At 36.7% G+C, this 72089-nt stretch overlaps 3 protein-coding genes across 3 annotated transcripts; all 3 read left to right on the forward strand.

Annotated features, from left to right (window-relative positions):
• Positions 1–24528: 24528 nt before the first annotated feature.
• On the forward strand, positions 24529–25464 carry LOC126075603 (olfactory receptor 6C2-like). Its single transcript, XM_049883440.1, has one exon. The coding sequence runs from the start codon at positions 24529–24531 to the stop codon at positions 25462–25464; it is 936 nt and encodes a 311-aa protein (XP_049739397.1).
• An 11761-nt stretch (positions 25465–37225) lies between these two features.
• Positions 37226–38155, forward strand: LOC126075619 (olfactory receptor 6C2-like). The gene has a single exon (XM_049883458.1). It carries the CDS (start codon positions 37226–37228, stop codon positions 38153–38155), a length of 930 nt encoding a protein of 309 aa, XP_049739415.1.
• Positions 38156–56134: 17979 nt separating this feature from the next.
• LOC126075601 (olfactory receptor 6C2-like) lies at positions 56135–57070 on the forward strand. Its single transcript, XM_049883437.1, has one exon. It carries the CDS (start codon positions 56135–56137, stop codon positions 57068–57070), a length of 936 nt encoding a protein of 311 aa, XP_049739394.1.
• Positions 57071–72089: the final 15019 nt, after the last annotated feature.

The following is a 72089-nucleotide window of genomic DNA, read 5'->3' on the forward strand; positions in this document are numbered from 1 at the left end:
AGCACCCAGTAACGAGAGAAACACACTTTTCCACCACTGATCATTCTGCCCTATATGCCACCAACCCTTCCGAAAGGGCAAAGCCACACCGCTTGGCTAGAGAGCCACCAGCCCACCGCCACCCAGGGTCTGCCCTGCCTGCACGTGCCAGCTCCCACCACATCATTTTTTTTTCCCTTTCTTCCTTTTCTTTCTCTCTCCCACCAAGCCCTGTATACCGTCTCAACCCCTCCCCACTGGGACACACTGCCTATCACTACCCTCGGTCTTCCCTGCCCCCAACCACAAGCTCCTACCGCTCTGCATGTTTATTTATTTATTTTTGCTTTTTCTTCTGTCTTTCGTTTATTACTCCCACCTAACCTGGTACTTCACCTTGTTTCCCTTCTAACTGTCGTTCAGATAGGCCCGTTCCCACTTGCCAGCTGCAAAAGACTTCTTTAAAGCAAAGATATCACCTTGAAAATTAAGGTGTGACTGACCCAAGCCATGACATTTTCAATTGCCTCATATGCATACAAAGGCTGAACATTGAATAAGGATGACCGAAGAAATTCTGACGCCTTTAAATTGTTGTGTTGGTGAAGAATATTGATTGTGCCATGGACTGCCAGAAGAATCAACAAATCTGTCTTGGAAGAAGTACAACCAGAATGCTTCTTAGAAGCAAGGATGGTGAGATTATGTCTTACATACTTTGGACATGTTATCGAGAGGCATCAGTCCCTGGAGAAGGATATCATTCTTGGTAAAGTAGCCCAAGCCAAGGCCGTTGCCTTCGAGTCGGCTGTGACTCATAGCGACCCTATAGGACAAAGTAGAATTGAGGGTTGGCAAAAAAGAGGGACATCCTCAAAGAGATGGATTGACACAGTGGCTACAACAATGGGCTCAGGAAAACAATGATTGCGAGGATGGGGCCAGACCAGGCAGTGTTTTGTTCTGTGGCATATAGGGTTGCTATGATTGGGAACTGACTCGATGGCACCTAACAACAACTAACAACTGCTGTGAAATATATTCTTCTTCCTTCTTCTTTTAGCTAAGTCCTATTCACCATTCAGGTCTTAGCTCAATAATCATTTCCATCTTAAAGCTCTCCCCCGACACTCCCTGCCACATCAAAAGCACTTCAATCACTGGGGAGAGGTTCTCTCTCAGGAAACAAGGAAAAAAACAAATGCTTTGGGTTGACTTCATTTTGAACTCCCACGTGGTTTTTGAAGTTTGGAGATACCAGAGTTCACATGCTAGAGGATGTGTGCTGAGCCTTCCTCATGGCAGGGAGGCAAGCCTGAATCTGACTGTGGTTTTGAGAATGTGGTTGAACAGCTGCAAGTAACTGTCTTTGTTGTTTTCATTGTTTTTAAATTTGCAACAAAAGAATGCTGGACCTTCTTAGTTTAAGATGAACCACAGTAAATTTTCTAACAGTTTTCAGAAGCAATAGGCAAAGGCAACGTATCATTCCTTCCCCAAGAATGGAATGGCGACATCATCAGTAGATTCCAAATGTGAATAGTAGTTTTGCAGGGTGACAGTCACAAGAAGTCATCAAAAATATATGCAGCAACATTATTTAATGATAGGTGTTAAAGCTGTGTCGGGAGGAGGCAGGGCCAAGATGGCTGACTAGGTAGAAGCTACCTCAGATCTCTCTTGCACCAAAGACTCGGAAAAACAAGTGCGTTGATCACATACATGACAATCTATGAACCCTGACCATCAAACACAGATCTAAAGAGTTGACCCGAGTGACAGACACTGAGAACAAGCAACCATGGGGAAGCAACGACTGTTTTTGGAGCCTGGAGCCAGCGTTCCACTCAGAAAACCTCGGAGCCAGGCTTTGGACTGGCTGAGCACGGCATCCTGAAATGGCACAAACAAGGGACACAGCTCTAGCCCCCAGAAGTGACCTTGGGGGAAGCCCAGCCAGTGCACGCAGGCAGTGCAGCGGCCCGCTAAAAGGAGGAGAAGTCACTGGGAAGCAGTGACTGGCTTTGGAGCCTGGAGTGTGGCATCCCAGCAGGGGAACATTGGCGCTGAGATTTGGACAGGGAGCAGAGGAACTGACCAAGGCTTCTGAGACAGCACAAGCAAAGGACACGGGCCTGACCCTTGGGGACAATCTGAACCCAGCACACACAGGCTACACACCCGTTGGGAATCTCAGATAAAAGAGTCATTGCCAAACAAGATAAGTAACTTTGTCTATATTCCAGGGTGCTACTCTCCCCTATCTATCTGATCCCTCCCCTCCCCTTCCCAGGTGGCTTCATTAACATTGGAATTTCCTGAGCAAGAGAGTGAAGTGCTCTGCGTTTTTTTTTTTTTTGGTCTTTTCCGAACCCATGCTCCTGGCCTGAGAGAAGCAGCTACAAAAAACCCAGGGACCAAAAATCCTTCCCTGACTTCCCGAAATTGGACTAAAAATACAGAACCAGCTCCAGCCAAGCATATGAGATCCAGAGTCTTGGGCTTTCATCCCTACAGAGAACAAGGTGGCTATTATAATGCAAAGGCATTTCTGATAGGAATCTGACTGTAATTGTTTTAGCTGATTACTGGAAAGACAAGTTTCCCAGGTCTGATATCTCTGCATATTAAACAGAGCCCTCACTGACCCACAACGGGGAAGCGAGTGCTGAAGCTACCCCCAGACCAGCTAGCCTTCTGCCTTAGGGGTCTGAGGATGGTGACACCTACCGATCTGTAGAGATACATGCATTGGGTGCCTAAAGTACAGCTGCAGAGTCCAGCCACCAAAGTGCTTTAGGAATAGAGACACACCTACCTCACTGACACTTGGGGGAAGCCTGTCAGCATCCTGCCCCCCCTGGAGTGTGACCCCCTGCTGCTACTAGAATCTGGTGCACTCAACTATCACCACTACTCCTCTAGGTGGTTAAGTGACAGTCTGCACCACACATTTGGTGACCCAAAACAGATTCTACTTAAGAATAGTGAATGGACTCTTAGGCTTATATATCTGGTAACAGCCCAAACCAGCTGGTAATAGGACATAAGTGATTCAAGGGCTACAACAATCAAGACAGCACAATCTAGTAGCCCATCTACGTATACTAAAAGAAAACAAAACAAGATAAGACTCAGTGAGTAAATATAAATCACTACAATATCTTATAGATAGCTCAGAGACAGCAGTTGATATCAAACCACATAAAGAAGCAGACCATGATTGCTTCTACAACTCTCCAAATTAAAGAATCAAAATCTTTCCCAAATGAAGATAGAATCCTGGAATTGCCAGATACAGAATATAAAAAACTAATTTACAGAATGCTTCAAGACATCAGGGATGACCTCAGAAATGAAATAAGGCAATCTACAGAAAAAGCCAAGGAACGCACTGATAAAGCAGTTGAAGAACTCAAAAAGATTATTCAAGAACATAGTGGAAAAATTAATAAGCTTCAAGAATCCATAGAGAGACAGCATTCAGAAATCCAAAAGATTAACAGTAAAATTACAGAATTAGACAACTCAATAGGAAGTCAGAGGAGCAGACTCGAGCAATTGGAACGCAGGGTGGGGGAGATGGAGGACAAGGGAATTGACACCAATAGAGTTGAATAAAAATCAGATAAAAGAATTTTAAAAAATGAAGAAACCCTAAGAATCATGTGGGACTCTATCAAGAAGAATAACTTGCATGTGATTAGAGTTCCAGACCAGGGAGGGATAACAGAAAATACAGAGAGAATAGTTGAAGACCTGTTGGCAGAAAACTTTCCTGACATCATGAAAGACAAAAGGATATCTTTCCAAGATGCTCATTGAATCCCATATAAGATTAATCCAAAAAGAAAATCACCAAGACATATTATCATCAAACTTGCCAAAACCAAAGATAAAGAGAAAATTTTAAAAGCAGCCAGGGATAAAAGAAAGGTCTCTTACAAAGGAGAATCAATGAGAATAAGTTCAGACTACTCAGCAGAACCCATGCAGTCAAGAAGGCAATGGGATGACATATATAGAGCACTAAAGGAGAAAAACTGCCAGCCAAGGATCATACATCCAGAAAAACTCTCTCTCAAATATGAAAGTGAAATTAAAATATTTAGAGATAAACACAAGCTTAGAGAATTTGCAAAAACCAAACCAAAGCTATAAGAAATACTAAAGGAAATTGTTTGGTCAGAAAACCAATAAGGTCACAACACAAGGTCACAGAACAGAACATCCTGATTTCAACTCAAAAAGGGAAATCATAAAAACAAATTAAGATTAATTTTAAAAAGAAAAAAATGTTCAAAACAGGGAATCATTGAAATCAATATGTAAAAGATCACAATAATCAAAAAGAGGGACTAAATACAGGAGGCATAGAACTGCCATATGGACAGGAAACCCAGGTGATATAGGATGATACAAGTTAGGTTTTTACTTAGAAAAATAGGGGTAAATATTACAGTAACCACAAAGAGGTATAACAATTCCATAACTCAAAATAAAAACCAAGAAAAACATAATGACTCAGCAAACATCAATTCAACTACTCTGAAAATGAGGAACACACAATCAATTTGCAAAGAAAAATGTCTCAGCACAAAAAAGTAAGTGGAAAAACGAAATTGTCAACAACACACACAAAAAGGCATCAAATGCACATACTTATCTATAATTACGCTGAATGTAAATGGACTAAATGCACCAATAAAGAGACAGAGAGTCTCAGACTGGATAAAGAAACACGATCCGTCTATATGCTGCCTACAAGAGACACACCTTAGACTTAGAGACACAAACAAACTAAAACTCAAAGGATGGAAAAATATATATCAAGCCAACAACAATCAAAAAAGAGCAGGATTAGCAATATTAATCTCTGACAAAATAGACTTTGAAGTTAAATCCACCACAAAGGATAAAGAAGGACACTACATAAAGATTAAAGGGGCAATTGACCAGGAAGATATAACCATATTAAATATTTATGCACCCAGTGTCAGGGCTGCAAGAAACATAAAAAATACTAACAGAACTGAAAAGTGAGATAGACACCTCCACAATTATAGTAGGAGACTTCAACACATCACTTTCGGTGAAGGACAGGACTTCCAGTAAGAAGCTCAATAGAGACACGGAAGACCTCATTGCTACAATCAACCAACCTGACCTCATAGACTTATACAGAACACTCCACCCAAGAGCTACAAAGTATACTTTTTTTTCTAGTGCACATGGAACATTCTCTAGAATAGACCACATATTAGGTCATAAAACAAACCTTTGCAGAATCCAAAACATAGAAATATTACAAAGCATCTTCTCAGACCACAAGGCCATAAAAGTGGAAATCAATAACAGAGAAATCAGGGCAAAGAAATCAAATACTTGGAAACTGAACAATATCCTGCTCAAAAAAGACTGGGTTATACAAGACATAAAGGAGGGAATAAAGAAATTCATAGAATGCAATGAGAATGAAAACATTTTCTATGAAAACCTCTGGGACACAGCAAAAGCAGTGCTCAGAGGCCAATTTATATTGATAAATGCACACATACATAAAGAAGAAAGAGCCAAAATCAGAGAACTGTCCCTACAACTTGAACAAATAGAAACTGAGCAACAAAAGAATCCATCAGGCACCAGAAGAAAACAAATAATAAAAATTAGAGCTGAACTAAATGAATTAGAGAACAGAAAAACAATTGAAAGAATTAACAAAGCCAAAAGCTGGTTCTCTGAAAAAATTAACAAAATTGATAAATCATTGGCCAGGCTAACTAAAGAAATACAAGAAAGGAAACAAATAACCCAAACAAGACCTGAGATGGGCCATATCACAACAGAACCAAATGAAATTAAAAGAATCATATCAGATTATTATGAAAAATTGCACTCTAAAAAATTTGCAAACCTAGAAGAAATGGATGAATTCCTAGAAACACACTACCTACCTAAACTAACACAATCAGAAGTAGAACAACTAAATAGACCCATAACAAAAAAAGAGATTGAAACAGTAATCAAAAAAATCCCAACAAAAAAAAGCCCTGGCCCGGACGGCTTCACTGCAGAGTTCTACCAAAATTTCAGAGAAGAGTTAACACCACTACTACTAAAGATATTTCAAAGCATAGAAAATGATGGAATACTACCTAACTCATTCTATGAAGCCACCATATCCCTGATACCAAAACCAGGTAAAGAGACCACAAAAAAAGAAAATTACAGACCTATATCCCTCATGAACATACATGCAAAATCCTCAACAAAATTCTAGCCAATAGAATTCAACAACATATCAAAAAAATAATCCACCACGACCAAGTGGGATTTACACCAGGTACACAAGGCTGGTTTAATATTAGAAAAACCATTAATGTAATCCAACATAAAAATAAAACAAAAGACAAAACCACACGATCTTATCAATTGATGCAGAAAAGGCATTTGACAAAGTCCAACTCCTATTCATGATAAAAACTCTCAGCAGAATAGGAACAGAAGGAAAATTCCTCAATATAATAAAGTGCATCTGTACAAAGCCAACAGCCAAGATCACTCTAAATGGAGAGAGCCTGAAAGCATTTCCCTTGAGAACCGGAACCCGACAAGGAGGTCCTTTATCACCGCTCTTATTCAACATTGTGCTAGAGGTCCTAGCCAGAGCAATTAGGCTAGACAAAGAAATAAAGGGCATCCGGATTGGCAAGGAGGAAGTAAAATTATCTCTATTTGCAGATGACATGATCTTTACACAGAAAACCCTAAGGAATCCTCCAGAAAACTACTGAAACTAATACAAGAGTTTGGGAGAGTCTCAGGTTATAAGATAAACATACAAAAATCACTGGGATTCCTCTACATCAACAAAAAGAACATCGAAGAGGAAATCACCAAATCAATACCATTCACAATAGCCCCCAAGAAGATAAAATACTTAGGAATAAATCTTACCAAAGATGTAAAAGACCTATACAAAGAAAACTACAAAGCACTACTACAAGAAATTAAAAAGGACCTACTTATGTGGAAAAATATACCTCGCTCATGGATAGGAAGACTTAACATAGTAGAAATGTCCATTCTACCAAAAGCCACCTATACATACAATGCACTTCCGATTCAAATTCCAATGACATTTTTTAATGTGATGGAGAAACAAATCACCAATTTCATATGGAAGGGAAAGAAGCCCCGGATAAGCAAAGCACTACTGAAAAAGAAGAAGAAAGTGGGAGGCCTCACTTTACCTGACTTCAGAACCTATTATACAGCCACAGTAGTCAAAACAGCCTGGTATTGGTACAACAACAGGCACATAGACCAATGGATCAGAATTGAGAACCCAGACATAGATCCATCTACGTATGAGCAGTTGATATTTGACAAAGGACCAGTGTCAATTAATTGGGGAAAAGATAACCTTTTTAACAAATGGTGCTGGCATAACTGGATATCCATTTGCAAAAAAATGAAACAGGACCCATACCTCACACCATGCACAAAAACTAACTCCAAGTGGATCAAAGACCTAAACATAAAGACTAAAATGATAAAGATCATGGAAGAAAAAATAGGGACAATGTTAGGAGCCCTAATACAAGGCATAAACAGAATACAAACATTACCAAAAATGATGAAGAGAAACCAGATAACTGGAAGCTCCTAAAAATCAAACACCTATGCTCATCTAAAGACTTTACCAAAAGAGTAAAAAGACCACCTACAGACTGGGAAAGAATTTTCAGCTATGACATCTCAGACCAGCTCCTGATCTCTAAAATCTATATGATTCTGTCAAAACTCAACCACAAAAAGACAAACAACCCGATCAAAAAGTGGGCAAAGGATATGAACACACACTTCACTGAAGAAGATATTCATGCAGCTAACAGATACATGAGAAAATGCTCTCGATCATTAGCCATAAGAGAAATGCAAATTAAAACTACGATGAGATTCCATCTCACTCCAACAAGGGTGGCATTAATCCAAAAACACAAAATAATAAATGTTGGAGAGGCTGCGGAGAGATTGGAACTCTTATACACTGCTGGTGGGAATGTGAAATGGTACAACCACTTTGGAAATCTATCTGGCGTTATCTTAAACAGTTAGAAATAGAACTACCATACAACCCAGAAATCCCACTCCTCGGAATATACCCTAGAGAAATAAGAGCCTTTACACCAACAGATATATGCACACCCATGTTTATTGCAGCTCTGTTTACAATAGCAAAAAGCTGGAAGCAACCAAGGTGTCCATCAACGGATGGATGGCTAAATAAATTATGGTATATTCACACAATGGAATACTATGCATCGATAAAGAACAGTGACGAATCTCTGAAACATTTCATAACATGGAGGAACCTGGAAGGCATTAAGCTGAGTGAAATTAGTTGTAAAAGGACAAATATTGTATAAGACCACTAGTATAAGATCTTGAGAAATAGTATAAACTGAGAAGAACACATACTTTTGTGGTTATGAGGATGGGAGGGAGGGAGGGTGGGAGAGGGTTATTTACTGATTAGTTAGTAAATAAAAACTACTTTAGGTGAAGGGAAGGACAATACTCAATACACAGAAGGTCAGTTCAGCCGGACTGGACCAAAAGCAAAGAAGTTTCGGGGATAAACTGAATGCTTCAAAGGTCAGCGTTGCAAGGGCGGGGGTTTGGGGACTATGGCTTAAGGGGACTTCTAAGTCAATTGGCAAAATAATTCTATTACGAAAACATTCTGCAGCCCACTTTGAAATGTGGCATCTGGGGTCTTAAATGCTAACAAGCGGCCATCTAAGATGCATCAATTGGTCTCAACCCACCTGGATCAAAGGAGAATGAAGAACACCAAGGTCACACGATAACTATGAGCCCAAGAGACAGAAAGGGCCACAGGAACCAGAGACTTACATCATCCTGAGACCAGAAGAACTAGTTGATGCCCGGCCACAACCGATGACTGCCCTGACAGGGAACACAACAGTGAACCCCTGAGGGAGCAGGAGATCAGTGGGATGCAGACCCCAAATTCTCACAAAAAGAATGGTCTGACTTAATGGTCTGACTGAGACTAGAGGAATCCCAGCGGTCATGGTCCCCAAATCTTCTCTTGGCCCAGGACAGGAACCATTCCCGAAGACAACTCATCAGACATGGAAGGGACTGGACAATGGGTTGGAGAAAGATGCTGATGAAGAGTGAGCTACTTGTATCAGGTGGACACTTGAGACTGTGTTGGCATCTCCTGTCTGAAGGGGAGATGGGAGGGTAGAGAGGGTTAGAAACTGCCAAAACCAGTACGAAAGGAGAGACTGGAAGGAGGGAGTGGGTGGAGAGTAAGTGGGAGTATGGAGTAAGGTGTATATAAGCTTATATGTGACAGACTGACTTGATTTGTAAACTTTCACTTAAAGCACAATAAAAATTATTTAAAAAAAAAAAGCTGGGTGGGTAAACAGGAGTTCCCTATATTATTCTGTGGACTTCTATGTATATTTGAAATATTCTATAATAAATGTTTTAAAATGTTTCTATATTTATATCTGTACCTCCGCAGCAGAATGGTGTCAAAAAAGGGGATTTTTTTTTTTTTCTTTGTGAGATGCTGGTTCATGTCCACTATTAGCCAGATCATCTTTAAGGGACATAATTCTGCTTCATAAATGCCCAAATATGACTAAAGTGTCCTCATTTCATATATAGTTTTAGAGCATCTTATTTTTTTTTTCCTTCATTGAAAAGTTACTAATTCTTGGGACCATGATCTCACTCACCACAAACCTACTCAAACAGATGGGAAAGAGAATAACTGAAGAAGACCTTTTAGAGATAAGGGGCATCCTTTAGCTGCAACACTTCTAGAGAGCAGATGGACTATTCAGGCTCAGACTTTTGGACCCCCTGAGAAGGTATTTCTCATATAGGTCTGGAGTAGCAGAGATATTTTTTAAAAATTGCTGCAGAAATATATCCCATCCTACATATTCTTTTATAACTTACTCTTGCCACAATGTCATCAAGATGTGGAGTCTAATTTCCTTCTCTTCGGTTTTGTCTGGCCTTATTCCTTTATCTCTGAGTTGTGAAGACAAATCTGAATATCCTGTTTTAAGATTGCTGGCGCTTACAGAGAAGAGTCTAAAGGAAAAAGAGCTGGACAGTGCAATGACTCCAGAGATCTGCAGAGGAGCCTCTTTCTGTCTTCCGCTGCACATTGATCAGTGCACATGCATGGAAAAACATCCAAGGAAAAACCAAAAATCCACTGCCATCGAGTCGATTCTGACTCAGCGATCGTATAGGACAGAGTAGAACTGCCCCATAGAGTTTCCAAGGAGTGCCTGGTGGACTTGAACTGCCGACCTCTTTGTTAGCAACTGTCACTCTTAACCACTGTGCCACCAGGTTTTCCATCCAAGAAAAAAAAAAACACCCAAAAGGATTAAAGAAAATAAATCCCCGTGCTCACAAAGAGATAGGATTAATGCCCCTTCCTATCAGCTAGAATGGAAAACCAAATAAGTCATGGGACTTTGGGCAGAGTATTTAGGATGTTTTACCTCTGTAATGGGAAAAAAGCTATCCCTAAACCAAAATTCTCTATTCCTAGTTAACAAACTGAAAATGAAGACCATAATGGATCAAATTGTTTCCTAGTAAAATAACCACATTCCAGAACAAAACTCAAGATTAAGATATGTAATACCCAACAAGATAAAGCTGAAAAGGTTTGGCATCCAGTCAATATCATTATACATGTAGTGAAACAAAACAAACAAATAAACAAACAAAAACTCTATAATTAAGAGAAAAACAAATAATTGAAACACCTGGAAATGACCAGATGGTTTCACTAGTGAATTTTACCAAGCGTTTAAAGAAATGTTACCAATTCTACACAATCTCTTCCAGACTACTGAAGAGGAGGGAACACTTCCCTTCTCAATCTATGAGACTAGCACTACTCTGATGAACATATTACACATAATGAAAACTACAGACCAATATACTCCGTGACTGTTGTATTGTTGTTAGGTGCTGTTGAGTCAGTTCCAACTCATAGCGACCCTAAGTACAACGTAACAAAACACTGCCTGGTCCTGTGACACCCTCACAATCTTTACCATGCTCGAGCCCATTGTTGCAGCCACACCCTGTGAATACAACTGCTAAAAATATATATTTTAATTTAGCTAATCAAATCCAATAATCTATAAAATGGAGAATTCATCTTGACCAAATGAGGTTTATCCCAGGAATGCAAGGTTGGTTTAACATTTGAATACCAAACAATGTAATTTATCATATGAACCTACTAAAAAGCAAAAACATGTAATCATCTCAATAATTTCAGGAAAAACATTTAACAAAACTCAAAACACATTACTGATTTTTAAAACTCTCAGCAAATTAACGATAGAATAAAACATTCTCATACTGACCGAGGATAATTATGTAAGTATGAAAAACTTATATTTAATATGGAAAAATAGAATACTTTCTTCTAAGGTCAGGGAAGACAGTGATGTCCTTAATTACCAGTTCTCTTTAACCTTGAACTGCAGAAACATACATGCAGAATGGAAAGGAAAAAATGAATCTGTCTTTACTTGCAGACCACAAATACTATGGAATCTGTAAAAAAAAAAAGCTACTAAATTTAACAAGTGAATTTAGCAATCTTAGCAATATAGATCAATATAGAAAATCAATTTTATTTCCATACACTGGCAACAAGCACTCAAAAATTGATATTAAAGAAAAAAAAATACCACTTACAATTGTTTCAAATAATATGAACTATTTAGGAATGAATGTTACAAAAGATTGCAAGATCTATACACAGGAAGCTATAAAAAATGACCAAAAAAATTAAAAAAAAAAAAAAACCACTGCCATAAATGGAAAAATATACTATGCTCATAGATTGGAGGACTCAGTATTGTAAGATGTCAATTCTCTCCAAATTTTTCTATAGGTTCTATACAATCCCTAAAAATCTCAAAAGGCTTTTCTGGTACAAATTTTCAAGCTGAATCTAAAAGTCACACAGAAACGGAAAGGATATAAAAATAGCCAATACAGTTTTCAGAAAGAATATCACTTTGGTGTTTTTGGTATTTTGGATCTTTTATTTATTTCTTGTCTTTTTAATGATCTTTTTCTTTCTTCATATGATGTCCTTGATGTCTTCCCACAACTCATCTGTTTTTCATTCATTAACACTCAATGCATCAAATCTATTCTTGATGTGGTCTCCAAATTCAGATGGGATATACTCAACGTTGTATTTTGGTTCTTATGGATTTGTTTTAATTGCTTCTGCTTCGACTTGAACTTGCATAGGAAAAACCGATGGCCCCAGAGTTGTCCCACGCCCCTTGCTCTGACTGATGGTATTATAGTCTCCATATATGTTGTTGAAAAAGGTATTTATAATGAAAAGAATGTCGGTTTTGCAAAACTCCATCATGAGATCTCCAGAGCCATTTCTATTGCAAAGACTATATTTTCCAACTACCAATTCTTTGTTTCCACATTTTGAATTCCGTCATCAGTAATTATCAACGCATATTAAGAGTGCAAAGTTGGTAAGAATCTTCATCTTTGGCATGAGTAGTTCCTGCATAAATTTGAGTAATAGTCGTATTAACTGGTCTTCCTCATAGACATTCTCATTATCCTGTCACTGACAACATTGCACATCAGGATAGATCTTGAAATGTTCTTTTTAACAATGAATGTGATGCTGTTCCTCTTCCATTTTTCATTCTTAACATATGATTATCTGTTTTGAATGGCAAATACTAGTCCATGTAAGCTGACTAATGCCTAAGATACCAATTTCAAGAGATCTGTTTCATTTTTGACAACTTCCAGTTTTCCTAAATTCATACTTCATACATTCCACATTCTGATTGTTCAAGAATGTTTGCAGTTGTTTCTTCTTATTTTGAGTTCTGCCATTTCAGCTAACGAAAGACCCAAAAGATTTACTCATCCACATCATTAGGGTTGACTCTACTTGAGGAGCCAGCTCATTCCCAGTCATACTTTGAGTGCCTTCCGCCCTGAGCGGCTCATCTTCTGACCCTATATCAGACAAGGTTCCCCACTAACATTATGTTTTCACTGGCCAATTTTTTTAGGAGATTGCCAGGTCCTTCTTCCTAGTCTGTCTTAGTCTGGTAACACCTTTGAATCCTGTCCACCATATGTGAACCTGCTTCTAGCATCACAGCAACACACAAGCTACCACAGTATGATAAACGGACAGGCAAGTGGTAGAAATTGGGCATGAAAATTAGTAAAAAAAAAAAAAATTCAGAATTTTGAAAGCTATGCTACTGTTACAATATTTTTATAAATAAACTAATGGAAAATTGCATGTGAGACAGTTTTCATAGTTTGTTGAGCTATAAATTATTGCTATGTGTTGCAAACCCCATTTTCCTTGTATCATGTGCATCTGAATTATAAATGCAGGTTGAGTAAAACTCAGAAGTCAACTATGAGAAGTCACACAATAACAACTTTTAACCTGATGGGATTGACGAACGACCACAACTAGAAGTTGTGATTTTTATTTTTCTATTCCTTGCCTACATGTTGAGTGTAACTAGGAACCTGACAATCATCTCCCTCACCTTTGTTGATTCTCAACTTAAAACTGCCATGTACTTTTTCCTGAAAAATTTGTCTTTCTTAGAAATCTTGTTTCTATCTGCTTATATTCCCAGACACTTGTGCAATATGTCAACAGGTGACAAGATAATCATACATGTCAATTGTGTCGTTCTTTTTGTTATTATTATTAACTGACTTCTTTGCTGTTACAGAATTTTTTTCCCCTCACCACCATGTCCTACGACCAATATGTAGCCAACTGCAAACCCCTACATTACACGACCGTTAGGAACAACAAGGCCTGAACTTGACTCATCCTTTGTTGCTGGACAGCTGGCTTGTTGATCATACTCCCACCACTAAGCCTAGGCCTCAATCTGAAATTCTGTGACTCCAATGTCATTGACCATTTTGTCTGTGATGCAGCCCCTCTCCTAAAGATTCCATGCTCAGAAAATAGGATCATAGAGCAGTGGTCATAGTTTGTGCTGTGTTGACCTTTATTATGACCCTGGTATGTGTTGTTCTGTCCTATGTATACATCACCAAGACCATTTATTAATTCCATTCTGCCATCAAAGGAAAAAAGCATTATCTACCTGCTTTTCCCACATGACTGTGGTTTCCATCACTTATAGAAGCTGTATCTTAGTCTATGTCAAACACTCAGCAAAGAATTCAGTGGCCATTAATAAGGGTGTGACAGTGCTCACTACTTCTATCACCCCCATGCTGAACATCTTCATTTACACCCTGAGGAACAAGCAATAAAAAAAAAAAAAGCCTTCAGTGACTCAATCAATAGGATTGCATTGTTCTTAAAAAAAATAATTTTGCTAATGTAGAGCAAATCATATTTTTGTAAAAAGATCGGAAGTCCCTATGCTGTGTCTTTAAATATTTGTTCCTTTCCTTTCTAGTAAGAGAGAATTATCAGGATAACATTTCTCAATAAGAAAATATATTACATTTCCACATATCTAAACAATAACTTTACTCCAAGCCAGACCTTAATAAAGCCGCAAACAAAACAAAACAGAACCAGTAAGTTCATTTTAAGAAATGTTTTGACCTGAGAGTGCTTATTGCCCATTCGAATTCCAGCTTTTTAGGGCCTTTTTGACACCTGGAGCATTCCAGGTTATTTTTCTTCTGACTTTAAACTGTAAACTAAAGAAGGAGAATGGTGTCAGGCCATTGGGTTTAATATTAATAATGAACTTTAAATCTTGAAGTCTTAATATTATTAAAGGGATTAATCTTGGTATTATGATCACAATGAATACAGTAGCTACCACTTACACAATCATTACAGATTTGTAATTTTTTTACATGCAATAATGAATTTAAAAAAGATATTTTATTTTCACTTCATATTTTATCTTCACTCCACAAATATAAACTGAAGCTCAGGAGAGTTAAATAATGCAACTCAGGGTGAAATCAGGATGCAAATTGGTTTTTATCAGACTTAAACCCTGTGTTTTTACAGCATGTGAGGCTCCAATGACACACATTTCAGCATTAAGATCTCCGCAGGGGACACCTTAGGAAAGTCTACATATACCAAATAGAGGTATTATTTAATTTATAAAACTAAAAAAATCAAGAGATCTTAAATAGAAAAAAAAATTACCCAAAATATAGCATGTCATTTTAATATAAGCATTTATAATGTATGAAGGATGGAAAATATTTATCATATGAGAAAATATTTTGATCTTAACATTTATATTTGCCAAAAGAACACTTGTACTTTGACGTAGACCCACGGAGAGCAAAAAGCTGGACTAAAAATTCCGGTCAGTCGCATATGTACGCTCTTTCTTAGAAGGTTGCTACAAGTGGAATTATCTATGGTTGGTATACAGAATTGAATACAGGAATATAATAATTGAGCTCTTTTTCAATGATACTAGGGCAATAGGTTAAAAAGCCACTGGCCATGATCAGTTACTTGTATCAGATGCAGGAATCTGTTTAAATACGGGGCCAACTTGAGCCACAGATATTCCTCCATGTCTTGCCTACTGGCTCCTCAAGGTTGTTCCCTGAATTAGACTCCTTTGGTCAATATAATGTAGGCTTTGAGATCACTAGGTCATTCTTTTTTCACGAAACTATGAGCTTTCATTTAATCAAGATTATTCATTTTGCTATTTACTTTTTTTTTATTCACACAACTAGGGTTTTATTCAAAGAAAATATATTTTTAGCTTCTCATTTATTATTTACTGGCATTCATTCCTGTATTCCCGGGCTGACAACAGAATGTCATTTTTAACATGTTGCAATAAAATGCCCTCAACCCCAAACTCTCTATCCAGTAGAACTATAGGCAGAATCAGGATGCAGAAGAGTGCCATCACCCCCAAAATTGTCCAGTATTCATCTGTGGTCAATTTGTCACCCACAAAAACTGATGTGATTTCTGGGTCGACAGTTTTATTTTACTTTTTCTGAAGATCATCAATTAAATCATATAGTATGTAATCTTTTCTTTCTTTTTTTTTTAGTTATCATAGTACATTTGAGCTTATCCATGTCGTAATATATATCAGTTCATTCCTTTTTACTGCTGAGTAGTGTTCTATGGTGTGGACCTACCCAGTTTGTTAGTCATCAGTCGAGGAACATGGGCTTGTTCCCAGTTTGTTTCAATTACAAATAAAGTTTCTGCAAATATTCCCATATAGGTTTTAGTGTAAATATAAGTTTTTGCTTCACTTAGCTAACCAGCTAGGATGGAATTCCTGGGACTTATGGTAATGTGTACGTACTCCCACAAGCAATATTTGAGAATTACAGTTGTTCTGCATCCTCGTCACCACTTGGTATTGTCAGTATTTTTTATTTTAGCCATTCTAATAGGTGTACGTGGACCCTGGGTGGCACAAATAGCTAAGTACTCAACTGCTAGCTGAAAGGTTCTTGATCTAAACTTCCTCAGGCACCTTGGAAGACAGGCCTGACAATCTGATTCTGAAAGGTCACAGCCTTGGAGACTCTATAGAGCAGTTCTACTCCACACATATGGTTTGCCATGATTTGGAATTCACTCCATGGCAACTAACAAAAACAAGGATGCATGTGTACTGGTATCTCATTGTGGGTTTAATTTACTTTCCTACAGTTTTTTTTTTTTTATGTGCCAGTGAATTGGTTCCAACTCATAGTGACCCTATGTACTACAAAACACAAAAACACAACACTGCCTGGTCTTGTGCCATCCTCACCATCATTGCTATGTCTGAGCCCGTTGTTGTAGCCACTGTGTCAATCAATTTTGTTGAAGGTCCCCTCTTTTTTGCTGATGCTCTACTTTATCACACAATACTCTGTTGCTATTGATAAGGTTTTCCCTGGCCAATTTTTTCAAGTAGATAACCAGGTCTTTCTTCCTAGTCTGTCTTATACCGGTAGCTCCATTAAACCTGTCCACAATGGGTGACTCTGCTGGTATCTGAAACATCGGTGGCATAGTTTACATCACCATAGCCAAACGCAAACCACCACATTAGGATAAACTTATAGACTAGCAGTATTGACCATCTTTTTATACAGTTATTTGATATCCATATATTTTCTGTGGTGAAATGTTTGTTTAGATATTTTGCCTTATTGAAATTGGGTTTTGTTGTTCTTTTTGCTATTATTGTTAAGTTGTGTTATTTATTTATTCTGAATAAAAGCTTTTTGGATAAAAATGTGAATTGCAAATGTTTTTTGTTAGATTTTAATGAAAACCACTCTTACTCAGAGTACAGCATGCAGGGTCAAAACTCTGTTCAAGGGTGATTGGAAGCACCTAGTTAATGTATTAAGTAGGTAAACAGGTTTTCCAGAAAAGGAAATAAATTCTATGTTATAAAAAGTAAAGATTTGATGACATGACTGTAACAATGGGTGACATGGAAAGGAAAGTAATTACTCTGGTAATGGAACATCAAACGTCACATGAAGTGAAATGGTCATGATTAGCACGCCTTAAGGACAGAATTTTTATTCGTCTGTGGATGATACAATCTGAGTGGTCTTGGGGTATTAGTAGGCTCCTTAGTTGTAGAAGTTGATGTGAGACAAATATGAAAGCTACCTGTGAAATTATGGCCAAGGTAGTTGTGCAACATATGACACAATCCAGACATAACACTTAAAAACCCATATATTTCTTGACACAGGGCAGTTGTTGTGTCAAGAAAGGTCTTGAGAAGCTCTGTTTTTGGTTCCAAGCTCTTTCTGGTTCTCCTGTGTCTCACAATTATTTATATCCTTCAAATTAATTAGTATATCTTCATACTGTGAATGATTTCTGATTATGTGAATGAGGATTCAGGCTTTTTTTTAACTTCATATTTAACAAAATGAAGAGAAAATATTATTTGATGTTGGTAATCAATGTAGAAAATTTTTCTGATAATTTCAAAAATCTTTTATGACAAAAATCTCTTAGAGGGCAAGGAATAGAACAGCACCTTCTGGATATGAAAAAACAAAACCTGCAAACCTCTACAACTAACAACATAGTTAATAAAGATTGTACACTTTAAGTTCAAAAAAAGACAAAGATGTTCACTATCACTTCTCTTTTCAATATTGAATGGAGGTTCTAGGGAAAACAAAAAGGTGGAAAAAGCAATAAAATGCATAAAATTCAAAAAGAAGAATTTGAATCACCGTAATTCACTGATGACATAAATGACTATATAGAAAATCCAAAATATTTACCAAAAAAGTACTAAAATCAACAAATGAATTTTTCAATATTGATAGATACAAAGTCCACGTGCAAAATATTAAACGACGCAAGAAGCATCAAAAGCAGATGGAAGGAACACACAGAGTCACTGTACCAAAAAGAATTGGTCGATATTCAAACATTTCAGGAGGTAGCATATGATCAAGAACTGATGGTACTGAAGGAAGAAGTCCAAGCGGCACTGAAGACTTTGGCAAATAACAAGGCTTTAGGAATAAGGAATAGCAACTGAGATGCTGCAACAAACGAATGCAGCACTTGAAGTGTTCTTTCTTCTATGCCAAGAAATTTGGAAGACAGCTACCTGGCAAACTGCCTGGGAGACATCCATATTTGTGCCCATTTCAAAGAAAGGTGATGCAAGAGAAAGCAGAAATTATCAAACAATATCATTAAAATCACATGCAAGTATAACTTTGCTGAAGATCATTTAAAAAACAGTTACAGCAGTACATCCACAGGGAACTGCCAGAAATTCATCCTGGCTTCAAAGAGAACGAGGAATGAAGGCTATCATTGCTGATGTCAGATGGATCCTGGCTGAAAGCACAGGATACCAGAATGATGCTTACCTGTTTTTATTAACTATACAAAGGCATTGGACTGTGTGGATCATAACAAATTATGGGTAATATTATGAAGAATGGGAATTCTAGAACACTTACTTGTGCTCATAGGGAACCTGTACGTAGACAAAGAAGCAGTCTTTCAAACACAACAAAGGGCACTACATGGTTTAAAATAAAAAAGGTGTGTGTCAGGGTTGTAACTTTTCACCATGATTATTATAGCTTTATACTGAGCAAATCATTCAAGAAGCTGTAGTTTATGAAGAAGTACAGGGCATAAGAATTAGTGGAAGACTCATTAATAATCTCCTATATGCAGATGACGAAACTTTGCTTGCTGAAAGTGAAGAGGACTTGAAACACTTACTGATGAAGATCAAATACAGCTTTCAGTATGAATTACACTTTGACATAAAGAAAAAAAAAATTCTCACTCCTGGACCAATAAGCAACATCATGATAAACAGAGAAAAGATTGAAGTTGTCAAGGACTTCGTTTTATTTGGATTTGCAATCAAGACCTATGGAAACAGTTGTCAAGAAATCAAAAGATGCATTGCATTGGGCAAATCTGCAGCAAAAGACCTTTTTAAAACGTTAAAAAGCAAAGATGTCACTTTAACGACTGAGGTGCACCTGACCCAAGCCATGGTTTTTTCAATAGCCTCATAGTCATGGAAAAGCTGAACAATGAATTCAAAAGACTGAAGAAGAATTGATGCCTTTGAATTTTAGTGTTGGGGAAGGATATTGAAAATATCATGGAATTCCTGAAGAATAAACAAATCCGTCTTGGAAGAATTAGAGCCAGAATGCTGCTTTGACGCAAGGATGCTGAGACTTTGTCTCACATACTTTGGACATATTATCAGGAAGGACCAGTTCCTGGAGAAGGACATCACATGCTCAGTAAAGTAGGTGGTCAGTGAAGAAAAAGAAAACCCTCAACGAGATGGATCAGCACAGTGGCTGTAACAATGGGCTCAAGCATAACCATCGTGAGGTTGGCGCAGGACCAGGCAGTGTTTCGTACTGTTGTACACAGGGTAGCTATGATGACACCTAACAGCAACGATGCCAACAAACGTCGAAAAGGAAATTTATGAAATAATATCTTTCAATGTTAAAAAAATTATTACATAAGAAAAATTCAAACAAAATATAAAACCTCTACACTAAAAACATTGCTAAACATGTTATCAGAAAGGACTAGTTCCAGGAGAAGGACATCACATGCTTGGTAGAGCAGTCAATGAAAAAGAAGAAAACCCGTGGTGAGATGGATTGGCACAGTGGCTCCAACAATGAACTCAAGCACAACAATTCTGAGGTTGGCGCAGGACTGGTCAGTGTTTCATTCTGTTGTACAGACAGTAGTTATGACAGCACCTAAGAACTATATCAACAAAGAGTTGAAAGGGAAATTTATGAAATAATATCTTTTAATGTTAAAAAAAATTATTAAAAACCACACCCATGGAGTCAATTCCAACTCATGGTGACCCTATAGGACCCTCTAGGTCAGAGTAGAAGTGCCCCAGAGAGTGCCTGGTGGATCCAAACTGCTGACCCAAACAAAATGTTTGTAAAACCTCTACACTAAAAATATTGCCAAGAGGAATCAACGAGAACTAAACAAACAGAGAGATACCTTGTGTATGCAAATTGGCTTTTAGTTTTAGCGACAGTAAGGCTTGGTGACGAAGTGAAGCAACTACATTTCTGATTAATTGCCCATAGGAAGACCGCGTGTTGTTAAGATGTCAGTCTTCTCAAACTGACCTATTGATCCAATAAAATCTCAACCAAACTCCTGGAAAATAATAACTTTTAGCAATTGGACAAGTTCATCATAAAATTTATATAAAACTATCAATGATAAAAATGAAAATAGTGTTTGTTTCTGTGGGGTTATTCCTGTGGCACTTATGAAAGGGGAACAAGGGAGTCATCTGAAGTGATGAAAATGTTTTTTTCTCTTGATTCTTGATTTACATGGTAATTATACCAGTGTTTTTTATACACAAGGATAATTCATTGAGATGTATAATTAGTATTTACACTCTTGCGGTAACCCTTTTCAAAAAAAAAAAACCTGGGGGAAAAATGCTATTTACAATAACATCATAAGAAACAGGAATACTTCAAACAAAATATTCAGAACAAAAATAACCAGAATTTCAGGATGGAGAAAACTGTATTACCTTTTTATTTCATCATTAAAAGAACAAATACCATTTTGACCCAGAATGTATACTTCTGGCAATAATTCTAACAAGCATGCAAGATTCTTCTTACCGGATGCTTTTTTTCAGATTTTTTTTTTTGGTTGTGAGAAATGGAGGTAAGTCTACATTTGTTTTAGGTATTGGTAAAACAATGGTGATACATAAAGAAAAAATGTTAATACTAGTGAAAATTTATAAAAATCATGAATTTATAGCAATAGAAAATGATTTAAAAATCTGGTGAACAATTAAGATATTGAAAATAAATAATTGCAATAAATGATTCATATATAATTGCGTGTATATTAATTTAGAATAGACGTAGAGGTTTAAGAACACTTGACAAGTTATGTATCTAATTATACAAATTGTTGTTAATGCATAAATCAAAACCAAATACGCTGCCATCAAGTCGATTAGGACTCAGAGCAACCCTACAGGACAGAGTAGAAGTGCCTCATAGGGTCGCCAAGGAGAGGCTGGTGAATTTGAACTGCTGACCTTTTGGTTATCAGGCAAGCTCCTAATCACTTCGCCTCCAGGACTCCTGTTAATGTATACTTACTTTTATTCATTAAAAATTTTTGTTGTCCGTTAGGTGAAAGTTTACAGAGCAAATTAGTTTTCCTGTTTATTACTTTTAAAGAGTAACTACAAAATATTTTGATGTATTTGTGTAAATAAATGTCTAGAAGTATATACATTGTAATGTAAGCTGTATAGTTTGTGGTATTTCACATACTTTTCCTATTTTTGTTCCCTAGTATAAATTTCCCAAATACAATAAATAATTCATGCAACAAATCAGTAATCAAGAAATGTGGTCTCTTTATTCTCCTCTCCTATGATATGTATCAGATTAAGCAATGTGACAGTAAAATGAAGCAAAACTTGCGTTTTATAATCTGTTTCTTCTGTTGTCCTGCTCTTCAGTATGACTGGGAACACTCAATTGGAGAAAGTGATTTTTATTTTAAATGTGCTATGTATACATTGCTTTATATATATACATACATATATATACATATTTGATAATTAATGACATTGATACCGAGATATTGAGGTGTGTTTCAAGCTTGGTTAAACAGATTGAAAATATAAAACTTTTATAATGAGGTTGTGCAACAATATTCATGTTGCACCCAACATGGCTTACATAAAATTAATTTTTCACCAAAACCGAGTGTCTGATGCTGCATCCCCCTGTCTCCAAGGACACTGTCGCCAACCGTGCCTTTGTTACCACACTTTATTTTTTTCCTCCAAATTGTATTACTCAGAAGACTCATTAGTGATCTTGTTTGTGGGTTACCAAGGACACTTTGGCCACTCAGTTAGTTGCATTATTATCAAACAAAGCAAACGTGAAGCCCGATGTAGTAAACTCACTTGCTGCCCTGAGAGATCAGAATAGCAGCTCTCCTGAAACATGAAAGGATTCCTGACATTCCATAACCCTCATTTGTTACTACTTTTTTTTCTTTCTCGTGGAAATTATACTAGTCCAACAAGGAACTCCATGTAATTGGATAAAGATGGGTACTTCAGAGAGCTCTATGCACTCCAGAGTTGTCGTGAATGTGACACTGGATTCATAAGCAAAAATCAGCAGAAGTTCACTTGAAAATCTTCATCCCAACTGCGTTTCCAACCTAGAAGCTTTAAGACGATGTGTTTCAACAGCCAACACCAACTATGACTGGCATTTGTAAGTTGTGAGATTAAGTTTCTCATCTTAATTATATCTGCTTCTGTGTAATCTGAGTCTTATTATTCTGTGGAGGAAAATGTATTTTATAAATCTTTTAAAAATCAGAGATGTAAGTGATAATTTTTACACTTGGCAAAATGCCTATTTTTTCATTTTTTAGGATGCACTTTCTGTGGATATCTAAATGTCATTTTTTGGGAGCTTTTATGCATAGAAATATATTGGCATTTAAAGTGGCTTAGAATTATGTATATTGCCAACATCATATAAAAAAAGATCTATATATGCATATGATGGTATAGTCATACTTCACAATCCCCCAAAAGAATGACATATTGTCTGAAGTTGCATTATCTCACTACCTTCCCTACTCAGATTTCAGACACATGTTTCGAAAGTAAAATAAAAACCAGTTGGTCACATTTCACTGTCAGGCACCTGTTAAATCTTGCTTCATTATACTTTGTAGTATCTTGAGAAAAATAAAATAAAATGTTTCTAAAGTATTGAATATTGCCCAGTGTTGATAGGGCTGAGGAAGTTTACTCAGTGATATACACTTTACCTGAGGTCTTAGAAGGAGGGATGGAGAAAGGTAAGAGAGGCAACTTCAGTGACATAGCAATATGATCTAATGTAGTTGTTCAATGTGTCCATAAATTCCCAGAGAGTGTTCTAGTGTCGGCAAAACCATGAGCCATATCAGTTCTTCCTTATGTTATAAACTGTATCCATGAAGCCATAACTGTACTCACAGCTCAGGTAGACAGAGTTGATCTGTCTACCATTCATAAAGAACACATTAATTTACCCAGTGAAGTGAGTTCACATGCAAAGAAATTGGGGTCTCCAGGAAAACGTTTCATGACACACTGATGAAGAAAAATTTCAAACCTAGAGACACTAATTCTAAAATGAAATGACAGGAATTGATGAAAACGCAGAGGGATGTCAGTTATGATGAGTGGTGAAGTTGGATGAAGACTACATTAGGAAATAACGACAGATAAAAGGTTAAGGGTAAAAAATAGCGCCTGTAGATCTGTAGGGTATTTGAAGTTAATTTATGAGAGTATTTCATGCAAGGATGAATGGAAAGCCTTTAATTAGCCAATAAGATTTGCTGCATTCTGTACCGCGGTAGAATATAAGAATTACTTAGTGGCAGAGAAAGCTAAGAAGGAGTCAGGAGGGGAGCTGCAGCTGCTCTGTGTGTGTGTATGCAAGTGTGCGGGCAGGGTTTAGACACGTTCATTGAAGAGAATCCGTGTGTGCTATGAACAAAAACAGAAAAAAAATTCTTTGAACATAAGAGCTAGAACGGAGACTTCAAGAGACTATAGAATGTTCATAGTGAACCCAAGTTATCTGACATACTTAGCACTTTATGGAGCAAAGTGCAATGCAAATATACCAAGCAAATAATTATTGAGCTGAATGACATCTGTGCTCCTTATGAAGTGAGAGACTAGTAACAGTCAAAAGCAATTCTTTTCAGAGTGTGGATTCAAAATGTAAAAACTGTTGATCATATATTTTAATGAATTTAAAAAAAGCCTGAATATGATAGATACTGTTAAAATGATCTATAATAAAATATCTCTAAATATGACATGCAGATTGGACAAAAGTCAGGAGTCAGTGATGACAAACTGCACAGTAACGACATTCATCCTGCTGGGACTGACAGATGACCCACAGCTGCAGGTTTTGATTTTTATCTTTCTCTTTCTCACCTACATGTTGAGTGTAACTGGGAACCTGACAATCATCACACTCATCTTACTGGATTCTCACCTCAAGACAGCCATGTACTTCTTTCTACAAAATTTCTCCTTCTTAGAGATCTCATTCACATCTGCCTGTATTCCCAGATACTTGTACAACATAGGAACAGGTGACAAGCTCATTACCTATAGTGCCTGTGCCAGTCAAGTATTTTTTACTGACCTCTTTGGTGTGACAGAATTTTTCCTCCTGGCAGCCATGGCCTATGACCGCTATGTGGCCATCTGCAAACCCCTACACTACGTGACCATCATGAACAGCACAGTCTGCAGAAGACTTATATTTTGCTGTTGGCTGGCTGGTCTGTTTATTATAATCCCCCCACTCATCCTGGGCTTGAATCTGGAATTTTGCAATTTGAATACTATTGATCATTTTTTCTGTGATGCATCTCCCCTCCTGAAGATCTCTTGTTCAAATACTTGGTTCATGGAACAGACTGTTTTAATCTGTGCTGTGCTGACTTTCATTATGACACTTATGTGTGTCTTTCTGTCCTACATTTATATCATCAAGACAATTCTAGGATTTCTGTCTGCCCAGCAAAAGAAAAAAGCCTTTTCTACTTGTTCTTCCCACATGATTGTGGCTTCTATCACCTATGGCAGCTGCATCTTCATCTACATTAAACCTTCAGCAAAGAATTCAGTGGCCATTAATAAGGGTGTGACAGTGCTCACCACTTCCATCGCCCCCATGCTGAATCCCTTCATTTACACCCTGAGGAACAAGCAAGTAAAACAGGCCTTCAATGACTCAATGAAAAGAATTGTAATATTTTCAAAGAAATAGGGGGATGTGAAGTATAATTTACACGTTACAGTGAACTTCCCAAACTCTGTAGTCAGGTCAGCTTTCTCAAAACACTGTCTTAACTTATCCTGGTCTAGGCATTCATTTTCCTATAAACATTCTCCCTTAATAGGCATGTTAGTAATATTCTCCCTTAATAGACACATTAATAGCATTCTAGAATTTAAATTTTGGCTTCATCTCCAAATCAGTAATACTAAAAAGTAAAACACAACAAAATAAAATGAAAGCATATCTCCAAATTGGGAACACCAAAACAGAAAAAAAAAAAATGTAGGTTGATGAATTTTCCAGTAAAAGAATAAGTTATGATCACCATTGCTCCTTCCAAGTAAACCTTCTCAAGTGATACACTCATTGATTCCCTTAACAAATACTTACTGGTATGTTCCTTGGGCCAGTTATCCTCTCAGGCACTAGAAATAGAGGAGCGAATAAAATCACCAAAAACCTGCTCCATGTGCCCTCAGAGGTAAAAAGGAAACAATCGTATATTAAAGAAAGCAAAAAAGTTAACTTGTGCTCAAATAAACACTTTTGTCTTGAAAGTGAATTATAAGCCTTACAATTCTGGAAGAATATCTGAAATATTAAAACTGTAAAATTATGAGATTTGTAAAGATATTGAATTGATAATAACCAAAACCTTTATTTTCCTCACCTTTGTACTGATCAGGCCTTCAGTAACTTGCAATATTTCATGGGAAGCACACATATTTATCTCAGTGGCCTTTATTCCCATAACAGTGTGCTGTGCCACTAGGGTTCTGTTTTCCTATGTTCTTCTTTAATCTTTTTAAGGAGGGTGAACTTAGTTCAAATTTTTTAAAACATGCTAAATATTTAAGTCATACCTTTTTTTCCTCTATCATGTTTAGGTCGACCTTTGTTAGTTCAACCACAGGTTGGTTAATTTTCCTAATAGATTCATCCAGATTCTGTCATGTTAGGGTATGTCCCATGGTAAACTATATGAGGTCAATGAGTTTGGGATTTTTTTAAAGCTACTCACTGTTTAAAAAATTAACCTTGAACTCATGTTTTCTAAATTCAGATCCCATATCTACTCTTACTAGCTGTGAGATTTTTAGTTTCTTTCTGACTGGATCATATAGTACATTAAAAAAAAAAAATCATTACTACAAAATTTACATACTATAAAGTTTTCCAATTCAGAGTACCTGATTCAATTTTAAGTCTTTATAAAAAGTGGTACATCCATCATCATAATGTTACTTTAGAACATTTTTATAACCCCAAGGGGAGCCTTGTGCCCATCAGCACTCATTCTGTCCATCCCTTTCTTCCCAGCCTTGGTGATTTCATTGTTGTTAGCTGCTGTCCAGTCAGCCCCTGACTCCGTGGCGATCCCAAGCACAAGTGAGTGAAATGCTGCCCGATACTGTTTTATCCCCATGATCAGCTGTGAATCAGCCCATTATGATCCATGGGGTTCTCACTGGCTGATGTTTGGCAGTATATTGCCAGGCCTTTCTTCCTAGTCCATCTTACAGATGTGTGACAGCTGCAAGTGAGGTACATTGGCTGGGAATGAACCCCAGTCTTTGCACATGGAACGTGAGAATTCTACTTTACTACCAATGCATTATTTCCCAGCCTTAGGCAACCACTAATGTACTTTCTTTCTCTATAGATTTGCTCATCCTGGACTTTTCATATAAATAAAATTATACAATATACAGCATTTCGTGGCTGGCTTCTTGGAAGTCCACCTATTTTAATGTAAAACTATTTTTCCTTACATCTGCCCTGTTCCTATGTGCTTTCAGCTTACCCAAATTATTCTGTTTCTTTTCACATTTGAGATTTTTCTATTAGTTTCTAAGTTATACACTATGCTCTTTATATACTCTTTGTGATTTCACTAGAATTAAAACTATTTGCTTATTTTTTTCTAACCTACTATGCCACCTTTCAGAGTTTTCTGTAATTTTTTAAATCTTGTGTTTCTTTGAACATAGTTTTGTTGCAGTCTTTGTCTTGTATTTCGTTTATCTGAAGTAGTTTGTGTCTGTTTCTGTTGTCCATATTTATTGGATTTCTCCCGGATGGAGTTTTTTCTTTAATATGTCTGTTAATATTTGACTGTGTGCTAGACTTTGTATTGCAGAATTATTTTAGAAAAACTTAAGCTGGAATAATGTCATCTTTCTACGGGAAGAATTTTTGTTTGGTTTCTTCCAAGACCCTGATTAGTAGCCTGAACACACCTTAAACCAGGCTCAAAACTTGATGCAAATTTGACTGCAATTCTACATGAGGATTTTTTGAGTTCTAGTTCACCTTTATCCCCTGAAATTATATTTATTCATGTCACAGCCCAAATTTCATAATCAGCCATTACATGAGACAAAAACTCTATCCTTTTATTTTAAAGTTAAGATTGATATATGTTGCATTTTTTGTAAACACCATATCATGTTTATATGTTTTCTGTCTTTGTTTTTTTGTTGTTTTGTACCCAATCTGATTGGAAAATCTGATTTAATAATTTCACATAACCTATTTAGAGTCCTTATATTTTGCAGTCACATACACACCTCCATCATCTCATTTTTGTGTTTTCTAATTTATATTTTCTATTCTGAATTTTGTTTCAGCAATTCAATTATCTTTAAACCATTTTAATCTAGCTATATATAAGATGTTCATTATATTTTTACTAGATACTGTAAAAAGTTCTCCTTACTGACATAGCAATAAACATAAGATTTATATTGAGTGAGACAATCAACCATAGAATAAATATATATATACACATTTAAAAATAAAAACCACTGCCGTCGAATTGATTCCAACTCACAGTGACCCTATAGAACAGAGTAAAACTGCCCTATAGGTTTTTCAAGGAGTGGGTGAATTTGAACTGCTGACCTTTTTTGGTTAGTAGCTGAGCTCTTAGGCTCTGACATATGAATATATACATGCTTTTTTTTTAAGCCTATCATGTAAGCAGATGGTATATAATCTAGAAGCATACTCATCAAACTAGTAACAACTGGTTACTCTGCAAAGAGGTTTGGGTGGAGAATAAGAGAGATTATGGCATTTTCTATCTCTTTGGGAATTCAAGATGCAATAAAACCACCTATCACTTCATGAAACAAGTGTAGAATCAACTAAAACAAGATAAAAGTGCAGAAAGATGGAGATAAAACATTCAGTGTTAATGATAAAAAAGAATGGAATGAAAAACACTGCTTGATTTATGCCAACAAATATCTACTTTAACATACTCTGTGACTGTATTTTACCACACAGATTGAAGGCAAGGCAGAAATTTTAAAATATTTTTTTGCAGAGAAAGATTACTTAAAACATGGCAAGAAGAAATGTGTGTGTCATTGAAAATTGACAGTTTCACAAAGTAATTGATAAGGCATACCAGAATTCTAAGTAAAGTGTGATCAAGATTTTTCCTAAAGTCACCAATCAGCTGAGTCACTGTAAGGTAGACTTGAGTAAGTGAGGACACTGAAAAATTATTGAATTAAGACAGAGATTGGAGTTCAAGGGGGCTGACATGACTGGAGAATGGAGCTATACAACTAAAGTGCTCCAAAATCCACATTGTGGTCTCCTTATGTCTTTGCTGACCACTAAGCTATTCATGTGTGGAATAAAACTCTATGAGACTACACAAAGAATGACCAATGAGCTTTAACTAGAACATATTTCAAAAAACAAATGGGTTGCAAGGTAGTGCAGTTTCAATCAACCAGATTGAAATATCCTCACTGAAAACTCAGGGCATTAGGTAGAGACTCCAGGAGGATCATGCCTTAAAAGCAAGCCTAAATTATTCTCATAATACAAACTATTATAGCTGCTGAGAAACAAATCTTAAAAAGAAATATAAAATGGATCAAGCAAGGGTACTGCTGCATGAAGAAAATATAGTACTCAAAAAAATAGCTACAACAACAAAATCCAGATACTCACCAACATAGCATTCACAATTTTCAACATTAAATAAAACAAACTATATACACACATATATGTACATACATATCTATATTAGACAATAACCATGAAAATATGGCTCAAATCAGGAATAAATTCAGTCATTTGAATGAGCTCCAGAAATGACAGCCCAAAGGCATTAAAACAAATATAAATATGCTCATCATAATCAAGTATAAAAAAGGAAAACTGGTGAGAGAAATGGAAGATACGAAAAAATCAAATGGAACTTATGGAGATGAAATATACAACATTTGAAATGAAGAGTTCACTGGATGGGAGTAACAGCAAATTACATAATGAATAATAAAGACTGATGAAATTGAAAATCTAGCAACCTAAATGACCTAAATCAAAGCATAGAGGAATAAAAGCATTGAAAGAAATCAACAGTGTCTCTATGACATGTAGAAAAAAAAAACAGGCTATAGCGTTTATTTGTAAATGGAGGTCTAGAATGAAAGGATGAACAGGGCACAGAAGGTATTTTAAGAACAGAAACTTTTACACATTTAATGAAAACTAAAACCTACAGGTTTAAAAAGCTCAATGAACTCCCAGCAAAATAAGCACACAGCCATATTAAAGCATGTCATAATAAAATGACCGAATATCAGTAAAAAAGAAAAAAAAAAAAACTTTTTCAAAAGAAAACAATTGGGGAAAAGACACATTATGTACACAGGAGCAAATATAAGAATCTCAGTATGCTTTTTGTCAAAAACATTGCCATCCAGAAGACAAAGGAGTAAAATCATTCCCTTTTTTTTTAAGCTGAAGGAAAAGTCCAGATGACAACATGGATCTGACACAAGAACGAAGAAGAGAAGTGAAAAACATGTGGGTATATATAAAAGACATTTTTCCGCTTCTAAAAAGATTTTTCAATGATAATTGACTATAAATTTAAAAAAAATGTACTGTTGGGATTATAACATATGTAGAATTAAGACAAAAGAGAAAAATAGTACAAAGGCCAAGAGGTGGAAAATGGAAGGAGATAATTAAAAAATTATTCTATAATATATGAAATGGTATGATATTATTTGCAGGTAGACTGCAATAAGTTAGAAATGTATATTATAAACCCTAGAGCAACCACACAAAAAGGGGCATAATTAATGAAAAATAATGGAGTAAAAAAAAAAAAACCCACTGTCACTGAGTCGATTCCAACTCATAGCAACCCTGTAGGACAGAGTAAGGTGAAATCATAAAAGTACTTAGTCCACAAGAAGTTAGGAAAAGCGACAAAAAGCACAAAGAACAGATAGTACAGAAAACAAATAGCAAGATGGTGAATTTAAAACCAACCATAACCAATAATCACGTATGCTTAGTAAAAGGAAGAATTTGTCAAACAGGATTAAAAAAAAGCAAAAAGAAACAGTATGTCATATATAAGATAATACTTTGAATATAAATACATATATAGGTAAAGAAAAGTTGTTTTTTTAAAGCCATTTACCTTGGAAACATTAGCCAAAACAAAGCTGGCATGACTGTATTAGTATCAGACAATTTTAGATTCAGACGAAAGTGGGATATTGCTTATAATAATATATTATTCAATCAATGAATAGGGCATAGTGAAGGAGTGTAAGGAGTTAATAATAGAGCTTCTAAGTACATAAATCATAAACTGATATAATTAAAAGAAGAAATAAAATGCATAATCATAGATTAGAGATTGTAGTACTCCTCTCTCAGCAACTGATAGAAAAGGTAGACAAAATATCTTCATGAAAGACTTGAAATACACAATCAACCATGCTGACCAAATCAATGTTTGTAGAACCCGCCGTTCAAGAACAGCAGAATGTACAATCTTTTCAAGGGCCCACAGAATATTCACCAAGATAGACAATAAAACAAGTCTCAATAAATTTAAAAGGATTGAAATCATACCCAATATGTTCTCTGACCAGAATAAAATAAAATTAAAAACAGTAACATAAAGACATATGGAGAAAAATCACAAATATTTTGATATTAAATAACCTCAATCTAAACCATTTCTCACACCATACACACAACATAACTCAAAATGGATCATAGCCCAAAATGTAAAACCTACAAGAAAGCACAGAAAATACTTGCAACCTTGTGGCAGACAAAGAAAGAACTTCTAGAAAGAACACAAAAAAAGCACAAAACATACAAGGAAAAATATGGATAAATTTGACTTCATCAAAATTGAAAACTCTTACATTTTGAAAGACTCCAAGAAAAAAACAAAAATACAGGCCTGAAACTGGGAGAATATATTGACACTTCAAATATATGTGCAACATAAAAAAGAACGGTGCCCTGGTAGCACAGTAGTTAAGAGCCCGTTTGCTAAGCAAAAGGTTGGCAGTTCGAATCCACCAGCCGCAACTTGGGGCAGTTCTACTCTGTCCTATAGGTTCCCTGAGAGTCAGAATCAACTCAGTGGCAACACTTTTGTGTGTGCGTGTAAAAAGAATATTTGCAAACTCTATAATAAGAAAACACGACCTAATAAGAACGGGCAAAATATTTGAATGTATGTTTCAAAAGACAGATGAATAGCAAGAAATCATATAAAAAGATTTTCAACATTAGTCATCAAAGAAAGGAAAATAAAAACTACAAAAATACATCAAAATGCGTTCAAGAGAATAACTAAAATGAAAAAGACTGAAAAAATTGTCAATGAGATACAGCAACTAAAAATCTCACACATTCTTGCTGGGAAATTCAAATGTCACAACTATGGAAAACTGTTTGTTAAACAGTTAAATATATACTTGCCATTAGATCCAACAATTGCAGACCTAGATATTTACCTGAGAGAAATAAAAACACATATCCATACAAAAACTTATACATGAATGTTTAAAGCAGCTTTAAACACAGTAGCCAAATCCCAGAGACAGTCAGAATGTCTATCTTGTGTTGAACAATTAAATAAATTGTGATGTCTAAACCATGAAGTATTTCTGATAAACACAAATGAACTGCTTATACACACAGTAACAAGAATGAATCTCAAAAGTGTTATGAGAGAAAATTGCCATGTATGATTCCATTCATATGAAACATAAGACAAATCTAGTCTAATTTATATTGTCTTCAGCAGATCACTGGCTCCTTGAGAATGAGGCCAGGGTTAACTAGGAAGGGACAAAATAAACATTCGGGGGGATGGAAATACTCTATGTCTCCTGTGGTGGTAGGGATTAGTTAGGTGGATACATTTGTCAAAATTCACCAAACTGAAAAATTAAAGATGGTGCATTTTATTGTATGTAAATCATATGCCAATAAATCTATAAGCCAGCCTTGACTCATATTAGTCCATGATTTAATTAAGGCAATAATTATACAAAGGAAAAAAAGATGCACATTCCTGACAAGCATATGTACAGGCACTCATACACACTTGACTTGAAGGAACCTATTAAATACATTTTATAATAGTAATCTACCACCCATCTGTCAGTTTGTCATACTGTGGTGTCCTGTGTGTTGCTATGATGCTGGAAGCTATGCCACTGATATTTCAAATACCTGCAAGGTCACCATAGTGGCAGGATTAAGTGGAGATTTCAGACTAAGGCAGACTAGGAAGAAAGGCCTGGCAATCTACTTCCAAAAATTAGCCAATGAAAACTTTATGAATCACAACAAAATATTATCCAACTTATTTACTTTAGACAAGTCATCTGGAAGGATCAATTGCTAGAGGAGGGCATCACATTTGGTGAAATAGAGAGCCAATGAAGGCAAGAGACATCCTCGGACTGGGAGACCCTCAGTGAGATGAATTGGCAGAGCAGCTGCAACAAAGGACTCAAGCATGCCAGCGATCATGAAGATGATGCAGGACCAGGCAACCTTTGTTCTTTGTACATAAGGTCACCATGAGTTGGAGTCAACTCGACAGTGACTATCCATCTATTTATAATACTAATATGTTATTTATATATATATGAACATCAATTTTTTAAAGAAATTTCATTTCAAGCAATTACTCTCTGACAATGTGCAAAAAGATGTTTTCATAAGTATTCATCTTCCAGATTTTTCTATAATTGTGAAATAATCTTTAAAGATTTTAGGTAGAGATTGAATAAATCATTGGATATCCATAGGGTGATACTTAAAAATGGTGAAACACTGAGGACGGTGTAAATTTACAACAATAAATTTTGCTTTAAACTCTGAGGATACACTAATACAATGGACTAAGATTAAATAGAATTAAAATGACATGTATTAATAATTTAATTGCATAAAAAAAAAAAAAAACTTTTGCCATTGAGTCAATTCCAACTCTTAGTGACCCTATAGGACAGGGTAGAAGTGCCCCATAGAGTTTCCAAGGAGTGGTTGGAGGGTTCAAACCACCAGCCTTTTGGTTAGCAGCCATAGCACTTAATCACTATGCCACAAGAGCTCCAATTATACAAAAAGGTTCATATATATTTAAGGTTAATATAGCTATATATCTTAGTATATAAGTATTTTTTAATCTAATGTCCATCTGTTTGTAAATACTATACGTTACATGTGTGGGTATATTTGCAGCAAGAAAATTATGGAAAGCTTTGTTCAAAATACCGGATTTTGTTACATCTAATTTAAACCATTTTCCTAGTTATTTTCCCTTTATTTTTTCTGTTTTTGCTTATCTAATCAAATGTCTTAATAATATATAATTCACACATTTTATGAAAAATTGGTAAAGAAGAAAATAAAGATCTATGATCTGTTAGCTACCTTACATAATAGGAATGAATTAAAAAATTTAAAAAAACTAGATGAGGCTTATTGTTTTCATTTTATTCAAGTTACATTCTTATTGTTTTCTTACCAATCTGTTTTAAATGCTTTTAATGCCCTTTCCTGCCTCTAAAGCGCATGTCCCCAAGTTACCATGCTAAGTTTGTTTCCCCAAAGTTCATTACACAGATGATTCATTAGTGATCTTTAAACCTGGTCGCTAAGGACATTTTTGCTTATTAACTTTGTCACAGATTTGACAAATAAAAAAAGATCAGACTTGAGACTGGAAAACCTTTCCCTGAGCAAAGGTAGTTCAGAACATCAACTCTTTCAAAGCTACTTCAAAGGAACTAGCTTTTCTTTTCAGGGATGAGGAGTAAAAGAAAATATTTTCTGAGCCTGTGATACCGAGACATCTACTGTAAGAGAGTTTATGCAATTGATGTGCATTGTCAGTCACTCGACATACACCATACTTTGCAACTGATAGCAAATTCAAGGGGGTTATGTACTCCCAGGCTGTTGTGATTTGGGGAGTGACCAGATTCAATGAGTTGTGACCAGAAATCCTCATGCTATCTTCCAACATTACATTCATTTTCAAATTGTAGCTGTAAATATGGCTGTAATTAAATAACTCATAGACTAAGACAATGATTAGCTGCCAGAAGGTTAAGTATGATAAATTCTGTCATTACAGTTACCTTTTCTCTTTTGAGACTTGGGTCCTACTTGTTTCTAATAATTGAATCTTTCCCAACTGTGTAAAATTTAGAAATGTGAGTTCTAATGTGAATATTAATGAAATATCATTATTAGAGTGCTTTGAACTTGGATAATGTGTGGTCATTAAGAAGGTTATTTTAAGCAACAATGGTTAGGAGGTCATTCAGAAGTGGTATAACTTGGTGATATGAAGAAGTAACTTCCACATACAAATTTCTGGAAACTCAAACTAAAAACCAGGAAGCTTGTGTATCCCAAGTTAGGATTGGGTACTGGACACAGGGATGGAGTGGGAAAAGAGAGAGTTGGAGGGGAGATAGATAATTCATGTAAAGAGTTTATTTGAATATCCACCACAACGACATTTACCCTTTAAATATCACATATGCCTTTTATTACAAAGAACACAGAAAAAATAGGATGAGAGCATTGAAAATCAAGAGTTCCATTTCAGACTTTAAATGTTTGGATTTCACATTTTGCACTTCATAGCACTTGGCTATATGACTGAGATTCTCAAGCAATCATTTTTTGGAGATCAAGAGTTCAAGAAAATGCCCAAAGAGAGTGAGTATGTCAGGAAGTAAAGAAGTACTAAGGAAGAAAACTGACAACTATCAAGTTAATTAAGGCAAGAAAGAAAATAAATGTCTAGAAATTGTTGCTGTTTTTGTTGTTAGGTGTCATCAAGACAGTTTGGATTTACAGCGATCCTGTGTACAACAGGATGGAATGCTCTCCAGCCCTACACCATCCTCACAATTGTTTCTATGTTTGAGCCCACTATCTCAGCCACTGTGTCAACCCATCTTGTTGAGGGCCTTCCTCTTTTTTGCTGACCCTCTGCTTTACCAAGCATGATGTCATTCTCCAGAGACTAGTCTCTCCTGATAACATGTCCAAAGTAAGTGAGAGTAGAAAGCAAACAGGTGATAGAAAAATGGTATATGTTGTGTTAAGGTAACTTATGAGAAAATGTTATGAATAGTGTGTGGTAAAAAGTACACATTCCACTTAGAAATTTCCCAAACATGCATAGCAATAATGAAGTCTTTGATAAACTTTGCTATAAACTGTTTTATTATAATGTTGAGATAAAAAGATGATTACAATATTCTGAAGATTGAATGTATGATGACTGAAAAATAAAAATCTTTATTGGTCAGGTACTTTTATAAGTGCTTTATATAGAAAATATTTAATTTTTAAACATTCTTTACATGACAAAACTGAGTCACAGTGAAAGCAAGTAGGCTTGGAGATATCTAATAATTTTTAGGTTTAGTAGTATTAATAATAAGATGTCAGAAGTGTTTTTCAATCTTGACTAAACAGATTAAAAATGAAAAATATATGTGATGATGTCATACATCAGAGTGCATTTTGGATTCAACATATGTTAACATTCTATACAATAGATTTCTTATAAAAAGATCCTTATCTTCTGCAGGAGAGTAGGAAAGAAGTTTAAAAGTTTAAGTTTTAAACTGGAACTCATAAGGTAGAGTCAAGGGAAGTGGTGACAAAAGGAAGTTGTTTAAAGAAAACATGATTTTTAAAATTGCACTAATGCTAGATCTCAAAATCTTATGCAATGGATGTGGAGAACCTCTATGCAGAAAAACTCAAACCCATTGCCATCGAGTTGATTCCAACTCATAGCAACCCTATAGGACAGAGTGGAACTGCCCCGTAGGGAGGGTTTCCAAGGAGCATCAGGTGGATTCCAACTGCCAATATTTTGGCTAACAGCAGTAGATCTTAACCACTACACCACCAGGGTTAGAACCTCTATAGTGAGCTCCAAACTACGTGTGTAAATATTTTCTGTTTATCAAGAACAAAACTTTAAGGAAACACATGAAGGTGATCGAGGAGCTTTATGATTCAGCTTTATAACAGTCTATGAGTGTGTAAGATCACTTGATCTTATAAAATATTAGCAGTCAGTTCCTACTGTATGGAAAAATCAAATGCAAGGTGTAGATAAAACATAGATTGCAAATAAAATATGATGAGAAGGAAGAACCAGTAATATGATGGAGTTCGGTGTAGACAAAGCTATTTGAGTTTTTTTATCTCTCTTGAAATAACCAAAAATACATAATTGTAGAACAATTGTAGAAATTGTACAACCAGCGTATTGATAATATTTGTAATCAGTTTTTTAATATATGTGAGATAGTTTACATATTATTTTCCACCATTAATTACCACTGTACTCCTATAAAAAATCTTTAACGTCAAGTGCAGATTGATTAGAAGTCAGAAGCCAATGATGAAAAACAACACAGCATTTATCCTGCTGGGACTGACCAATGACCCACAACTGAAGGTTGTGATTTTCATCCTTCTATTTCTCACCTACATGTTGAGTGTAACTGGGAAACTAACAATCATTTTCCTCACCTTCATCAGTTCTCACCTTAAAACTGCCATGTACTTTTTCCTACAAAATCTCTCCTTCTTAGAAATCTCATTTATATCTGCTTGTATTCCCAGATACCTCTATAACATATCGATGGATGACAGGACAATCACATACAAGAGTTGTATCATTCAAACTTTTTTTACTGACCTCTTTGGTGTAACAGAATTTTTTCTCCTGGCCACCATGTCCTATGACCGATATGTAGCCATCTGCAAACCCCTATATTACATGACCATCATGAACAACAAGGTCTGTAGAAGACTCATCTTGTATTGCTGGACAGCTGGCTTGTTGATCATACTCCCACCACTTAGCCTGGGCCTAAATCTGGAATTCTGTGACTCTAATGTCATTGACCATTTTGCCTGTGATGCATTCCCTCTCCTAAAGATCTCATGCTCAGAAACATGGCTCGTAGAGCACGTGGTCATGGTTTGTGCTGTGTTGACCTTTATCACCACCCTTGTATGTGTTGTTCTGTCCTATGTATGCGTCATCAATACCATTCTTCAATTCCCTTCTGCCCAGCAAAGGAAAAAGGCATTTTCTACCTGCTCTTCCCACATGATTGTGGTTTCCATCACCTATGGCAGCTGCATCTTCATCTACGTCAAACCTTTAGCAAAGAATTCAGTGACCATTAATAAGGGTGTGATGGTGCTCCTGACTTCCATTGTCCCCATGCTGAACCCCTTCATTTACACCCTGAGGAACAAGCAAGTAAAAGAAGCCTTCAATGACTCAATCAAAAGGATTGCATTGTTCTTAAAGAAGTAAATTTCCTAATGTAGAGCAATCACGTTTTTACTAAAAGATTACTAGTCCCAAAATATGTGTGTGTGTGTATATGTGTATATATACATATGTATATATATGCTTTCACTTCTTTCTTCCCCTAGAAAAGAACCTGTTTCAGGATAACATTTCTCAATAAGAGAGTATAATGCATTTTTAAGAAGCAAAGCAATGACTTCATATTTAAATAAGCCTTGACAAAACTGCAAACAAAATAAAATAATATAAACAGACTCAATGAGTTTATTATATATTTTGGATACACTCATTGTGCTCTTTGCCTTTCCAATTCTAAATTCTGAGGGTTTTTTTCTTTTTTTATGCCAGCTACCATTTTAGGCACTGGGGATACAATAGACAACAACACTCTCAAATTTCTCGTCCTTTCGTGGCATATTTTATCAAGCGAATGATCAGGAATCAAAATGACTAAGGGGTTGCAAAACCATCTAGATGCTTGTCTTAGTCATCTCGTGCTGGCCTATCCCTTATCAGCTACCTAAAAACCACTAATTTTTTCACCATTTATATAACATTATCACTTCAAGAAGGACATCATGTGGGATCATCTAATACGTAACCCTCTGAGATTAAATTTTTTCACTCAACAAAATTTACTGGAGATTCATTCGAGTTGTTACATGTTTCAACTGTCTTATTTTTATTTCTGAGTAATATTCCATGGTATAGATGTATCATAGTTTGTTTAATTATTTATTCATTGTACGATAGCTGCATCATTTCCAGGTTTTGGCTATTATATGTAAGCTTCTATCAACATCCATATACAAATTTTCATGTAATATAAATTTAACTCTGGAATAAATATTCAAAAGTGCATTTGCTGGGTTGGATTGTAGGAGGCCTGGTGGCACAAACATTAAGTGCTCAGCTGCTAACCAAAAGGTCAGTGGCTTGAAACCACAGCTGCTCTGGGAGAGAAAGATTTGGTGGTCTTGGAAAGATTACAGCATTGCAAAACCTATGGGGCATTTCTCCTCTGTCCTGTAGGGTTACTATTGGTTGAATCCATTCAATGGCAATGGGTTTTTATGATGTGACTAGTTTTGTTTTGTTTTTAGGCGACTAACAATTGAAAGCTGTTTATTTAATTGCATAGTTAGTTGTTTTTTTTTTGTTTGTTTTGTTTTGCTTTTTAAATCCCCATAAAAGTAAGTTGTTTAATCCTACCTGTACTTCACAGATAGGTAAATTGAAACACAGGAGAACGAAATAGTACTAGTAAGTGGTACAGTCAGTATGAAAATTCGTTTTTATCTAACTTCACCACTTTTGCTTCTTATATTTTGGGACACTACAGTGATACGTACTTCAGAATCAAGATGTCCTCAAGAGGCACCTTAGAAATGTGCACATATTCAAAATGCAGGCATTGTTTAAATCATGAAAACTGCAAAATAGGCATGTGATTTTACTGGGGTAAAACTATAATTAGGTGAAATATAGCGTGTCAGACAATGTCTGGGAAAGTGGCATGAGGAACTTTGCAAACCCTCTCCCTAATAAACATCCACAATTAGTAAAAATTATTTTCAAATGACCATTTAAGTCTCAGGAAAGGTATAAGCAAATGAAATATTAATGCAAGAAAACCTATTAAGTCTTAGTAAGAAGCACGTGAGTCTGTGGCATTAGAGCCACATTGTGCTACTTCCCTACTCTTACCACCCCATTTAGCCCACTGTGATGGAAACTCCATTCCAGGTAGCAGTGGCCAGTAAGATGGGGCTCCCTCTCCCAATAGCTACAGTATGGTAACTCCTAAGAGGGACAGACAGCCAGAATTTCTCATTCTCCTCAGCTCCATGTTACAGAAAATGCAATCCAGGAAAGGGCAGGGAAAAGGTCTGGGGCATTCTTCTTCCACCCAATCCTGACTTGTAGGATAGGAAGCTCTACCCATAGTAAAAAGAAAAAACAAAAAACAAAGCTGTTGCCCATTTAGTTGATTCCTACTCATATTGACCCTATAGGACAGAGTAGAACTGCCCCAAAGTGTTTCCAAGTAGCGGCTGGTGAATTCATACTTTTGACATTCTGGTTAGCAGCTATCTTAGTTATCTAGTGCTGCTATAGCAGAAATACCACAAGTGGATGGCTTTAACAAAGAGATATTTATTCTCTCACAGTCTAGGAGGCTAGAAGTCCAAATTCAGGGTGCCAGTTCCAGGACAACAGTTTCTTTCTCTGTCAGCTCTGGAGGAAGGTCTTTGTCATCAATCTTCCCCTGATCTAGGAGCTTCTCAGGCCAGGGACTTTGGCTCCAAAGGTTGCATTCTGCTCCCGGTACTGTTTTCTTGGTGGTATGAGGTTCCCCTGTCTCTCTACTTGTGTCTCTCTTTTATATCTCAAAAGAGGTTGACTTAAGACACAATTTAATTTTGTAGATTGAGTCCTACCACTGATGCAGCCTCATTAACATCATAAAGGTAGGATTTACAACACACAGGAAAATCACATCAGATGATAAAATGGTAGACAATTACACAATACTGGGAATCATGGCCTAGCCAAGGTGACACACATTCCTGGGGGACTCAATTCAATCCATAACAGCAACAGTAGCTCTTAACCTCTCAGCCACCAGGGCTACTACCCATAGCAAGGCAGGCCAGAAACACCAGGGCCCCAATGGCCCTCTCTCCCACTAATTCATATGGCAGAAATTCTATGCCAGGAGAGGCAAGTCAAGATGAACAGAAGCTACTGCCTCTACCCAGCACACTATGCATAAAGTAAGGGTGTTTCTCTGACATTAATGGGTCATTGTCCTCGCCCCCAGTGTCAGAGCAATGGCACAGAGATTCTCCCCACGGGAGGAGCAGACCATGGGTACAGATTGCTCTGAAGGTTTCCTCAAGGGAATTGGCTTTATTTAAAAAAGGAAGTTCAAGTCTAAAGACATTCTTGAAAACAATGGAATTAAGAAGAGACGGTGTCTCCATGAGAGTAAAAGCCTAAATCAAAGACCAGCTATAATTTTACCACAGAGAATCAGGCAAAGAGACAACTAAGAAATGCCTTTCTAGAATCAGAACAAACCTCAAAGACTGACCTCAGAGACGCCCCTGCATGAAGAGCCCAATTTAATTGGTTCAGCCTGTGGAGCAATTAATATTCCAGGGCAATATCAAGAGCAACAGCTCAATAAGCAGGCAATGAATGATCTAAGTTATGATACCTACAGAGACAGACAGCTTAACAAAGGTATCAGGGAAAGAGACCGTCAAAAAGAGCCCTGCTAAAACCACTGTGATCCCGAGGTGACTGCACATGCCCAAGACTGTATCCTATAAGGAACAGAGCCTGTTCACTGCAGAGAAGGTAGCGATTATGAGGCTATTCCATTCAAGTCACTAAACAAATAAAACAACAGCAAGCCTTATTGGGGGCTGAAGTGTTCTCATATTCAGAGTTACTACAATATATTAACTGAAATGTTTAGGTTTCAAAAAAAAATTATGACACACAAAGAAACAAGAAGGCTTGATGCATACACAGGAAGAAAAAAATAAAAAGAGCAAGAGAAACTACCTTTGAAAGGACCAATAAATTGGACTTCGAAGCAGTTATTATGAATGTGTTTAAAGAACTAAAAAGGAAAAGAGGCTTAAAGAATTAAAACAAGTAGGGAGGATGACAAAGTCTTATCAAATAGAGAATATCAATAAAGAGAAACCATTTCAAAAAGAGCCAATTGGAAATTCTGGAGTTTAAAAGTTCAACAACTAATAAGAAAAATTCACAGGAGTAGAAAATGTCAATCAACACATCACATTCAAAGAGGTTCAAAGGTCGAAGCTCAGATGGCTCTACAGAATTCTACCAAATTTTTTTAAATTAATTTTTATTAAGCTTCAAGTGAACATTTACCATTCCAATCAGTCTATCACATGTAAGTTTACATACATCTTACTCCCTTCTCCCACTTGCTCTCCCCTTATTGAGTCAGCCCTTTCAGTCTCTCGTTTCGTGCCAATTTTGCCATCTTCCCTCTCTCTCTATCTTCCCATCCCCCCTCCAGTCAAGAGTTGCCAACACACTCTCCAGTGTCCACCTGATTTAATTAGCTCACTCTTCATCAGCATCTCTCCCCCCCCACCCCGTGCTGAACAGTCCTTTTCATGCCTGATGAGTTGTTTTCGGGGATGGTTCCTGTCCTTTGCCATCAGAAGTTCTGGGGAGCAATGTCTCTGGGATTCCTCTAGTCGCAGTCATACCATTAAGTATGGTCTTTTTATGAGAATTTGGGGTCTGTATCCCATTGGACTCCTGCTCCCTCAGGAGTTGTCTGTTGTGCTCCCTGACAGGGTAGACATCGATTGTGGCCGGGCACCAACCAGTTCTTCTGGTCTCAGGATAATGTAGGTCTCTGGTTCACGTGGGCCTTTCTGTCTCTTGGGTTCTTAGTTGTCGTGTGACCTTGGTGTTCTTCCTTTGCCTTTGCTCCAGGTGGGTTGAGACCAATTGATGTATCTTAGATGGCCGCTTGTTGGCATTTAGGACCCCAGACGCCACATTTCGAAGTGGGATGCAGAATGTTTTCATAATAGAATTATTTTGCCCATTGACTTAGAAGTCCCCTCAAACCATGTTCCCCAGACCCCAGCCCCTGCTCCGCTGACCTTTGAAGCTTTCATTTTATCCGGAAACCTCTTTGCTTTTAGTCCAGTCCAATTAGGCTGACCTTCCTTGTATTGAGTGTTGTCTTTCCCTTCACCCAAAGCAGTTCTTATCTACTGATTGATCAATAAAAAAACTTCTCCCTCCCTCCCCCCTTTGTAACCACAAAAGTATGTGTTCTTCTCTGTTTTTTCTATTTCTCAAGATCTTATAATAGTGGTCTTATACAATATTTGTCCTTTTGCCTCTGACTCATTTCGCTCAGCATAATGCCTTCCAGTTTCCTCCATGTTATGAAATGTTTCAGAGATTCGTCACTGTTCTTTATCGATGCGTAGTATTCCATTGTGTGAATATACCACAATTTATTTACCCATTCATCCGTTGACGGACACCTTGGTTGCTTCCAGCTTTTTGCTATTGTAAACAGAGCTGCAATAAACATGGGTGTGCATATATCTGTTTGCAAGAAGCCTCTTGTATCTCTAGGGTATATTCCGAGGAGTGGGATTTCTGGCTTGTATGGTATTTCTATTTCTAACTGTTTAAGATAACGCCAGATGGATTTCCAAAGTGGTTGTACCATTTTACAATCCCACCAGCAGTGTATGAGAGTTCCAATCTCTCCGCAACCTCTCCAACATTTACTATTTTGTGTTTTTTGGATTAATGCCAGTCTAGTTGTTGTGAGATGGAATCTCATCGTAGTTTTAATTTGCATTTCTCTAATGGCTAACGATCGGGAGCATTTTCTCATGTATCTGTTGGCTGCCTGAATATCTTCTTTAGTGAAATGTGTGTTCATATCCTTTGCCCACTTCTTGATTGGGTTGTTTGTCTTTTTGTGGTTGAGTTTTGACAGAATCATGTAGATTTTAGAGATCAGGCGCTGGTCGGAGATGTCATAGCTGAAAATTCTTTCCCAGTCTGTAGGTGGTCTTTTTACTCTTTTGGTGAAGTCTTTAGATGAGCATAGGTGTTTGATTTTTAGGAGCTCCCAGTTATCTGGTTTCTCTTCATCATTTTTGGTAATGTTTTGTATTCTGTTTATGCCCTGTATTAGGGCTCCTAGGGTTGTCCCTATTTTTTATTCCAGGATGTTTATCGTTTTAGTCTTTATGTTTAGGTCTTTGATCCACTTGGAGTTAGTTTTTGTGCATGGTGTGAGGTATGGGTCCTGTTTCATTCTTTTGCAAATGGATATCCAGTTATGCCAGCACCATTTGTTAAAAAGACTATCATTTCCCCAATTGACTGACACTGGTCCTTTGTCAAATATCAGCTGCTCATACGTGGATGGATTTATATCTGGGTTCTCAATTCTGTTCCATTGGTCTATGTGCCTGTTGTTGTACTATTACCAGGCTGTTTTGACTACTGTAGCTGTATAATAGGTTCTAAAATCAGGTAGAGTGAGGCCTCCCACTTTCTTCTTTTTCAGTAATGCTTTGCTTATCTGGGGGTTCTTTCCCTTCCATATGAAATTAGTGATTTGTTTCTCTATCCCCTTAAAATATGACATTGGTATTTGGATTGGAAGTGCGTTATATGTATAGATGGCTTTTGGTAGAATAGACATTTTTACTATGTTAAGTCTTCCTATCCATGAGCAGGGTGTTTTTTTCCCCTTAAGTATGTCCTTTTGAATTTCTTGTAGCAGAGTTTTATAGTTTTCTTTGTATAGGTCTTTTATATCCTTGGTAAGATTTACTCCTAAGTATTTTATCTTCTTGGGGGCTACTGTGAATGGTATTGATTTGGTTATTTCCTCTTCGGTGTTCTTTTTGTTGATGTAGGGGAATACAAGTGATTTTTGTATGTTTATTTTATAACCTGAGACTCTGCCAAACTCTTCTATTAGTTTCAGTAGTTTTCTGGAGGATTCCTTAGGGTTTTCCATGTATACGATCATGTCATTTGCAAATAGTGATAGCTTTACTTCCTCCTTACCAATCTGGATACCCTTTATTTCTTTGTCTAGCCTAATTGCCCTGGCTAGGACTTCAAGTACGATGTTGAATAAGAGAGGTGATAAAGGGCATCCTTGTCTGGTTCCCGTTCTCAAGGGAAATGCTTTCAGGTTCTCTCCATTTAGAGTGATATTGGCTGTTGGCTTTGCATAGATGCCCTTCATTATGTTGAGGAATTTTCCTTCAATTCCTATTTTGGTAAGAGTTTTTATCATAAATGGGTGTTGAACTTTGTCGAATGCCTTTTCTGCATCTATTGATAAGATCATGTGGTTTTTAGCTTTTGTTTTATTTATGTGATGGATTACATTAATGGTTTTTCTGATATTAAACCAGCCTTGCATACCTGGTATAAATCCCACTTGCTCAGGGTGAATTATTTTTTTGATGTCTTGTTGCATTCTATTGGCTAGAATTTTGTTGAGGATTTTTGCATCTATGTTCATGAGGGATATAGTCTATAATTTTCTTTTTTTGTAATGTCTTTACCTGGTTTTGGTATCAGGGAGATGGTAGCTTCATAGAATGAGTTGGGTAGTATTCTGTCTTTTTCTATGCTTTGAAATACCTTCAGTAGTAGTGGTGTTAAGTCTTCTCTGAAGGTTTGGTAGAACTCTGCAGTGAAGCCGTCTGGGCCAGGACTTTTTTTTGTTGGAAGTTTTTTGATTACCGTTTCAATCTCTGTTTTTGTTATGGGTCTATTTAGTTGTTCTACTTCTGAATGTGTTAGTTTAGGTAGGTAGTATTTTTCCAAGAATTTATCTATTTCTTCTAGGTTTTCAGAATTGTTAGAGTACAATTTTTCATAGTAATCTGAAATGATTCTTTTTAATTTCATTTGGCTCTGTTGTGATGTGGTCCTTCTCGTTTCTTATTCGGGTTATTTGTTTCCTTTCCTGTTTTTCTTTAGTCAGTCTAGCCAATGGTTTATCAATTTTGTGAATTTTTTCCAAGAACCAGCTTTTGGCTTTGTTAATTCTTTCAATTGTTTTTCTGTTCTCTAATTCATTTAGTTCAGCTCTAATTTTTATTATTTGTTTTCTTCTGGTGCCTGATGGGTTCTTTTGTTGCTCACTTTCTATTTGTTCAAGTTGTAGGAACAGTTCTCTGATTTTGGCTCTTTCTTCTTTTTGGATGTGTGCATTTATCGATACAAATTGGCCTCTGAGCACTGCTTTTGCTGAGTCCCAGAGGTTTTGATAGGAAGTATTTTCATTCTCGTTGCTTTCTAAGAATTTCCTTATTCCCTCCTTGATGTCTTCTATAACCCAGTCTTTTTTCAGGAGGGTATTGTTCATTTTCCAAGTATTTGATTTCTTTTCTCTAGTTTTTCTGTTATTGATTTCTAGCTTCATTGCCTTGTGGTTTGAGAAGATGCTTTGTAATATTTCGATGTTTTGGATTCTGCAAAGATTTGTTTTATGACCTAATATGTGGTCTATTCTAGAGAATGTTCCATGTGCACTAGAAAAATAAGTACACTTTGCAGCAGTTGGGTGGAGAGTTCTGTATAAGTCAATGAGGTCAAGTTGGTTGATTGTTGTAAGTAGGTCTTCCGTGTTTCTATTCAGCTTCTTACTGGATGTCCTGTCCTTCTCCAAAAGTGGTGTGTTGAAGTCTCCTACTATAAATGTGGAGGTGTCTATCTCACTTTTCAATTCTGTTAAAATTTGATTTATGTATCTTGCAGCCCTGTCATTGGGTGCGTAAATATTTAATATGGTTATGTCTTCCTGATCAATTGTCCCTTTTATCATTATATAGTGTCCTTCTTTATCCTTTGTGCTGGATTTAAGTCTAAAGTCTATTTTGTCAGAAATTAATATTGCTACTCCTGTTCTTTTTTGCTTATTTGCTTTATGTATTTTTTCCATCCTTTGAGTTTTAGTTTGTTTGTGTCTCTAAGTCTAAGGTGTGTCTCTTGTAGGCAGCATATAGATGGATCGTGTTTCTTTATCCAGTCCATGACTCTCTGTCTCTTTATTGGTGTACTTACTCCATTTACATTCAGCATAATTATAGATACGTAAGTTTTCAGTGCTGTCATTTTGATGCCTTTTCATGTGTGTTGTTGGCCTTTTTATTTTTCCACATGCTTTTTAGTGCTGAGATGTTTTTCTTAGTAGATTGTAAGATCCTCATTTTCATAATATTTAACTTTATGTTAGTTGAGTTGTTACATTTTTCTTGACTTTTTTCTTGAGTTATGGAATTGATATTCCTTTTTGTTGTTACCTTATTATTTACGCCTATTTTTCTAAGTAAAAACCTAACTTGTGTCCTTCTATATCACCTTGTATCACTCTCCATCTGGCAGTTCAATGCCTTCTATATTTAGTCCCTCTTTTTGATTATTGTGATCGTTTATCTATTGATTTCCACGATTCCCTGTTATGTGTACTATTTTGTTTATTTATTTATTTTTTAGAATTAATCTTAATTTGTTTGTTTTTGTGCTTTCCCTATTTGAGTTTCGTTGATATCAGGACGTTCTGTTTTGTGACCTTGTATTGTGCTGGTACCTGATATTATTGGTCATCAGGTCAAACAATCTCCTTTAGCATTTCTTGCAGTCTTGGTTTAGTTTTTGCAAATTCTCTAAACTTGTGTTTATCTGTAAATATCTTAATTTCTCCTTCATATTTCAGAGAGAGTTTTGCTGGATATATGATCCTTGGTTGGCAGTTTTTCTCCTCCAGTGCTCTGTATATGTCATCCCATTCCCTTCTTGCCTGCATGGTTTCTGCTGAGTAGTCTGAACTTATTCTTATTGATTCTTCCTTGAAGGAAACCTTTCTTTTCTCCCTGGCTGCTTTTAAAATTTTCTCTTTGTCTTTGGTTTTGGCAAGTTTGATGATAATATGTCTTGGTGTTTTTCTTTTTGGATCAATCTTAAATGGGGTTCGATGAGCATCTTGGATAGCTATCCTTTCGTCTTTCATGATGTCAGGGAAGTTTTGTGTCAGGAGTTCTTCAACTATTTTCTCTGTGTATTCTGTCCCCCCTCCCTGTTCTGGGACTCCAATCACTCGCAAGTTATCCTTCTTGATAGAGTCCCACATGATTCTTAAGGTTTCTTCATTTTTTAAAATTCTTTTATCTGATTATTTTGTCAGCTATGTTAATGTTGATTCCCTGGTCCTCCAGAAGTCCCAGTCTACATTCTAATTGCTCGAGTCTGCTCCTCTGACTTACTATTGCGTTGTCTAATTCTGTAATTTTATTGTTAATCTTTTGGATTTCTACATGCTGTCTCTCTATGGATTCTTGCAACTTATTAATTTTTCCACTATGTTCTTGAATAATCTTTTTGAGTTCTTCAACAGTTTTATCAGTGTGTTCCTTGGCTTTTTCTGCAGTTAGCCTAATTTCATTTGTGATGTCTTGAAGCATTCTGTAAATTAGTTTTTTATATTCTGTATCTGATAATTCCAGGATTGTATCTTCATTTGGGAAAGATTTTGATTCTTTTGTTTGGGGGGTTGGAGAAGCTGTCATGGTCTGTTTCTTTATGTGGTTAGATATGGACTGCTGTCTCCGAGCCATCACTGGGAAACTAGTTTTTCCAGGTAATCAGCTAAAAAAAAATGCAGTCAGATCCCTATCTGAATTCTCCCTCTGGCTCCGGGTATTCTGTTAATGGAGCCGCCTGGGGAGGGTGGGGGAGGGATCAGAGAGCTAGGAGTGTAGCACCTCAGAATATAGAGCTGATCCCCGCGTTCACGCCCCGCCCGCCCCCGCCAAAATCCCAGCAGGACAGCTCCCTGGCTGGGACGCTGCTCTCTCCGCTCCGAGACCTGTCACTTCCTCCCGGGGACTTCTCCCTCCGATGCGCCGCACCGCTCACACGAACTGGCTGGGCGTCGCCCGCTCTAGCGGCTGGGCCCGCCCCCGGGGTTTATTCAGGGGAATATAACTGGTCCCCACTCTCACGCCCCACCCACTCCCACCAAAATCCCAGCGGGACAGCTCCCCGGCTGGGACGCTGCTCTCCCCGCTCCGAGACCTGTCACTTCCTCCCGGGGACTTCTCCCTCCGGTGCTCCGTACCGCTCTCGCGAACTGAGTAGGCGTCGCCCGCACGAACGTCTGCCCCCCCCCCGAGGTCGCTTTAGGGAAATATAGCTGATCCCCAGGCTCGTGCCATGCCTGCCTCCCTCCAAACTCCCGGCAGGACGGCTCCCCGGCTGGGACGCTGCTCTCCCCTCTCCAAGATCAGTCACTGCCTCCCGGGTGCTTCTCTCACCAGCTGCGCCGCCACGCCACCCACGCCAACCGGCTAGACTCCCTCCCGGGAAGAGTTCAGGGGGTAGGGCTGGGCCCCTTGTCTGTGCCGCCTGCCCCCCTGGGCTCTGCCCCAGATCGGGCTCCGAAGGTCACCTGCCTGGTACGCTGGCTCCTAGTTCTGAAAACGATCGCTGTCTGCCCGTATTCATTCGTTTTCCATCTCTAAGTCTGTGTTTGTTGTTCAGAGTTTGTAGATTGTTATGTATGTGATCGATTCACTTGTTTTTCCGAGTCTTTGTTGCAAGAGGGATCCTCGGTAGCGTCCACCTAGTCCGCCATCTTGGCCCCGCCTCTCTACCAAATATTTAAAGAAAAAAATAATCATCATAAGAATTCTATTTATTCTGAGAGAAATAATAATGTATTTTACTTTTCTGCTAAGTCCTTTCCAATTTTGGTATCAAAGTTATACTCACCATATAAACAAGTTAATAATTGTTCTCTTCCTGGATAAGTTAATGTAAAATTGGCTATTTTTTCTTCTTTAAGTGTTTGGAACCATTTACTAGTGAAATCACCTCAGTTTTAATTGAACAGGTCCTGAAATGATTATATTTTTCATTTAGTTTTGTGTCAGTTTTGTTCAGCTGTGCTTTTCAATGATTGTTTATTTATGAAACTAGTTAAATTCTCTGGCATGATGTTTTTATGATGTACTTTAAAGATCGTTTTAATACTTACCGTGTCTGTAGTGATGACTCCTTTTATGATTAGGAAAATTTCTGTTTTTTCTCTTTTATTTTCTTGACTACACCTACAAAAAAAGTTTGTCAATTTCATCTCTTTCCAAAAAAATTTTTCAGTTTTATTTTCTCTATTTGATATTTTTTCTTTATAATTGCTTTCTGCTTTTACTATTATTTTCTTCCTTCCCTTTTACGTGGTTTAATTCATTTATTTTGCAGCCTCTTAAAATGAAAACTTAGGTCTCTGTTTTTAAAACCTCATATTTTTTAAAAGGTGTATTAAAATATAAATTTTCTTCTAAGCATTGCCTTACCTAAATTCCACAAATGTTGATATATCACATTTTATTATAATTAAGTTCAAAATCCATTCTGATTTACAATGTGATTTTTTTCCTTGGCCCAACTTATTTAGAGCATGTTAATTAGTTTCCATGTTTGTCTTTCTGCTGTAGAGCCCTATTGGCAAAATGGGTAAGCACTTGGCTGCTAACTGAAAGGTTGGTAGTTGGAACCTACCCAGCTGCTCTGCATGCAGTAGGAAGGCCTGGTGATTTGTTTTGGTAAAGATTACAGCCAAGAAAGCCCTATGGGCCAGTTCTGTTCTGTCACATGGGGTTGCTCTGAGTTGGAATCGACTGGACGGAACCCAACAACAGCAACGTCTTTCTGCTATTGATTTCCTAGTTTGATTCCACCCTGGTCAGAAACCATGCTCTGTAACACTTTAATTCTTTTGAAAATGTTGAGACTTTAATTATTTCCTTGCATATGGATTATTTTAGTAAATGTTACATATGTATTGTAAAGATATATATTCAACATTTGTTAAGATTAGTGCTCTAAACATGGCTATAAGATCAAGTTATTCAAATCATCTGTATCCTAACTGATTTTTGGTTTTCTGCTCTTGCCTTTCACTAAGGAAACTGTGTTTCAATTTCCAACAATGATTGTGAATTTGTTTCTTCTTTTACTTCTGACAACTTTGGCTTTATATTCTTTGAATCTATATTATAAGATGCTTACAAAATGACAATTGTTATGTCTTCTTGTTAGACTGATCCTTTGACATTATGAAATGTATCTCTTTACCTCTAGTAGAATTTAGTGCTTAAAGTTTCCTTTGCCTGATAATGGTGTAGTAACCAAAGCTTTCTTTTGATTAGTATTTGCACAATACATCTTGCCATAATTTTTTATCCTTTTAGTCATCTTGTGTGCTTACAGAAAATGTCCTTACAAACCACAAATTGTTATCTGGGGTCTCTTATAAACGTTATATGGTTGGGTTTCCCTTTCTTTCTAGTCTGGCAATCTTTAATACATCATTACCTGTAATTACTACTATAAATATGTTTAAAACTACACTCTTACTATTTTTTCTTGACCTATTTTTTATTCATTATCCATTATGTGTTTCTCTCTCTCTTCCCTCTCTACTCTAACTTCAAATTCCCTGGAAAAAAGTATTTTGGACAAGGCAAACAAAGCACAAAATTATTCATATTTGAGGCAAAATAAAAAGAATTTCTAAGATGAATGAAATGTCACTATTCACAACCAATCTCAAGAAATCACTAAGCACATACCACAATTTTAAAAAAAGGTATAGTGAATCCAAGAAAATAATGAGAATAAAAATCAGAAGTGAACACAGAAGCCAATGTTTATTCTGAAAAGAAAGTACAATATCTTCACATCAAACTATTTACAAAAGCTTCCAAAATTAAGTTTATTATTTAAAAAAAAGTGTATAACTATCTTGATGTGAAGCCCTATATGACCACATCTTTAAAAAGTGGTGAAAGGGGAAGAAGAGGATGGTAAATATAAAGTGTATAAAAAAAAATACACTAAGCATCTTTCTTCTTTGGGATGAGGATAAAAACAGTGACTATCCTGACAAATTGGTATTTTAAAAAGTCTTAAATATTTGTATCAAATATTCAGGGTAACCACTAGAAAAAAACTCAAAAATGAAATGGATAAATTCTGTAGAAGCAAATAGATTTTAGATAGGTAGAAAAGTATAAAATTAATATTAACAATAATATCTTTCTCATTAAAAAGTAAGATCTTATTAAAATAACAATAACTTATAAAACAAATAGAAATTAACATGAAAATATACATCTTTTTAGAAAAAGTTTTAAAAAAAATTCCAAAAGTTAGTACCAGTTTCCGTATATCAAAAATAGCATAACACAAAATTAAAATAAATGAAAAACCAATGAAAAAAATTCACATCGCACACAGTCATAAAACATGGCCATACATTTTAAACTAGGTATGCATATAAGTATAGACCCATAAAAAAAATTTAACTGTATAATCTGGTATTATCTTTCTGAAGGTATTTACATAACTTAATCTAAAAGCTTTGAAATGTGACTATATTTTGATCCTGAAATATGACTTCCAGAATTTCATCTAAATGTGCTTTCTCTAGAAATTATTAGTTGCAAAAAATATAGTAAACAAAATGTATGAGAATATGATGCTGTTCTTAATTGCCATCAAGTCAATTCCTACTCAGAGTGACCACATGTGTGCACAGTAGAACTGCTCCATAGGGTTTTCAAGGCTGTGACCTTTCCAAAGCAGAGCCCAGGCCTGTCTCCCAAGGCACCTCTGGGTAGGTTTGAACACCAGTCTTCCAGCTAGTAGTAGAGCACTTAACCCATTGTACTGCCCGGGGATTCCTATGAGCATTTGATAGAATCATGCAATTGAATACTATGAAACTCTTTTTAAATAGTAAGGAAAACTGCACATATGCTTAAAACTAGTAAGATTGGTTTTAAAATACAAATTTGATACCCCAAAACACATATTACATATGGTGCAACATTTCTATGATTATCGATATGACTGTAGGTTACAAATGTAAAGAGTATTGTTGTATAAATATCCATATACAAAACACATATATTACCTTAAATTTTAAAAAGAATTATAGCTAGCTTTGAGTTTTCTAATATTTTCCAGTTTTACTTTCTTAATATTTGAGAAAAAATGGCAGATGAAGAAGTCAACAAATCTGCCTCTCCTGCATTTTTTATACCACTTATCAGTCACCTTAGGTGGTAGTAAAAAAAAATAAAAGAGGAAAGACAGCCTGGTTCTTCACCACCTAATTTTTTTTACTATAGTCTCTTGGCCAGTCTGTTGGTATAGTTGCCTCTTTGTGTCTCTGAGGGCACTGTCCCCACTGATGCACCTTGCAGGATTTTTGCCCACATTCACTATAAAAAGGGCTCATTAGTGACTTTTGAGTTGAGTCACCAAGGACCTATTTGTTTATTATTTAGTTTCAGGTTTAGCAAACAAATCAAATGTAAATCTTGTGTAAAAGTCCCTCACCCTATCCAGAGAGGTCATAGAATCAACTCTTTCAAAACCAAAGGTAAATGTTTGAACAATGTTTTATTTTCAACCAAAAGAGCTAGAAAATATTTCCTAGACAGAAAAGGGACCAAAGTCCTTATTTAGACAGTCTTCTCTATTGTGATGGAGATGAAGAAACTCAGAGCTGTAGGTCCGTCCAGAACACTAGCGAGCGTAAGCAGAGAGACAAGCAGATCCCACACAAGTCTTTTCTAAGTGGGTCCTCTTCATCAGGTCAGCCTTTAGAAATATTGCCTTTAAACAATCAGCCAAAGCTATTACTAACCCTCAGAAGAGTAAATACAGTAGTTATGATTTTGCTCACTTTCAACTTTGGGAGCTATATAAAAAAAAAATACATAGTAATTTTCTCTGAGAAGCAAACTGCTGTAATTTACCAAAATCAGATGTAACTAGCTATTTGAATTATTACATAAAGATCCACAGATCTTTCTGAGTTTTTTTTTTTTTTTTTTTAACGCTGGTTTGAATATCTTACTAACAGAATCTTTAAGCAAACACAAACAGCAATCAACAAAGATTCAACTATTTATCAGCTTGGCACTAAAGCAAGGAGGGATGCCAGTTAACAGTTTGGTCATCAAAGAAGGTAATCAACATAAGCAGAGAAGGTAATATTTGGTATGGCTTTATTCATTGTATGATTTTATTCACTAGCAAAAGTCCTGATTCAAATACAAAATAAAATCTCAATGTTAAAGATAGAATGTTAAAAATTTAAATAATTAAAATCATTGACAAAGCAGTTAGTTGCAAAATGGAATCCAAACAGGACAGAAAATAGCTTTGAATATGTCTGCAATGAGTTAGATAAGTGTATTTATACAACAAATATTTCTTAGGTGTTGACTGTAAGTCTAAGATTGTGTTGGTTGTGGTAGCTCTCCCAGGAAAAAAAACCAATAGTCACCTGACTTCAACAAACTTACTTTCTCAGGGGAAGCGCTCAGTTAAAAGTGACAGCTACATGATAGGAGCACAAATGCGGGCCAGTGGACACAGATAATAGCATTTTAGAAGACTGTCTACTGGGAGTGATGTTCAGACTGAAAATCATGAATAGGTAGTTGTATCCACACAACTTCAGAGCGTAAGGAGTAAAAATGAGTGGAGAAGGGGAAAGAATAGGAAGGGAATTTTTTTTTTTTTTCCAGACACATAATCCATGTGAAGTCCTTACTGTAAGACCTATCATATGGTAACTTTTCAATAAATATAATCTATTAGTTTTATTATAAGGGACCTGAAGTCAGAGGAGGAAGATATGGGATACACAGAGCATAAGATTTACTTCGGGTTTTGTGAATTTGAGTTCACATTACATGAGTTATCTGTGAGAAACCAGAAAATAGTAAGAGCTGATATATGAAGTAATTACTATGTACCAGATTGTTTTATAAATGTGTTATCTCTATTATTCTTTTTAATCACTTTAACTGTATGTTGTAGATACTATTACTATCCTACATTTTGGGGACAAAAACTGGGGGCCTGAGAGGTTGAAAGCTTGCCCAAGATCTTACAGATGTAAGTGGAACGCCAGGTATTGAACTGTAGAGATTTGGCTGCAGAAGGTCTGCTCTTAATCACCGGTGCAGGTAAGACCCAGGAAGTGAGTGAAGACAGGCAGTGCTTGGAGAGCATATGTAGTATTTTGCTTGATTTTGAACTTGGTGATACTGACAACAAGGTATGAGAGTGTGTGCCATACTTAACTAAATATACTAAAAACATAAGAGAAACATGTTTTTTGTTTTTTTCCAGTCGTGTATCCTTGGACCAAACATTTCTTCATTATAGCAAATGAGTTGTGCATTAAAATATTCTCTGCATTGTGTATACCAGAGGACATTGAGCATGAAATACAGACCATCAGGGAATCATAGAAAGAGTCAAAGGAGTAATCCAGTGGTGTGACAGTTGAATTAAAACACAGAACAAAGCAACATAAGCACATGCTTTGTCATAGTGACGGATTAGAAAACACAAGTTGCAGCGGGATTAACAAAGGCTATGTAAGGACACCAAATTCTTTATTACACACTCACATTTTATCAAACACCGAGTCTTAAAGGAATGACATGAAACAAACCATTAGGTTTAAATATTCACCTTTAAAATAGAGAATAATTCTTAGATGTAAAAAGAAAGTGTAATTTTGTTGAATCACACCGTATTATGGGTCAAATCTAATCATGTGGGAAAATCCAAGCCTGAGTGTTGATTAAAAATATGAAATAAAAAGGGTTGTTCGAATGGTAGATTGATTTTTTTGAATATTTTAAAAAATCTATCATAAAAATACAAAAAAAATAAAATACACAATTGAATAAAAAAAATTTTTTATAGCCAAGCCTAAAAGAATATTGACAATATTAATTACTAATAAACAGAAGAAATTACATATGCATTAGTTTGCAGTCCCCAGTTTTTGTTGTTATCAGCTACCATAGAGTTGACTCTGACTCATGGTGACCTTATAGACAATGGAACAAAATATCGAGACCTGCGTCACCCTCACAGTTGCCGGCATATTCTAATCCATCTTTGCGGCTACTGTGCTAATCCATTTAACCAAAGGTCTCCCTCGTCCTCATTCCTGCTCTAACTATTGATCCCTCCTGATAACAAGTAATTTGGACAATATTCTGTTGTGATCCAAAGGTTTGCATTGGCTAATTTTCTGAAGTAAATCACAAGGCCTTTCTTCCTAGCCTCTCTTAGCCTGGAAGCTCCACTGAAACCTGTCCATTATGGGTGACCCTGCCGTTGTGTGAAATACTGGTGGCATAGCAACCACAAGCATGATAGCAACACCCAAGCCACCACAATGCAACAAATTGTCAGACAAGTGTGCCGTCCCTAGTAGTCACTGTTTATCACTCTCTGACTTTGACACCATTGTATTCACTTAAAATATCTCTAAACCTAACACGAATATTGGATAAAATTTAGAAGTCAGTGATGAAAAACCACACAATAACAACCTTTATCCTGCTGGGACTGACAGATGACCCAAAACTTCAGATTCCAATTTTTATTTTTCTATTTCTTGCTTATATGTTGAGTATAAGTGGAAATCTGACCATCATATCCCTCACTTTAGTGGACTCCCACCTCAAAACACCCATGTACTTTTTCCTACAAAATTTCGCCTCATTAGAAATTTCATTCACATCTGCTTGTATTCCTAGATATTTGTACAACATAGCAACAGGTGACAGATCAATTACTTATCATATTTGTGTGACTCAAGTATTTTTTACTGATGTCTTTGGAGTGACAGAATTTTTCCTTCTGGCTATCATGTCCTATGACCGCTACGTGGCCATCTGCAAACCACTGCATTACGTGACCATCATGAGCAGCAGAGTCTGCAAGACACTTGTCTTCTGCTGTTGGATGGCTGGCTTACTGATCATATTCCCACCACTTACTTTGTTCCAAACCTTGACATTCTGTGACTCAAATGTCATTGATTATTTTTATTGTGATGCACCTCCTATCCTGAAGATTTCCTGCTCAGACACATGGTTCATAGAGCAATTGGTTATTGTCTGTGCTGTGCTCACTTTCATTCTGACCCTTATATGTGTTGTTCTGTCCTACATGTACATTATCGAGACCATCCTAAGGTTCCCCTCTAGCCAACAAAGAAAAAGGGCCTTTTCCACCTGTTCTTCCCACATGATTGTGGTTTCCATCACCTATGGCAGCTGTATCTTTATCTATGTCAATCCTTCAGCAAAGCAATCAGTGGCTATTAATAAAGGTGTGTCAGTGCTAATGACATCCATTGCTCCCATGTTGAACCCATTCATTTACACTCTGAGAAACAAACAAGTGAGACAAGCCTTCAGTGACTCCTTCAAAAGAATTACAGTTGTCACAAAGAAGTAAGAGGATGGTCAAGTCCAGGAATAAAATATCAAGCTAAGAATAAATCATGGCATTCCAAATCTGTTTGTCTCTCCTTGATCTGTGTTCTATTGAGGCTAACCTTCTGAAATACTTATCGCACCCAGAAAAAACATCCGCCACCACATAAGTGCACTCCTTTATTCCTCTCACAAACAAACACTTTCAGGATAATATCCCTAATCAGAAGACATGATAATTTTTTTTTTAGTAAATGTAAACCTGATTTTACTTCCAATCTAGCAAACTAAAATTGAAAATGAAAGAAAATATAAACAATGCAAACCAAAGAAGAAAAGAGCTTACTTTGAATTTTCTTGGACTCACAGGAAAATACTTGATTTAAGGTATTCATTACCCTTTCTAATTTAAAAATTGCTGAAATTTGTAATAATTGATTAAATGAAAACATTTTGAATACCTAGTTGTTGGTAGGCCTAGTCCCAAGAAGAGACCTAAAATTGATAATATACCTGAATTTATCTAGCTTATTAATAATTCTGTAGGACTAAAATTTTAAGAGTACGCCACTACTAAATAGTAACATTATATAATATAAAAGTAAACATAACAAAAATAAATATATATCCAAATAAATGTGTTTTGAATAGGAGCATAATTTAAATATTCATACACATATACTTACAAACATAAAATGCTGAAATTTTAAAATTAAAAAATTCACAGATTTTATAGAAAATATCTTAAAAAAGTAAGTAAAAGCTCTTTTCAAAAAAACCCATGAAATTGAAAGAATAATGTCAAAATGTTAATTACAGTTGAAGAATTACAGTTATTAAGATTGGAAAAAATATCCAATTGCTCAAATAGAATATAAACAGCTGTTATAGGTTTGTGTCCCCAAAAAAGATATGTTGAAGTCCTAACCCCTGGTACCTGCCAATGTGACCTTATTTGGAAATAGGGCCTTAGAGATGTAATTCGTTGCGTTAACATGAGGTCCTACTGGAGTAGGGTGGGCCCTAATCCATTAAGAGCCATGTCCTTATAAGAAAAGAAGAGACAAGGAGCCAGATAGACACAGAAGGAAAATGGAGGCAGACATTGGAATTATACTGCCACAACCCAGAACAGTGATAAACTATTTGAAAATTTCTGTTGTTTTAAACCATACGATTTTATGGTACTTTGGTAAGGCAGTCCTAGGAACAAAAAACAATACTCGAACTCAAAATGTACCTAAATTAAGCAATAATTCTTCGTACATCATGGAAACTTACAGTTTTAAAAGAAATCAGGGAAACCAAACTAAAAATGTAAATGGCTGTCTAAGGCAATCGATTTAAAGTGCTTGGCTGTTAACCAAAAGGTCTGTGGTTCGAAACCACGAGTACCTCCGAAGGAGAAAGATGTAGCAGTCTGTCTCCATAAGGATTTACAGCCTTGGAAAACTTAAGGGGTCAATATGAGTCGGAAGCACCTATATGGCAGTTGAGAACACAATTAATAGGCGCCCTGTTTCACAATGGTTAAGCTCTCAGCTGTTAATTCAGAGACTGGTGGTTCGAATCCACAGAAGAAAGACCTGGCAATTTGTAAAGACTACAGACCTCTTAAAGATTACCTCCTAAAAAATCCTGTGGAGTAGTTCTACTGTGTCACATGAGATCCCTATGAGTTGAAATCAACTACATGGCACCTAACAACAGTATGAAAAAGATAATTGAAAGAAAGGCCAAATGAAAGTTATATTTAATTTTTTTTATGAAATAAATGGCTTATGTTGTTGTTGTTATTAGGTGCTGTTGAGTCAGTTCAGACTCCCAGTGACCCTATGCACAATAGGACGAAACACTGCCCTGTCCTGCACCATCCTTACGGTCATTGTTATGCTTGAGCTCATTGTTGCAGACACTGTGTCAATCCACCTCATTGAGGGTCTTCCTCTTTTCCACTGACCCTGCACTTTGCCAAGCACTATGTCCTTCTCCAGGGACTGATACCTCCTGAAAATATGTCCAAAGTATGTAAGACGCAGTCCCACCATCCTTGCTTCTAAGGAGCATTCTGGTTGTACTCCGTCCAAGGCAGATTTGTTCGTTCTTTTGGCAGTCCATGGTATAGTCAATATTCTTCACCAACACCACAATTCAAAGGCATCAATTCTTCTTCGAGCTTCCTTATTCATTCTCCACCTTTCAAATGCATATGATGCGATTGAAAATACCATGCCTTGGGTCAGGTGCACCTTAGCCTTCAAGGTGACATCTTTGCTTTTCAACATTGTAAGAGGTCCTTTGCAGCAGATTTACCCAATGCAATGCATCTTTTGATTTCTTGACTGCTGCTTCCATAAGCTGTTGATTGTGGATCCAAGTAAAATGAAATCCTTGACAACTTCAATCTTTTGTCCATTTATCATGGTGTTGCTCATTGGTCCAGTTGTGAGGATTTCTGTTTTCTTTATTTTGAGGTACAATCCACACTGAAGGCTGTGGTCTCTGATCTTCATTAGTAAGTGCTCCAAGTCCTTTTCACTTTCAGCAAGCAAGGTTATGTCATCTGCATATTGCTGGTTGTTAATGAGTCTTCCTCCAACCCTGATGCCACGTTCTTCTTCATATAGTCCAGCTTCTCGGATTATTTGCTCAACATACAGATTGAATAGGTATGGTGAAAGAGCACAACCCTGATGCAAACCTTTCCTGACTTTAAACCAATCAATATCCCCTTGTCCTGTCCAAACAATTGCCTCTTGATCTATGTAAAGGCTCCTTATGGGCACAATTAACTGTTCCGAAATTCTTATTCTTCACAATATTATCCATAATTTGTTATGATCCACATAGTCGAATGCCTTTGCATAGTCAATAAAACACAGGTGAACATCCTTCTGGTATTCTCTGCTTTCAGCCAGGATCCATCTGACATCAGCAATGATATCCCGGTTCCATGTCCTCTTCTGAAACCAGCCTGAATTTCTAGTAGTTCCCTGTCTATATACTGTTGCAGCCATCTTCAGCAAAATTTTCTTGCGTGTGATATTAATGATATTGTCCTATAATTTTCACATTTGGTTGGATCGCCTTTCTTGGGAATAGGCATAAATATGGATCTCTTCCAGTCAGTTGGCCAGGAAGCCGTCTTCATATTTTTTTGGCATAGATGAGTGAGCACCTCCAGAGGCGCATCTATTTGTTGAAACATAACCCACTGCCGTCGAGTCGATTCCGACTCATAGTGACCCTATAGGACAGAGTGGAACTGCCCCGAAACATATCAATTGATATTCCATCTATTCCTGGAGCCTTGTTTTTCCCCAATGCCTTGGACTTCTTCCTTCAGTACCATCGGTTCCTGATCATATGTTATCTCTTGAAATGGTTGAACATTGACTACTCCTTTTTGGTATAATGATTCTGTGTATTTCTTCCATCTTCTTTTGTTGCTTCCTGTGTCATTTAATATTTTCCCCATAGAATACTTTACTATTGCAACTCGAGTCTTGAATTTTTTGTTCAGTTCTTTCAGCTTGAGAAATGCCGAGTGTGCTCTTCCCTTTTGGTTTTCTATCTCCAGCTCTTTGCACATGTCATTATAATACTTTACTTTGTCTTCTTGAGCTGCCCTTTGAAATCTTCTGTTCAGTTCTTTTACTTCATCATTTCTTCCTTTTGCTTTAGCTGCTCGACGTTCCATCTTTGTCTTTTCTTTCTTTCCTGTCTTTTCAATGACCTCTGGCTTTCTTCATGAATGATATACTTGATGTCATTCCATGACTCGTGTGGTCTTTAGTGACTAGTGTTCAACGCGTCAAATCTATTCTTGAGATGGTCTCTAAATTCAGGTGGGATATACTCAAGGTCATATTTTGGCTCTCGTGGACTTGCTCTGATTTTCTTCATTTTCAGTTTGAACTTGCATATGATCAATTGACGGCTTATAGATTAGAAGAACACAAAATGCCCATTAATTTCCCTTAAAGAAAAGAACTCAAACAACTACTTAATAAACTTTCTTATAAATAGGCTATCTTCCATCTTTCTGGGGTACAGGCCTAATAGCCATCCTTTGGAGACTCTCTTGGTGTTTCTAGGATTTTGCATTTGGGGCAGTTCTACCATATTCTATAGGGTTGCTATGAGTCAGAACGGACTCAACTGCAGTAGATTTGGTTTGGGCATCAGTGATTGGAAGGAAAGAAAGATTTTTGGAACAAGAGACCTTGTCCAGGCCATTCAGGTGTGGGGACATTACCAGTTGATACTCTAAGTGTTCCTAGGTTGAGGAGCAGAAGATGGAAAGGAATTGGTGACTTGTACAGCTACAGCCTTCAAGCACATCATGCAGAGTGGCATGACGAGTGTGACACTCAGCAGAAAATCATGATATTACTTAGGTCAGGCCTCCTTTCCTAACATGATAATGATTTAACTATGAAAACAGGTCACAGAGGGGAAACTGAAAAAGCATTATCAATAGAAAGGCAATGTTTTAAAGAAAACACATGAAACCATTCGCATGACAAACTAATTGGGTCTCCAGGAAAAATTCCTTTTCACTCATCAATTTCATAAAGCTATGAACCTTAAAATACTTATTCAAGATTGAAATTTTTGATTAGCCACTATTATAAATAATTGGTAATCGTTTAGAAAATATTATGAAGCAGCTATTGTCCACAACTTAGATTTACAAACCCCTGAGCTTTTTACAAAAATAGCTTACTGAAGAATGTATTGAGAAGATATAATCTGAACAATTTAGAGAAAGTTACCTAGGGAAAACATTTTATCTGCAGAAATGAGAGGAAGAAAAAAAAATTATTTTTCTTTTAAGTGAAAGTATTATGCACAGGCTGAGTAGGTAACCATTTCATGGGTGATTTCAGATCAGAGCCACTCACAGCAATTCCTACTCCAAACAAAGTGAATAAGCTTTTAAAATAAAAAAGAAAGAAAATGAACCATACTGGGAAATTTGCTAGTGCTGCTATAACAGAAATACAGCAAATGAATGGCTTTAACAAACAAATTTATTCTCTCACAGTCTAAAGAGTCTAGAAGTCTGAATTCAGGATGCCAGCTCCAGGTGCAAGCTCTCTCTCTCTCTCGGTCCTGTGGGAAGGTCCTTGTCATTAATCTTCCCTTGGCCTAGGAGCTTCTCAACAGAGTGACGCTGAGACCAAACGGTACATTCCACTCTGGGTGCTTCTTTCTTGGTGGTATGAGGTCCCCCGTCTCTCAGCTCTTCTCTCCTCTAAATCTCAAAAGAGTTTAAATCAAGATGCAACCTAATCCTGTAGATTGAATCCTGCCTCATTAACATAATAGCCTCTAATCCTACGTCATTAACATCATAGAAGTTAGGAAGTACAACTCATAGGATAATCACATCAGATCACAAAATAGTGGACATCCACACAATACTGGGAATCCTGGCCTAGCCAAGTTGACACACATTTTGTGGGGACGCAATTCAATCCATAACATTCTACCCTTTCGCCCCCCAAAACTCACGTCCTTGCCACAGGTAAAATACGTTCGCCTCATCATATCATCCCAAACTTCTTATATCAACTCCAGAACCAGATTCCGTCCAGGGTCAAAATTTCTCTTCATCTGTGAAAACCAGAATCCAAGTTATCTGATTCCAAAGTACAATGGATGAAGAGGTACAAGGAAGGTATTTCCATTAAAAATGGGAGAAATTGAAGGGATATAAGGCATAATGGGCACCAAGCAAGTCAGCAGAACACTTTAGCTCTCAAGGCTTGAATAATCTTGTCTTCCCTGGAACCATTTAGGCAATGGCTCTACCCTCCAGACTCTGGATGTTGGCCACATTCTCTGGCTTCTAGTGGAAGCCCATTGGCCTAGGGCTTTAGCTTCACCTTCCAGGCCAACTGGAATGGCAAATCTGCTCTCTCAGACTTGGGTAGCCTTATTCTCCTAGCTCATCTGAGTAGCAACTCCACCCCCTCAGCTCCAGAAGGCCCCATTCTGCCCCTTGGGCATGGCAGCCCCACCCCCTCACCTTTGGTCAGAGGATCTGGCCCCATCCGGCTGTCAGTTGTGAAAGGAAACATCATACTCCAGAACGGAGTTGGTGAAGTTCTGACTCTTTGAAACCTAGCACACCCTGGCCCCACCCTTTAAAATTTCAGAGGCCATGGCTCCACTCTTTGACACTCCAGAGGTTGTGGCCCTACCCTTTGAGACTCAGGCAGCTCTGCTTCCTATGTTTCTTGTCTCTTCAGCTTCTGGTTCCTGATTCCTTGGCCTGTCAGTCGTTCAGGCCCTTGGACCAGCCTGGCATCTGCCCTGCTGGGTAAGTGTTTCAAAGCTCTTAAGGTCTAATGATAAGTGCCTGGAGGCACCCCACTCTGCTCCGAAAGCACTCACCTGGAAAGCACTCAGCTGTCTCACTCAGTGGGTCAGATTTTGCATTGTCTCCTGCTGTCCTAATGGCTCTGCTGCTGCATTTTCTCTGCTGCCATTTCTCACTGTCCGATCTATCTCTGGCATTACTGCTCTCCTCACTTCTTTCTGAGCCATCACCAGAATTGTCTTTGATATCTGTAATTCCACCAACAGTCTCTTCAAGGCAATATAAGTTTTTACTATTAGGCTTTTTAAAACTCTTCCAGCTTCTTCTACCCATTATTCGATTCCAAAACTGCTTCCACATTGTAGTTAGCTGTTAGAGCAGCACCCCAGTCTCAGTTCTAAATCCTGTCTTAGTTATCTAGTGCTGCTGTAACAGAAATAATGCAAGTGGACGACTTGAACAAAAATAAATTTATTCCCTCAGAGTCTAGGAAGCTAGAATTCTGAACTCAGGGTGTCAGCTTCAGATAAAGATTTCTTCCACCCGTCAGTTCTAAGGGACGGTCTTTGTCATCAAACTTCCCCTGGTCTAGGAGCTTCTCAGTGCAGGAATCCAGAGCCTAAAATTTGCACTCTGCTCCCAACATTCTTTTGGTGGTGTGAGGTTCTCCTACCTCTGTTCTTTCTCTTTTTTATATCTCTAAAGAGATTGACTCAAGATACAACCTAATACTGTAGATTGAGTCTTGCCTCTTTGACATAACTGCCTCTACTCCGGCCTCATTAACACCATAGAGGTTAGGATTTACAATACATGGGATAAACATATCAGATCACAAAATGGTGGACAACCACACAATACTGGCAATCTTGGGCAGGCCAAGATGACACAGATTTTTGAGGAACACAATTCAATCCATAACAGTGGGCTGGGTGACCCAAATGGATAAAGCTCAACTACTAGCCAAAATTTGAGTTGAACCCATCCAGAGGTGCTGCAGAAGACGGCCTGGTGATCTGCTTCATAGACGTCGCAGCCTTGAAAACCCTATGGAGCAGTTCTATTCTGCACCCATGGGGTCACCATGAGTCGGAATGGACTCTAGAGCAACCAACAACACCAGTGAATTTCATGTAAGCAAAAACAAAGTCAAACAGTTGACTTGAAACGTAATATTGACATAAACAATATTACGGATTCCAGTACTTGCTTTAAAAAACACTGAAAGGTGGAAATAACATAAATATGAATCACACAATTATTTTTTAAATCCTCTTTTGTAATACTTAGTGAGACAGAGTTTCCAAGGGTGTATGGTATTAATAATTGGGAAGAATGTTTTCAGAACATGGAATACTTCCCAAAGTGTGCAAGGCTGACTAGGGCACTACACTGAACCACAAAGGCCTGTAGGTTGAGGAAAAGGGGATTGAGTAAAGGTGGGCAGGCTGCAGGGCCGGTCCTTTGCTCCAACTGAATGTGATCTATTGTGATTGAGCCCCGTGTGAATCAACACTCTTGGGAGGATTCCAGCTCTCAAACTAGGAGCCTAAGTCAGTGGCCCTTTTGTATGATGCTGACTGTAATATCTGAGGACATAACTATGGAAACTGTTGTATGGTTAGAATGAGCCTGCTTCTATCACGACAGGTCTGATTGAAAACATTTGATTATCTGCTGTTGAGAGTAGTTTGATAGCTAAGGAATAGTCTACAGAGTTGCTATTGACAGAACTCAGAAAGACAAGATTTTTTATCTCTAGTTTTACTGTCTTACTGTTAGGTGCTTGGCGGGGGGAAGTAGCAAAAACAAAGCTTGTTGTTGGTCGATAAGGCAGAGAGAAACAGGCAGTTATTTGCTCTTCAGTAAGGTACTGCATTCAGTATTTCATCATTTGAAGTGAATTATGCCCTGAAACAGTTTCTATGTATATTATGTATTGCCAGAAAAATATCAGAGAGAGAGTCAGAGGATGGACCAGAAAAGTTAATGTTCCTGTAAAAGCAAAACAAAACAAAAATAGAAACAAAACCTACCTTTGGTCATAGTGGTGAAACAGAAACAATACTTTACAGATAGATCTAGAAAGCCTCTATAATGACCGATAATGCAACTATTTGTCATGAAGCTTTACTTTATCAAGTTCCAAAATCTAGCAAAAACATCAACTTGATTGTGAAGATTTAGTACCGACTAGTGAATTTTTTTTGAGGCCCTGATGGAGCAGTGGTTAGAGTGCTTGGCTGCTAACCAAAAGGTCAGTGGTTCGAACCCACCAGCCACTCTGTAGGAGAAAGATGTGGGAGTCTGCTTCTCTAAATATTTACAGCCTTGGAAACCCTATGGGGTGGTTCTACTCTGTGCTGTATGGTCACTATGAGCTGGAATCAACTCCATAGCAGAGGCCCTGGTTTTCTGGTTTTTAGTGAATAGATCATAGGGTGCAAAAGGTATTGAAAATAAGTAACATTACAGTAATTTTATGAGTCAATTCTAATTATATAGACAAATCCAATAAGTATAGAGATTAAGACTGTGAATAAATTGGAATAAATATGTGAAGAACCTATAGTTTTATCATAGTATTAGTTACAAATATTCATAACAGTTAAAAATCTATAAGGATCTGTCTCCAATAACTAAAAAATTACACAATTGGGGTCAAGTCAAAAAGTGCATGGACAATATTCATTAAAATTTTAAAGAAGAGAGGCAGAGCCAACATGGTGCCATAGACAGACACATTACACCATCCCTCTGCAGCAAAGATTCAAAAAGCTAATTAAAACAGATACAAACGTCAATCCTGGAACCATAAGCATCAAATGAAGGGGTAAAGAACTAGATCAAATGCCAAATGGAAGAAGAAACCAATGGAAAACAGAGAACAAGAACAGATATGGAGCGGAGGTCCTCTGCCAACTAACACAGCGCAACCTCAGCATCTTGGTGCAAAATCAGCAGTGAAGCCAGACAGGAAGTATGCAAAGGCAACTTTGCAACAGGAGACAGAGCACCCAGTAAGGAGAAAAACACACTTTTCCACCACTCAGCCTTCTGCCCCATATGCCACCATCCGTTCCCAATGAGCCACGCCACACCACTCAGCTAGAGAGCCAGCAACTGAGCCAGGGTCTTCCTCGCCTGCATCCGCCAGCTCACAATGCATCTATTTTTTTTTTTTCCTTTCTTCCTTTTCTTTCTCTCCCACCAAGCCCTGTATACCATTTCCACCCCTTCCCATTGCTCCATGCTGCCCATCACCATCCTGGGTCTTCCTGTCCCCACCCACAAGCTCCCACTGCTCTGCATGTGTTTTATTTGTTTGTTTGCTTGCTTTTTCTTCTTTTTTTTCTTTCTCTTCTTTCTCCCTACCACCTAATCCAGTACTTCACCTCGTTTCCCTTCTAACTGGCCCTCAGGTATGCCCGTTCCCACCCGTGGGCTGCAAAAGACCCCTTTAAAGTGTCGAAAAGCAAAAATGTCACCTTGAAGACTAAGGACTGCCTGACCCAAGCCATGATGTTTTCAATTGTCTTATTGCATTTAAAAACTGGACAATGAATAAGGAAAACCAAAGAAGAATTGACGCCTTTAAATCATTGTGTTGGGGAAGAGTATTGAATATACCATGGACTGCAAGAAGAATGAACAAATCTGTCTTGTAAGAAGTACAACCAGAAAACTCCTTAGAAGCAAGGATGGTGAGACTATGTTTTACATACTTTGGACATGTTACTGAGAGGGATCGATTCCTAGAGAAAGACATGATGCTTGGTAAAGTAGCACAGACCAAATCTGTTGTCGTTGAGTCAACTGCGACTCATAGTGACCCTATAGGACAGAGTAGAACTGAGGGTCAGCAAAAAAGAGGAACACCCTTGAAGAGATGGATCGACACAGTGGCTGCAACAATGGGCTCAGCAAAACAACAATTGTGAGGATGGAGCAAAGCCAGGCAGTGTTTTGTTCAGCTGTATATAGGGTCACTATGGGGGAACTGTCTCGACAGCATCTAACAACAGCTAACAGCTGCTATGAAATGCATTCTTTCTCTTTTTTCTTTTAGTTAAGTCCTATTCGCCATTCAGGTCTTAGCTCAATAGTCACTTCCATCTTAAATCTGTCCCCCCACATTCTCTACCACATCAAAAGCACTTCAATCACTGGGGAGAGGTTACCTCTCAGGAACTGAGGACAAAGACCCAATGCTTTAGGTTTAGTTCATTTTAAACTCGTGCTTGGTTTTCGAAGTTTGGAGATGCCAGAGCTCAGATGCTAGAAGATGTGTGCTGAGCCCTCCTCACAGCAGGGAGAGAAGCCTGGATCTGACCGTGGTTTTGAAAATGTGGTTGAATAACTGTAAGTCACTGTCTTTGTTGTTTTCATTTGTTTTAAATTTGCAACAAAAGAATGGTGGACATTAGTCTAAGATGAACCACAGTAAATTTTGTAACAATTTTCAGAAGAAAATAGGCAAAGGAAAACATAATCCCTTCTCCAAGAATGGAATGGAGGCATCATCAGTGGATTCCAAATGTGAATAGTAGTTCTGCAGAGTGACAGTCACAAGAAGTCATCAAAAATATATGCAGCAACATTATTTAATGATAGGTGTTAAAGCTGGGTGGGTAAAAAGGAGTTCTTTATATTATTCTGTGGATTTTATATATACTTGAAATATTCTATAATAAAATTTTAAAATATTTCTATATTTATATCTATGCAGCAGAATAGTGTAAAAAAAAAGAGGAAGTTTTTTTTTTTTTTGTCCTTGTGAGGTGCTGGTTCATGTCCACTGTTAGCCAGGTCACCTTTAAGAGACATCATTCTGCTTTATAAATGCCAAAATGTGACTATTTTAAAGAGTCCTCATTTTAGATATAGTTTTAGAGCATCTTTTTTCTTCTTTTTCAGTGAAAAGTAACTAATTCTTGGGACCATGATCTCACTCACCACAATCCTATTCAAACAGATGAGAAACAGAATAGCAGAAGAAGATCTTTCAGAGATAAAGGTCATCCTTCAGCTGCAACATTTCTAGAGAGCAGATGGACTGTTCAGGCTCAGACTTTTGGACCTCCTGAGAAGGTATTTCTCATATCAGCCTGGAGTACCAGGTGAATACTTTAAAGATTTCTGCAGAAATATGTCCCAACCTACATACTCTTCTATAATTTGCTCTTGCCACAATGTCATCAAGATGTGGAGTCTAATTTCCTTCCCTTTAGATTTGGTTGGCCTTATTGCTGTATCTCTGAGTTGTGAAGACAAATCTGAATATCCAGTTTTGCCTTAAGACTGATGGAACTTACAGAGAAGAACACAAAAGAAAAGAGAGCTGGACAGTGCAACAACTCCAGAGATCTGCAGAGGAGCATCTTTGCATCTTCAGCTGCATATTGATCAGTGCATGTGTGTGCAAAAACATCCAAGGAAAAGGACCACCCAAAAGGATTAAAGAAAATAAATCTCCATGCTCACAAAGGGATGGGATTAATGCCCCTTCCCACCAGTTAGAATGGAAAACCACATAAGTCATGGGACTTTCGGCAGAGTATTTAGTAATATTTTACCTCTGTGATGGAAAAAAAAATTATCCCTAAACCAAAATTCTCTATTCCTAGTTAATAAACTTAAAATGAAGACAAAAATGGATCAGACTGTTTCCAAGTAATGTAACCACATTCCAGAACAAAACTCAAGATTAAGATATCTAATACCCAACAAGGTATAATTTAAAAGGTCTGGCATCCAGTCAAAATCACCATACATGCAGTGAAACCAAACAAAAAAATCTATAATTAAGAGAAAAATAAATAATTGAAACTCATCTGGAAATGACCAATGGCTTCACTAGTGAATTTTACCAAGTATTTAAAGAAATGTTGCCAATTCTACACAATTTCTTCCAGAATACTGAAGAGGAGGGAACACTTCCCTTCTCATTCTATGAGATTAGCACTACTCTGATAAATATACTAGACATAAAGAAAACTACAGACCACTATGCTCCATGAATGTTGTGTTGTTGTTAGGTGCTGTTGAGTCAGTTCCAACTCATAGTGACCCTATGTACAACATAACAAAGCACTGCCTGGTCTTGTGCCACCCTCCCAATCTTTATCATGCTTGAGCCCATTGTTGCGGCCACATGCCATGAATACAATTGCTAAAAATATATATATTTAATTTAGCTATTCAAAACCAGTAATATATAAAATGTATATTCCATCTTGACCAAATGAGGTTTATTCCAGGAATGCAAGGTTGGTTTAACATTTGAATACCAAACAATGTAATTTACCATATTAACCAACTAAAATAGCAAAAACATATAATCATCTCAATAATTTCAGGAAAAACATTTAACAAAATTCAGTATCTATTCTTGATTTTTAAAACTCTCAGCAATTTAAGAATAGAAGGAAACATTCTCAAACTGATAAAGGATAATTATGTAATTATGAAATACTTATGTTTAATATTGAAAAATAAAATACTTTCTTCTAAGGTCAGGAAAGACAGTGATGTCCATAATTGCCAGTTCTCTTTAACCTTGAACTGCAGTGACAGACATCCAGAATGGAAAGGAAAAAAGTGAATCTGTCTTTACTTGCAGACCACAAATACTACGGAATCTATTTAAAAGCTACTAAATTTAACAAATGAATTTAGTGAGTTTGTGGGATTCTAGATCAATATAGAAAAATCAGTTTTATTTCCATACCCTGGCAACAAGCAATCAAAAATTGATATTAAAGAAAAAATATACCACTTGCAATTGTTTCAAATGATATGAAATATTTAGGGATGAATGTTACAAAAGATGTGCAAGATCTGTACACAGAAAACTCTAAAACATGACTGAAAAAATTAAAGAGGACCTAAATAAAAGGAAAAATAGGCCATGTTCATAGACTGGAGGACCCAGCATTACAAGATGTCAATTCTCCCCAGATTTTTCTACAGATTCAATACAATCCCTAAAAATCTCAACAGGCTTTTCTGGTAAAAATTTACAAGCTGAATCTAAAAGTCACATAGAAATGGAAAGTATGTAAAAATAGCCAATACGGTTTTCAGAAAGAACACCACTTGTCTTCAAGACTTGCAAAGGTAAAGTAATAAAGACAATATTCACATCAAGATATAAGAATAAATGAATTAAAGAAAAGAGAGAGCCCAGAAGTAATCACACACATTTATTGCCATTTAAGATTTGACACAGGTGCAAAATCACTATCTGTATCATTCCAGACACCAGGGCCACTAAAAAAAATGAGATGGCATTCTAAAAATTCATAAAATGCATTTTAAGTTATGTTTAAATTCGTAGTCTTCTAGAAAATCATAACTCACTTAAAATGACATAAAATTGATACAAATCTTAGTATACCCATATCTATGAAAGTAAACACATCTGTAATAAAAATCTTCCATAATGTAAATGCCGAGCCCAGATGGCAACGCAAGTAGATTATTCTAAATAGCATCAATCTTACACAAACTCTTCTAAAAATTAGAAGAAAGAAAAAGCACACTCATTGTAAAAGGCTAGCGTAACCTTGATTTAAAAAGAAAAAAAAAAAAAAATGAAGATTCTACTAACCATTCTCTCTCATGATCATCGACAAAACAAACCTAAGTAAAATATTAGCAAACTGAATCTGGCAAAATATGAAAAGGGCAATATATCATAAATAATTGGGTTTTTAAAGAATAAAGTATTGGTTTTACATTTAAGGTAAAATATTTAGTTTACTGTATTAATAAAATATAAATTTTATTTTACAAAAATAAAATAATCATTTTGTGATCTCAATGAAGACAGAATATTTGAGAAAATTTAAAATTTATTGCCAAAAAATCTTAGCAAACTTGGAAATTTTCTTATCTACTGGAGGAAATGCAATTAGCAATTCAAAATAAAATGGAAGACTTTTTTAAAAATAAGTACTAATTATTACTTAGCTAAAAATACAAGAAAAACTTCAGAGATAACAGAAGATACCATATTTTTTAATAATGTAAATAAATTTGAAGACCAGTAATAATGAGAGAAGAGTATTTTCAACATAATGAAAATAGAAATGTTTATTGGCATAAACATAATAATAATATCCAATAGTAAACTGAGTGTTGATACAGGAGAATAATATAAATGTAAACTGGGTATATAAATCAGTGTGCTCTCTTGAAGGGAATTTTGACAATATGATGTAAAAGCCTTGGAATATAAAGGCAATTTATTTCTGACATTTCAAATCTCGGAATAAGTCTAAAAAAAATTTATAGAAGGATGATTGCATAAAAACTAATCTACAATTAGTGAAATGAAAATGTTTCACATTAATACTTTATGTGACAAAACAAGCTACAAAATTATGTAAGAAATATTTATATCGTGTTAAGCCTATATGTATAATGTGGATATCTTATAAGAAAAATTGAGAAGGCTGTATATAGAAATAGTAAAAGTACTTATCACTAGATTTGTGATGATTCATATTTTTTTCTTTTTATCTGATTTTTTTTTTTTTTTTACTTCGAGTTAAAAAAAATGTAATAAGGAAGAAAAACAGGTCCTGCTGAGCTTCTATCAGCCATAGGAGATATGGAACAAATGCGGAAAGACAGACATTTTCTTTACCATCTGATTTTTGGTGCTGTGTGTTGGCCTACATGGATGCTATTGGTGCATCTTCAT

The sequence above is a fragment of the Elephas maximus genome, chromosome 4, assembly GCF_024166365.1.
Source record: "Elephas maximus indicus isolate mEleMax1 chromosome 4, mEleMax1 primary haplotype, whole genome shotgun sequence".
Lineage (NCBI taxonomy): Eukaryota > Metazoa > Chordata > Mammalia > Proboscidea > Elephantidae > Elephas > Elephas maximus.

Coding starts and splice junctions, on each gene's coding strand:
- LOC126075603 (XM_049883440.1), top strand. CDS start 24,529: ATGACAAACTGCACAGTAACGACATTCATCCTGCTGGGACTGACAGAT.
- LOC126075619 (XM_049883458.1), top strand. CDS start 37,226: ATGAAAAACAACACAGCATTTATCCTGCTGGGACTGACCAATGACCCA.
- LOC126075601 (XM_049883437.1), top strand. CDS start 56,135: ATGAAAAACCACACAATAACAACCTTTATCCTGCTGGGACTGACAGAT.